At 35.9% G+C, this 72089-nt stretch overlaps 1 long non-coding RNA gene across 1 annotated transcript; it reads left to right on the top strand.

Moving 5' to 3' along the window:
* Positions 1–24532: 24532 nt before the first annotated feature.
* Positions 24533–71298, top strand: LOC129047828 (uncharacterized). Its single transcript, XR_008509602.2, has 3 exons — positions 24533–24733; positions 32662–32765; positions 71059–71298. It is a non-coding gene; the product is annotated as an uncharacterized LOC129047828 (long non-coding RNA).
* The last annotated feature ends 791 nt before the right edge of the window (positions 71299–72089 follow it).

Here is a 72089-nt window from a genome sequence, read left to right as displayed (position 1 = left end):
CAAAGATGAAAAGCAAGTGGGAGTTTGGTGTGAGAGATTCTATTGCCTTGATATGCCTATAGAAGCAGAGTTGAGTGAAAGGAGCTGTTTTTATCATTGAGAGGTTCCTTTCATTTAGTTTTCTGAGAGAATTCTATGTGAGCCTGGTTGAATCCTATCTACCACTTCAAATACTGTCTTCCTTCCCATTTTTCTGTTACATGTAGTGAACTTGTTCCAATAACCTTTTCAAGTAGATTCCTGGTTATGTTTCCTTCCTTATGCCCTGGCTTTTGTAAATTCAATCTCTGCCTTAGTGATTCTAAATCCACATCAGACATATCCTATATAAGCAAACATATGTTGTTCAAGACATATTCCTAAGCAGCATCTTCTATACCACTTCTCTCTGTTTTTCATTATGCTCCTGATTCTTGATTTAAATGATGCTATTTTGGGAAAACAAATGTGCTCTGGGATTAACAGCAATTCCCTTTGTAAACCAAGCCTGTTAAAAATGCATTTCTAGAAGTCCAGCATAATTTGAACCAGCAAATCTAAGTGACTTCTTTCTATGTGGAGAGAATTTTAGGCTACTATATTCAAAAATTGCTTTATTAGCCACAGAAGAAATAGCCAAAAGTAGAGGTTCCCAGAACAATTGTAAATGAATCATTGAATTTAGAACACCATTTTGAAATGATTTTCAATCACTGAATAGACTTAGTAAGTACAAAGACAACTCAATTCTGGTGTGTATCTTCACCATTTAAAGATATTCATAGGTTTAAAATTTAATGTTTTCTTTTCATTTAGAGTGAATTTATTGTTGGCAGAAAATGCATGAGAGTCCAGACTGGAAAATTAAGTCTTCTGTTCCCTACATAATGGATCTAGCAGAAATGGTTAGCTATTTAGGATTCATGAGTGCTGTTCTGCCAGTCTACATTAGGCATGATTAGGGAGGGCCGACTGAAGCCAGGATGTATTGAACTCTGTAAAGTATGTGAAACCACCTTGTGTCAGGGCCTGTTCAAGGAATGCAAGCTAAGAATTTGGCTAAGTGCACAACAATGTAAGGATTGAATATCTCAGCAATTTACCTCAATCATAATAGCTCATGTCTTTTATCCCTTAGGTTAGGGCCCATTGTCTAGCTTACTGACTTCAACTTCCTCTTCTATATAGGCTCTAGGCCTCAGACATAGTGTTGATTTCTATAAGCAACCATAGGCATGTTCTGACTGCTGTATTGTCTCCTAAAGAAGGCATCTTACACTGTAAATTTAGGAAAATCCCACCATACCTGAGGTCCAAAGTAGGGGTATTACTAGCATAAGGTCTTATCACTAGTTAGTGCAAGAGCAGAGATTTAAATTCAGATTTTAGAAAAAAGAAGTAAGTAGACAAATATTGGAATATGTGACATGTAATTGATCAACTTGGTTTGTGAATTCATGTTAGGTATTGCATTCTGTATTATTTTCTGCCACAAAGGAAGGAAGGGAACATTTATGGAACATACAGATTTTGAGTCAGGCAAGCCTGGGCTCAAATTCTGTCCCACTACTTAATAGCAGAGTGATTTGGGGGTAATTACGAAACCTCTCAAGGACTCACTGCCATCATTGATAAAATGGGAATAATATTAAACTTCATAAGAATTTGCAAGACCATTTATAAAGAGGTTGGCAGAGTGCCTAAGTAATAGTAGACTTAGTGAGGACTCATCTGTAAAGCCTACACTCTCCCTGCCATACCATGGATCCTTCCTATTGGCAACATTGCTGTATTTGTAACTATGTATTTCCCTGTCATTCTAATAATAGTCACAAGATAATTTCCATTATGAGATATCAAAATTTCCAAGACCGCATGATAAGTTTGACCAATACAGTTAGAAATAAAGAAGAAAATGCCATTATATATTTGTAAAGTAAGATTTTAAATGAGATCATTGAAAGCCTGCTTGTTTATCTTTCAGAGACACTCAGCGATTCTTTTTTCTTCCAAGTAATGGATTATTATATATTTAATTGCTATTTTGAGAAAGGTATTCCTCCAAATGGGCATTAGGGAAACAGGACAGATTTTAATTAAACCATTTAGCACATACTGAATAACCCCATCAGGAGGCATGATAAAGGTACGCTTAATTGGCTCAGAAAGATGGTAGCAATGTGAGAACTTCAAACACAAAGTTAACTGCAGAGATAATTCTACATCTATCTCCTAATCAACAGCAAGGGAAACTACTAAACATTTAAATAGGCAAAGCAAGAAAATCAGAGAATAGGCCAGACTTTCATCTAATTTGTCTCCCAAAAAAGTTTCTTCAGGTGTGCACGTGTATTCTATTTTGGTGACAAGACTACATAAGGAAGGGACTGCTTTATTTCTAAGGCTGTCTGACAGCACATTTCCCTCAATACTTTGTACAGTGTGTATGGTAGTGTTTCTCATTCTATCATTCCCTTCATTCTTCCCTCTATCCCACCTAAAACTTAACATTTTTCTAAATATCAGTACCAGCATAGGCACATAAGAACAGGATGGAGAACAGGATTGTCTATCCCATGTTTCTATTTGTCTCCACCAGGCAATATAACAGGTCAGAAGACCAGGCAGACTGGTCAGAGAATGGGGCAGCATTGGACCAATTGCAGGACAGTTAAACAGCTAGCTAGCTAGATTGTAAAACAGCTATGTGAAGTCAACTAAGTTCTGAGGTCTGAAAACCAGAAGACCACAAAAGATCAAGTAAACGAATGATAGAATTGAAAGAGGTGGGTAAAAGTCAGCTCAGTTCCATTTCGCCAGAATATAGAGAATGGCCGTTGTATGCCAGGACTTGTGATAGATTATGAAAATTTAGAATACAAAAGTAAAATAATTTCACACTTGTTTTTCTAAGCAGTATTACTACCAGAGGAAACATGTACATGAGCAGATTATAGCAAAACAGAATGGTAAGTCACGTGACAGAGCTTTGCATGAGGTGTTAGGGAGGCACATAGCATGGCCACCTATTCCACATTCCTTGATTTCACCGTTCATGATTATTGTTATGTTTGGGATACTAAGAATCCTGATGACATCATTCTTTTATCTTACTTGAGCTTTTCTAGCAAGAATGTTTTCAGTGTGAGTCCTTTTATAGCAAAACTTCTAACATCAGAATATCATTTCTATTTCTGTTTTTCATATATTTTAGTTTTGATTTTATAGCTTCCCTCTTTTTATATTTTTCTTCTGCCTTCTTGGAATTTTTAATGTAATCTTCTAATTCACATATTTATTCTTAAGTGTATCATCTTCTTTGATCAGTTACTATGTTCATCATTTCCACCAGTTTACTTTTCAGATTTCTTGTTCTTACTTATGTTACTAACATATTTTCTTATATTCTAAAGTATTACAGTTATTTTACATTATTGATCCATCCATTCCAGTGTTCAGATAGCTTATTGAGTTTGTCTTTCTTTAATAGTCCTTACAATCTTTATACATCTAGTTATCTTCCCTGGGTGCTCATTTCACCCTGATGGTATAGTTACTGTGTCTGGTAATGTGTACTACGGAATGCCTAAGGCCATGCCTTCCTCTCTGTATGTCCAAGTTAATTTAGAAAAAGAAAACAGGCTTAATTTCAGGAAAGAGAGCTCAGGACTAATATTTCTCTTTGCAATCCTCCACCAGGCAACTGCTGTGATTGGGATTTATCATCAATACCTTAGGAAGAAGCAGCACTGAGAAAAGGTTATTTGTCTAGTTTGTCACCTACAAACTTGGAGTTTAAAGAAAGGGGATGGAGAAGAGAGTGACTAAGTAGAGTTGGTCTCTTTACTTGAATAGGACTTTTAAACTGTGCTACTATTGTCTAGATACCAATACAGTAGCCTAGCCTGGACCAACAATTTAAGTGAACTTGGAAGCAAACTCTTATCCTGTCAGACTTCCACATAAGAATGTGCACTGACTGATACCTTCATTGTAGCCTTGTGAGGCCCTAAGCACAGGACCCGGCAAAGCCATGCCAGGACCCTTGACCCACAGAAATAATAAGCTAATGAATGTGTGTGTGTGTGTGTGTGTGTGTGTGTGTGTCTGTTTTAAGTCTCTGAGTTTGTGGTGATTCGTTACATAGCAATAGATAAACTGTTACAGCATTCCTTAAGATGGAATGACATGTAAATGAAAGAGATGTGAAAAAGCATGGCTATCTTTTGAATTTTTCAGCAGCTTCATATAGCTACACCATAGAGGACATGGTGGGAAAGTAAGAGCCCAGGATAATTAAGAACACACTATTTGCTGATCAGTGTGCCAGCTGTTTTTCAGGCATCTTTGTATCTTCTCTAAAACCTTGTGAGTTCAGTATCATTGTTGTGTTTTAAAAAATTGGGAACTTGACACAGGCAAACAGGCATGTGCTGAGATGTTGATTTCCATCAACAGAAAGAGCAAGAGTGAGACTTGGGGTGGCTGGCTTCAAACAGTTTCTTCCATTTACCCTAGTGTGCCATAAAAAAGCGTTAATTTTTGTGCACCTTGATGTGAAAAAGTTTTGGAAGCACTTAGGCTAAGCAATTTAATTTATTTAAGGAATCTATCATTTTGCAAGTGGATGAAATGTCTTTCACACATAGACATATGACTCCAAACTTGTGTTTTTGCGTTGTATTGCACCGTTTAAAAGTAAAAGATGAGCTTGAGGGAGGAAGAGGCCAGGAGATTTAGGAACTTTAAAGCTATTTATATGGTATAATATAATCATTGAACTAGTACTATAAGCTAGGTATTGAGTTCAGTGCTTTAAATCTATTATCTCATTTAATTCTCACAACAAAACTGAGAGGTAAGTAACAAAATATACTCATTTTCAGGACAAGGTAACAAAGTCAGAGGGAAATTAAATAAGTTGCAGAAGGTATCAGGGTAATTAAATGATGGGAAATTTAACTTAATTTTATTAAATAATGGACAATTTAATTTAATTCAATTTTATGTCTGTCTAACTCTAAAGGCAGTAAATTTAACTCTAATATGAAATGACCTGAAATGGCCAAGGTCTGAATGTGATGTGGAAATCTAATTCACTGATTGTTTTTTCATAATATATCACATTGTATATGAAATGTTTACAAATTACATTTTGAAAATAACAGCTCTTTTTCATAAGGCAAAATGAAGCGAAAGGAGGTTTTATGCTGGGCATCTATTATTTTTTGTGTACTTAGATGTGTTTATGAAGTGCTGAAGAAACCAGGATGAGTTTCAAGATGGAGAATTGCAGGCAGCTTATGGAAGAAAACTGCTTGTATGTTCTTATATATTCATAAAGATTGAAAATTTCTTGATCAGGATGGAAGTGGGGAGATATAAGGCCCTATTGATAATATAACAATCCCAAGTTAAAAGGGTAATTTAGACTGACAAAATATCTTTTGTTTGCTCTCTTAACCAACATGATAAATAATGTGATAACAATTCAGGCTCAGTGATGCTACCAGTTATGGCTTTTGTACTTAGAGCTAATTTTTCATTCTTTGGACTTTAGTTTACCCATAAATAAAATGGGAATATGATAGTACCCAACTCTTAGGGTTTTGTGATGATTAAATGATACACTATTATATATAAATTTTAGAGTTTCAAAAATGGGTGTGTTTTACTCTGGAAACTTAAAAGGTGCTTTATTTAATTTTAAGAAATACATGGCTGTTGTGTAGGCTTACTAAATGGTTTAGGTATTTATCCCATGAATTTGTGGGATTGTGCATCTGGGATACAATAATTTTTAAGTGTTTAGTTCTTTGAACAATTGTGCAGCATACATACAGACCTCTCTGCCTCCCTCTCTCCCAAATACAATCCACTGTGGGAAGCATGATTTGTAGCTAACAGTGAACATCAACTTGGTGAAAAAATAAATTTTTCTTACAATGAATTTCTCTCTTTAATAGGGATTTAATTTTGTTAAAAGTAATAACAACTAAATAAAGAATGTTTTCTTCATCCAGTGAGATCACTGGCTTTCTTAAATAACTGGTGATGCTCTAATATGTCCATAATGGCAGATATCCAGATCCCAGTGTGACCGGCTTTAAATTTTGAGAAAACAGATATGCGCTATTCTGACTCATAGGTGGGAATTGAACAATGAGAACACATGGACACAGGAAGGGGAACATCACACTTCGGGGACTGTTGTGGGGTGGGGGGAGGGGGGAGGGATAGCATTGGGAGATATACCTAATGCTAGATGACGAGTTGGTGGGTGCAGCGCACCAGCATGGCACATGTATACATATGTAACTTACCTGCACATTGGGCACATGTACCATAAAACCTAAAGTACAATAATAATAATAATAATAATAATAATAATAAAAGAAAAAAAAATAAAAATTGCATAATAAATGATTTCCATTATTATTGTATAATAAATTGATATATATTTAGAAAAAAAAAAGAAAGCAGATATGCGCATTAAAGGATAATGGTTTGATGAGGAAATATAAATAATCTCAACTAACCAGACTACATTGATTTTCATAGTACCATTGCAATAAATGAAAACAAATCTTGTGCTAATTTTAAAGATCATAGATGCTAAGAGGGGCCAGTTTAGAGAATAAAGTGATACAGTAAAACTGAAAAAAAAGGAGAAATTTCTTTTTCATTTTGTGTGAAAGACCAGTACTTAAAGATTGCAGGATCAATAGCACATTTCTGCTTGAATGAGAGACAGTTAGATCAGGAAAACATGACGTATAAACAAAAGAAAATGGACATAATTATTCTTGTATTATATTAATAAATATCGTGGTAAAATGGAAACTAGAATGGATATGTAAAATGACTAAAGGAACTGCAGTGATAAAATAAATTATTAATAGAAAATACCTTATGTTCAACTCATTAGTAGTATTTAGATCTCTGACCTACTTAGAAAGAAATAGTTTTTCTGTCTTAGTGTTCATAACTGCTGAACAGGCCAGGACTGGCAAGTATAACTGGGACAAGATTTCCTACAGTAAATCATTTAAGTTGCATGTAGTACCTATTATCAAAAAGCAAATGAAGAATTCATTTAATAGTGTATGCTGGTTAGGAATCTTCACTGAAACCTGATTTTCCCACCATGGAGTTTATATGCCTTCACCATCTGTAGTTCTCAAATTCAAGCCATGCTAATGCTAACAAAGTGGCTGGCTTGGCAGATCAATCAGAGAGGGAGCCTGGAGATTACCTACTTTGGAAAGGTAATTTAAAACTAAATCCACCTTTAGAAGTGAGTGTTCCATTTGTGTTTATAGGTTTCACTAGAGGGGAGCCCTACATATTAGAAGCATTTCCTTTTGTTTGCCAATAGCAGTGAAGACTAAGGCTAAAACCCAAAAGGATATGACTTAAACAAGAATGAGCATATGGCTGTCAAAGTTTTAATCACTAGGAAAGGAAAATATAGTTTCAGCTTGTAGATAAACAGCTCTGTTTTAGCAAAAGCCAGATGAGTACAAACTTGGTTGTAAGATAATTGGTAAAAAATGTCAGCCCTTTAAAGGAGCATATCAGTTTTGCATGCTCAATATAACAACAACAACAACTCACCTAAGGAAAGGTGAGTCTAACAGGAAAAATTCAAGCAGCAGAAAAATTTGGTACAATAATCTCCTATGAACTAAATTACCTGAAGTATTTTATCAGTATCTGTCAAAGAGTTAAGAGGCAGGAATTCTGGCACTGCATTTAAAAATGGTTTGGCACAGTCATTGCCAATGATACTAAAACTTCTAAAGGGATGAGGAAACAATTTCTTGAACAATTTTGGAGGATCATAGGATTCATACTATACTAGAATTCTCATGGTAAAATTGTCAATCCCCTGGTGATTTTTCCAACTTTCAACATAAAATTGCAGGTCTATTTTGAAATAGGAGCAAAGTGCAATCTGTCTTTACAAGAGCTAAAATGTTTGCAAGTTTCATAATGTTATCTTATTTCCTGACTGTACATATTCCTTTGGAATCTTTGACCAAAATCCATTATTTCCTTGTAAAAAGTTAAAGGCTCAATGATAAAATACACAGTACTCCTAAATGTGCTGGTCAAATAGACTCAAGAAAACTTGATATGCTTTCATTTAACAACAACAACAACAACAACAAAAAACTACTTGAACAAATGTGGACCATTTTTCAGCAAATATTTTTTTAAAAGCCTACTTTTGACTAGGCAGGCATTGTTCTTTGTGTGAAGCTGTAAACTTGAACTTTGTTATATATTTACTATCATGATGTTTCTCATGTCTTAGCTTCATAGCCTGTCTTCCCTCCCTCCATCACTCCCTCCCTCCCTCCTTCCTTCCATCCTTCCTTCTTTCCTTCCCTCCCTCCTTCCCTCCTTCCCTTCCTCCCTTCCCCCCTCCCCTATCCTTCCGTTTCCTTCCCTTCCCTTCCGTTCCGTTTCTTTCATGCGCTTCCATGTGAAGAGACCACCAAACAGGCTTTGTGTGGGCAACAGGCTGTTTATTTCACCTGGGTGCAGGTGGGCTGAGTCCAAAAAGAGAGTCAGGGAAGGGAGATAGGGGTGGGGCCGTTTTATAGAATTTGGATAGGTAAAGGAAAAAGGGGGGTTGTTCTCTGGTTGGAGGAGTGGGGGTCACAAGGTGCTCAGTAGGGGAGCTTTTGAGCCAGGATGAGCCAGGAGAAGGAATTTCACAAGATAATGTCATCAGTTAAGGCAGGAACAGACCATTTTCACTTCTTTTGTGGTGGAATGTCATCAGTTAAGGCAGGAACCGGCCATCTGGATGTGTATGTGCAGGTCACAGGGGATATGATGGCTTAGCTTGGGCTCAGAGGCCTGACATTCCTGTCTTCTTATATTAATAAGAAAAATAAAATGAAATAGTGGTAAAGTGTTGGGACGGTTAAATTTTTTGGGGGATGGTATGGAGAGTTAATGGGGCGATGTTTCTCAGGGCTGCTTCGAGCGGGATTAGGGGCAGCATGGGAACCTAGAGTGGGAGAGATTAAACTGAAGGAAGATTTTGTGGTAAGGGGTGGTATTATGGGGTTGTTAGGAGAAACATTTGTCATTTAGAATTATTGGTGATGGCCTGGATACAGTTTTGTATGAATTGAAAAACTAAATGGAATAAGAGAAGGAGAAAAACAGGTATTAAAGGACTAAGAATTGGGAGGACCTAGGACATCTAATTAGAGAGTGCCTAAGAAGGTTCAGCATAGCCTTGCAAGCAAAGATGATTTATATACTTTAAGAGTTAAGAATGGCGATTTGGGGATAGCACCAGGAGATATCAGCTTTGATGGCTTGGAGAAACAGTGAAAACTGGCAGTGTAAACAAGAGCAGGGCAGGTATGAGTAATTGAGAATGGTGAATAGGAGTATGACTAGACAGAAGATAGTAGAGATGGCAAGTTTTTTAGGGTACAGTCCAAGTTGGTCTAGTGTCTGGAATGAGACTGGGGCCTAACAAAAAGAGTGTCTATACAGGAGCTCAAATGGGCTGTACCTTGTAGCATTCTGAGGACAGGCCTGAATTCTGAGAAGGGAAAGTGGTAAAAGTATTGTCCAGTCCTTTTTAAGTTGGTGGCTAAGCTTGGTGAGGTGTGTTTTTAAAAGACCATTAGTCTGTTCTCCTTTCCTGAAGACTGAGGACTGTAAGGGATATAAAGGTTTCACTGAATACTAAGAGCCTGAAAAAATGCTTGGCTGATTTGACTAATAAAGGCCGGTCTGCTATCGGACTGTATAGAGGTGGGAAGGCCAAACCAAGGAATTATGTCTGACAGAAGGGAAGAAATGATCGTGGTGGCCTTCTTAGACACTGTGGGAAAGGCCTCTACTTATCCAGTGAAAGTGTCTACCTAGACCAAGAGGTATTTTAGTTTCCTAACTCGGGGCATGTTGAGTAAAGCTAGTTTGCCAGTCCTGGGCGGGGGAAAATCCCTGAGCTTGATGTGTAGGGAAGGGAGGGGCCTGAATAATCCCTGAGAAGTAGTAGAATAGCAAATTTGCCAGTCCTGGCTGGGGACAAATCCCTGAGCTTGATGTGTAGGGAAGGGAGGGGCCTGAATAATCCCTGAGAAGTAGTAGAATAGCAAATTTGCCAGTCCTGGGTGGGGACAAATCCCCGAGCTTGATGTGTAGGGAAGGGAGGGGGCCTGAATAATCCCTGAGGAATAGTAGAATAGCAGATGGAACACTGAGAAGTTATTTCCTTGAGGATATATTTCCACAATGGAAAGGAAATGAGAGGTTCTAAGAGGCGGGCTAGTGGCTTGTACTATAGCATAGCCTGCCTTTGCTGGTGTGTGGCGATTAGGCCTGGTGGAACTGCCATCAATAAACCAAGTGTGATCACGGTGAGAAACAGGGAAGAAGGAAATGGGGTGAACGTCAGGTGGATCAGAGAGATGCAGTCATGAGGGTCAGGTGTGGTATCAGGAATAATATGGGAGGCCGGATTGAAGTCCCGGCCGGGAACAATGGTAATTGTGGGAGACTCAACAAAGAGTGAGTACAGCTGAAGGAGCTGGGGAGCAGAAAGTATATGCATCAGGTGTGAGGAAGAAAATAGATTTTGGAAATTATGAGAGCTGTAGAGAGTGAGTTGAGCATAGTTTGTGATTTTAAGGGCCTCTAAAAGTATTAGGGCGGCAGGAGCTGCTGCATGGAGACATGATGGCCAGCCTAAAACAGTAAGGTCAAGTTGTTTGGACAGAAAGGCTACAGGGTGCGGTCCTGGCTCTTGTGTAAGAATTCTGACCACACTAACCATGCCTAGGAAGGAAAGGAGTTGTTTTGTAAGGGATTGAGGTTTGGGAGATTAGCTGGACACAATCAGCAGGGAGAGCACATGTGTTTTTATGAGAATTATGCTGAGATAGGTAACAGATGAGGAAGAAATTTGGGCTTGACTGAAGTAATGGGGGCTGTCTGTGAAGCCTTGCAGCAGTACAGCTCAGGTAATTTGCTGAGCCTAATGGGTGTCAGGGTCAGTCCAAGTGAAAGCGAAGAGAGGCCGGGATGTTTGAGATCCAGAAAGCATGTTTGAGATCCAGAACAGAATAATGGGTTGTGGAGGGAGGCATTGAGGATAGGAGAGTCTATGGGTTTGGCACCACGGGGTGGATAAGCAAAACAATTTGGTTGATAAGGCGCAGATCCTGAACTAACCTATAAGTCTTGTCTGGTTTTAGGACAGGTAAAATGGGGAAATTGTAAGGGGAGTTTATAGGCTTTAAAAGGCCATGCTGTAACAGGCGAGTGATAACAGGCTCTAATCCTTTTAAAGCATGCTGTGGGATGGGATATTGGCATCGAGCAGGGTAAGAGTGACTAGATTTTAATGGGATGGTAAGGGGTGCATGATTAGTCACTAAGGAGGGAGTAGAGGTGTCTTATACTTGTAGGTTAAGGTGGGGAGATACAAGGGGAGGATGTGAAGGAGGCTTTGAACTGGGGGAAAAGGCAGCAATGAGGTGTGGCTGTAGCCCAGGAGTAGTCAGGGAAGCAGATAATTTACTTAAAGTGTCTCAGCCTAATAAGGGAACTGGGCAGGTGGGGATAATTAAAAAAGAGTGCAAAAAGAATGTTTTCTAAGTTGGCACTAGAGTTGGGGAGTTTTAAGAGGTTTAGAAGCCTGGCCGTCAATACCCACAACAGTTACGGAGGCAAGGGAAACAGGCTCTTGAAAAGAAGGTAATGTGGAGTGGGTAGCCTCCGTATTGATTAAGAAGGGGACGGACTTACCCTCCACTGTGAGAGTTACCCAAAGCTCGGCGTCCATGATGGTCATCTAGGGGCTTCCGAGGTGATCAGGCAGCATCAGTCTTCAGCTGCTAAGCCGAGAAGATCTGAGAAGTAGTCAGTCAGCCTTGGGCCAGAGTTCAGGGGCTCTGGGAGTGGCTGCCAGGTAAGTTGAACAGTCTGATTTTCAGTGAGGTCCCACACAGATGGGACGCGGCTTAGGAGGAATCCCAGGCTGCAGGCATTCCTTGGCCTGGTGGCCAGATTTCTGGCCCTTGTAGCAAGCTCCTGGGGGAGGCGGGCCTGGAGGAACACTTTGCCACTGTGATTTAGGCGTTTGGAAGTTCTTGTGTGCTGGAGATGTGGCTGGGGTTTGTCTCACAGTGGAGGCAAGGAATTGTACACCTTGAAGGCGAGGTTAATTAAATACTGTTGTGGGGTTTGAAGGCTGGAATTTAATTTTTGGAGTTTTATTTAATGTTGGGAGCAGATTGGGTAATAAAATATACATTGAGAATAAGATGGTTTTTTTGACCTTTTAGGGTCTATGGCTGTAAAGCATCTCAGTGTTGCTGCCAAACGAGCTATGAACTGGGCTAGGTTTTTACATTTGGTGAAAAAGAGCCTAAACCCTATCTGATTTGGGATAAAGAGAAAGGAGCATTAACCTTGACTAGGCCTTTAGTTCCAGCCACCTTTTTAAGAGGATATTGCTGGGCAGGTGGGGGAAGTCTAGTCATGGAATGAAACTGTAAGCCGGACGGGGTGTGAGGAGAGGAGGTGATAAAAGGATTATAGGGTGGAGGAGCAGAGGCTGAGGAAGAATTGGGACCTAGCTCAGCCTGGTGAGGAGGGGAGAGGTTAGATGGTTCTGTAGAAAAGGAAGATTAGAAAGACTCAGCGATGCTTGGGGTTGGGACTGAGGGGACAGGTGGGAGGGAAAGAAGGAAGATTTGGGATGAGCTGCATTGGGAACAGAGACTAGGGAGCGACCGATGTGTAAAAGAACACCTGGACATCAGGCACCTCAGACCATTTGCCCGTTTTATGACAAGAATTATTTAGATCTTGTAGGATGGAAAAATTGAAAGTGCTGTTTTCTGGCTGTTTGGAACTACTGTTGAGTTTGTATTGGGGTCAAGCAGCATTGCAGAAGAAAATAAGATGCTTAGAGTTTAGGTCAGGTGAGAGTTGAAGAGGTTTTAAGTTCTTAAGAACACAGGCTAAGGGAGAAGAAGGAGGAATGGAAGGTGGAAGTTTTCCCATAGTGAAGGAGGCAAGCCCAGAGAAGAGTAGAGACATGGAGAAGGGGTGGGGGGTTCTTGCCCTCCAAAAAAGCAGAGAAGGGGTTGGGGCATGGAGATAAGAGGTCAGGACATGGAAATAAGGGATCGGGGCAGAGAGATGAGAGGTCGGGGCATGGAAATAAGGGATCAGGGCACAGAGATAAGAGGTCAGGGTGCAGAAATAAGGGATCAGGGCACAGAGATAAGAGTCTGGGGTTCCTGCCCCTCCCCCAGAAAAGTGGGACTTGCCACTAAGGGTGAAGGACCATGGCAGGTGTCCCTGCGTGGTCTGACACCTCTAAAACCTGGGTGAATAATCAGAGAGGCATCCCTGCAATGATTAAATACCAAGGGAAGGCTGCCTTCCCTAGTCCGTGACCGGCACCGGAGTTTTGGATCCATGGATAAAACATGTCTCCTTTGCCTCTACCAGAAAATGAAAGGAATTGAAATTAAGAGAAGGTAGAGATTGAAGTGTGGTGCCAAGATTGAAAGGAGAAAAAGGTTGAGGGATAGTGAGGGAGGTTGGAGAAGAGAGTAAAAAGAGGCTGGTTACTGGATTTGAAATTGGTGAGATGTTTCTTGGGCTGGTCAGTCTGAGGACCTGAGGACGTAGGTGGATCTTTCTCATGGAGCAAAGAGCAGGACAGGGGATTGATCTCCCAAGGGAGATCCCCCCATCTGAGTCACGGCACCAAATTTCATGCGCATCCATGTGAAGAGACCACCAAACAGGCTTTGTGTGAGAAACAAGGCTGTTTATTTCACCTGGGTGCAGGCGGGCTGAGTCTGAAAAGAGAGTCAGCAAAGGGAGACAGGAGTGGGGCTGTTTTATAGGATTTGGGTAGGTAAAGGAAAAAGGGGGGTTGTTCTCTGGTTGGAGGAGTGGGGGTCACAAGGTGCTCAGTAGGGGAGCTTTTGAGCCAGGATGAGCCAGGAGAAAGAATTTCACAAGATAGTGTCATCAGTTAAGGCAGGAACAGGCCATTTTCACTTCTTTTGTGGTGGAATGTCATCAGGTAAGGCAGGAACCAGTCATCTGGATGTGTATGTGCAGGTCACAGGGGATATGATGGCTTAGCTTGGGCTCAGAGGCCTGACACTTTCCACAGATATTTGAAGTTTCATATGCCATGCACTAGCTGAATGAAACATAGACTTGGCCATTTCAAAGCTCACAGTGGGAATTGATATGTAAACACCAAAGTATGATACCAAAAGTATGAAAATTAGATTCACAAGCTAAAATATTAACTACAGACTAAAAAGCAAAAGGCTCAAACAAACAAACAAAAATACCACATATTTGGGTTGAAAGATGCTAAAATGATTAAGCCAATCTTACCGACATGGAATATTCATGCATTAGACTGGAGAAGGTGCAGATACAGATGCTACACTAGAGATTATATATAAAAGAATTCTCAGAGGTGTTGCATTAATTTCCTATTATTGCCATAACAAATTACCATAAATTCATTACCTTAAAACAGCATGCATTTATTATTTCATAGTCTATAGTTCAGAAATTTGGCATGGGTCTCCCAGAGCTAAAATCAAGGCACTGTCAGGGCTATGTTCTCTTCTGGACATACTGATTTCCTTTCTTTTGGATGTATACCCAGTAATGCTGACTGCTGGATCATATGGTAGTTCTACTTTTTTATTTTTTGATGAACCTTTATATTGTTTGCCTTACAGCTGTATGAATTTACATTCCCACTTACAATGTGCAAAGTAGCCCTTTTCTTCACATCCTCCCAACACTTGTTTTCTTTTGTCTTATTGTTAATAGCCGTTCTAATAGGTGTGAGGTGATAGCTAATTATGGTTTTATTTATTTTTATTTTTATTTATTTATTTATTTATTTTTGAGATGGAGTCTTGCTCTGTCACCCAGGCTAGAGTGCAGTGGTACAATCTTGGCTTATTGCAACCTCCGCCTCCCAGGTTCAAGCAATTCTCCTACCTCAGCTTCCCGAGTAGCTGGGATTACAGGTGTGTGCCACTGCACCCAGCTAATTTTTGTATTTTTAGTAGAGACGGGATTCCACCATCTTGGCCAGGCTGGTTTCAAAACTCCTGACCTCGTGATTGGCCTGCCTTGGCCTCCCAAAGTGCTGGGATTACAGACATGAGCCACCATGCCCGGCTTCATTGTCATTTTAATTTGCCATTCCCAGATACTTAGTGATGTTGAACAATTATTCATATACATGTTGGCCATTTGTATGTCTCTTTTTGAGAAATGCCTATTCAGGTCCTTCACCCATTTTTAAATTGGCTTATTTGTTTTCTTGCTATTGAGTTGTTTAAATTTCTTATATATTTTATACATTAATACATTATCAGATTTATAGTTTGGAAAAGTTTTCTCATGCTCTGTGGATTGTCTCTTCACTGTTGATTTTTTTTCTTGGCTGTGCAAAAGCATTTGCTCATTGTAATCCCATTTATCTATTTTTCCTGTTGTTGTTTTTGCTTTTGGAGTTATATTTAAGAATTATTGCCCAGATCAATGTCATGGAGCTTTTGTCCTATGTTTTCTTCCAATAATTTTATAGTTTTGGGTCTTACATTTAAGTCTTAAACCCATTTTGACTTCATTTTTTGTATATGTTGTGAGATAAAGGTCCAATTTCATTCTGCTGCATGTGGATATCTGGTTTTCCCAATACCATTTGTAAAACAGACTATTCTGTTCCCATTGTGTATCTTGGAATCATTGTCAAAAATCAATTGACTGTATATGTGTGGGTTTATTTATGGGCTTTGCATTCTGTTCCAGTGGGCTATGTGTCTGTTTTTATGCCAGTACCCTGTTTTTAGGCTACTAAAAACTTTGTAGTATATTTTGAAGTCAGGCAATGTGATGCTCCCAGATATATTTGTTTTGTTCAAGATTGCTTTGACTATTAGGGGTCTTTTTTGTGTTCCATACAAATTTTAGAATTGTTTTTTCTTATTCTGTGGAGAATGTCATTTGTATTTTGATAGGGATTGCACTGTGTCTGTAAATTGCTTTGAGTAATATGGATATTTTAACAATATTAATTCTTCCAATCCATGAACATAGAATACTTTTCATTTATTTGTGTCTTCTTCAATTCTTTCATCAGTGTTGTATAGTAGTCAGAATATAGGTCTCCCCACTCTTTGGTTAAATTTATTTCTTTTTTTGTAGCTATTGTATATGGTATTATTTTCTTGATTCCTTTTTCTGATAGTTCTGTGGTAGTATATAGAAATACTATGCATTTTGTATGTTAATTTTGTATTCTGAAGCTTTACTAAAGTTGTTTATTAGTTCTAATGGTATTTTAGCGAAGTATTTAGGGTTTTCGATGTACACTCTATATGATTCTATATATATTTTCTGTCATTCACAAACAGGGACAATTTAAGTTTGCCCCTTCCAAGTTTGATGCCTTTTATTTCTTTCTCTAATTGCCCAATTCCTCTGGCGGCTAATAAAACTCTGCCTGGGATTTTCTAATACTCTCCTTCAGTGTTCATCAGGTCTCAGTCCAAGTGTTACCTCATTAGAAAAAGATTCTCCATCTAATTCAATTAGAAAAAAATTTTCATCTAATTGAATTACCATATAATTCAAAATAACCTCCCTATTCAATCTCTATCCCTTCATTCTTTAAAATTTTCCTTACATCTCTTATCATTCTTTTGTTCACTTTTCTGTTCTCTTGTATACGCTCTTCTGGTATCCCATCTTCCTCTACAGTGTAAACTTGTTGAGGACAAGAACTTCATTGCATACGTTGTTCATTATTGTGCCCCAAATACCGAGTCCATGGTTGGCACGCAATAAATATTTGTTTAACTAAAGCATAGCTTGTATTTAGGGGAAGTTAAGCCAGTTATTGGATAGATGTCGTGCCATTGGTAATATTTCAATGAAGGTAAGATTGCATCTGCAATATTATATTATTCTCTAAAGTCTGAACAAAGAGATACTTTGATGATGATATTATTCATAAACGTATGTCTTCTTCTCCACCAATACTGGGACAGAGATTTGCATATAATTGGCACTCCATTAAAATTGCTTGCATTGTTTCAGGCTAGGGTGAATACATGGTAGCTGTAATAAAACCTCTCAACCACAACATAATCCGAATAGAACCAACCTTCAGAGATAGAGGAAGATGATCCCAATTGTCTAGTGATTGCAAAATTATATTAACCTTAGGTAAAGTCCATTGTGTATAAATTAGGGTAGAAGCTTAGTGTAGGAGAATGAACAATAGTTTTAGTGTCAGAAAATGTGAATTAAATTCCCAGCTTACCTTATTACTAGACCTATGACTTGAGGAAGTTTTGTGGGTTTTTTCTCTTTTGTTTATGTCTCTGAACTTTGGTTTCCTGAATAGGATAGAGCCGAATATTTAGGTGACATTAGTGAAAAGGGAAAATGTGAGGGGGATGCATAATCCCATTTGGGAGACTGTGGATATTCTTGGAACAGAAAAAAAAGATTAGTGAGGTTTTGAATCTTTCCACTTATCTTGGTAAGGATTATATGCCAAAGACTAGTTATTGTGGCCATACTCCTTTTCCATTAGTGGCATCGGAGAACCAGAAACATGGGATCCAAAGAGAAACTTAGCAATGTTAAGTCATGTTAATAATAACTTAATTTTTGTTTGCCACCCTACACCCACCAAAAAAAAAAAAAAAAAGGTTATAATGTGATTGTCACAACAGCATGGGGCTGTACTGAGCTTTTTGTCATGATATTAAATATGCTTCTCTATTAGAAAAAGATTTCTGGTCTAAGGACCCAAGTAGATCATATAAACAGAAGTGTGCTGTTATGGTGGAGGCATATTCATGTTGGTTCTGCATTCACAGTGAACATTTGTACCCAACTCCTAAGACTTGCTAGAAATCAAATGTGTTTAAATTGAGCGTACTCAGATAGAAAGATATTCTGAAATTTCTCAGCTCTTTTCTCTATATTGTTGAAAATTATCTTTTACAATGCAAAGCCTCTTTAACTTGTAAAATATATCATTATACTTTGCTTTGAGTAATGTGCAAGTTAATGTCCCTCCCATTCCAATCATAACAATCCCTCAGCCAACTGTAAAAGATGCTTTAATGATTATTTTCTTCACTTAATGTCTTTTTTCATCTTGGGTTAGACAAGTAGAGCTGGAGTGCCTTGCCTATGCGCTATCATTTGTTTTAAAGATTCTTGGGGAGTTAAAAATAAAAGAAATTTAGAAAAAAGAAAGTTGAAAGTTAAATGACTGTATTAACATAGTACTAACCAGTAAATTAAGAGTGCAATGCAATAAAACAAAATTTCAAATTCAAAATGGCTTATGTCATGAAAACCTTAAGGTATTCTAAATTTTCACTGTATACAAAATTGTACAATTAGCAAGGAATAATGTGCTAATGGGTTTTAAATATTCATTTTAGGCTTATAGTTTTCAGTTTATACATTTTTTGGAGAGCTTCAATACATAAATACCACAACAATTCATTTAAAATGGTATTTTTTAGTTTCCTAAATGATTTGGATGCTCAAGTCTCTTTCTATAAAAGAATTTCTTAGTATAATAATTAGGCAATAGTTAAATTCATTCCAAATGCCTAGTAAAATTTCTCCTAACTATTAATTATATCTTAATAAAAGCTTCCAAGTGAACCAAAATTTTATGTTTCAAAGGGTTATAATTTTACTGATCGTATAAAAAGAAGCTAAGTTAAAGACAGCAAACCTACTGGATAAATGGAATTCTGATCTCATTCTCTTTTGTGCCTAAGTGTGCCAGAGAAAGAGTGAAAATAATGAGATTGGTGTTAGGGAAAATGTTTTTATTTGTGGGCACGTGATGGATTTCTCTTGATCTTTTCCATTTTGCTGTCTTTTCCTCCTGGATTCTGACATTACTAAATATTCTGGTACCATTCTATCCACCTCCAGCTCATTAATCAAACTGTAAGTTTCATAAGTTTAGAGGTTGTTTATTACTATTTCAGTATCTCCAACAGTATATATAACATATCTATTATTTAGCTACTTGACACTTAAATAAATATGTATATGTGCACGTGTGTATACATGTATTTACATATGTGCACGTGTGTATGTGTATTGTATAATAATAGAAAATTTTCTGGTCTTTGTCCCAGATTCCTGGGATAGAACTTCTAAACCCCAGACATTTCTTAAGGAAGAGGAGTATTTGTGTTGTTCATGATAGTCTCTGGGCTTATGCTTATAAGGTCACTTATGGTGGACTTTTAGATAGATAGCTTATGTTAACAAGGTAGCTCAGGATGAAGGCAGACTATGCCAGAAAAACCAACCATGTAATTAGAAGATTGGTGCTTTGAACCAGATGATATCAGTTCAACCTCTGGGCAAGAGAGATAGGTTGGAGATTGAGTTAAATCCTGTGGCCAATGATCCAATCAATTGCACTGCATAGCAAGACTCCAGTAAAAACTCTGGACACTGGGGCTCAGATGAGCTTCTTGGTTGGGGACATATCAATGTGCTGGGAGGGTGACATGGTCCTGATTCCATGGAGGGAGGGCCTTCAAGACCCTCCTAGACCTCTTCCTCTGGCATCTAAAATGAGAGCAGTCTTGTTGGGGACTATGCCCTTGATCTGTGGGATCTGCACTAACTCTGGGAAGTTACTGACATAGTTGACTTGCAGTATTAGATAATCTATGTTAAATATGTGTGTTAAGATATATGAATATTTCTATCTTAGAGTCTCTAATTAATAGTGGCAGCAAAGATTCTCAATCCTTATGGTTTGGAATAGAGATTTACACCTTTACTATGAAGTGCTTTTATTGCCTTGCCCAATCTCAGAACAAAACCAATACACAGTTAGGACTATTAATCCCCTTGGAAAACTATTCTTCTGGGGTTTGAGGAAGGCTTTTAAGACGTTTTACTACTCTATGTCTGATAAAAGTACTAGATAAAGACTGCGTGCACAGGTTAAAAACTATGAACAGATTTTTGGGGAAAATAAGAAGGGCTTAACTATGATCTCTATTTTGTCCTTCCTATGTCCTCTTCCATTTTATAGCTTAGGTTTATTAATTTCCCCTACCTTTTCTCCATATAATTTCCTTTTCCAAAGGATGGACATTACATGCTCATTTTCACTAACATGTAAACAATGGTGCTTTAATTGTTCTCCTCCCTCTGAGCAGAGTTCTTTTTCATTCCCTTATCAGTATGTCAAGAAGCCCCACTTTCTATTTTGACTATACAAAATTGTTTCTCATAACATAGTTGGATGAAACAGGCCTGCCTCCTGTGAACTCTGTCTCCTTTGTTCTCTTTATAAAAGTAGGAAAACAGTTTATTGTATCAGACACTCTTTTAAATGCTTTGTATGTATTAGGTCTTTTTAATCTTCAACAAACCAGGAGGTAGGTGCTATGTTAATCTTCACTTTATAGATGATTTTGTGAGACACAATGAGTTAAAAGCATTTACTCGAGACACTTTAGCTAGTAGGTGACAGAACCAAGATTGCAATCAAGGTTATTCGATTCTGGAGCCCATACTCATAAATTATTGAGCTATGCTGCCTCACATAAAATGCTTCTCAGTGCTGGAGAACTGTGCTCTTGTTCTATCCTAGGAAGAGAAGTTTGTGAAACATTTGAAAACATTTCTCCTATTTCCACAGTCTTATTTCTCAGGACTTTCTCATATGTTCCGTCTTTCTACTATATTGAATTCTTGGTTATTTCCTAAATGCCAAGTACTTTTTGCAACTTCCCACTTGCTTTTTTCTCTGCTTGAAGAGCCCTTCTCTATTTCTCTTTGCCACTTACTTCTACTCATTCTTCAAGTCAGCTTCAAGCTTTCCATAATGCCCAGTATGGGGAAGTAACCATTTCTCTGTCTCTCGTCAGTATCCACATACTTTTATTTGGGCACTTATCATAATCTGTGGTGACCCTTCCTTACTTCTGTTTACCTCAGAAGACTGAAACCTACCTGATGGAGGTCTTTTATCTTACATTTCTCTATCTCTAGTCCTAGCACAAATTTGAGAACCTAATAACCATTCATTAAAAGTTTGTAAACCAGAGAACAAATTAATAAAACCAGATAATAACATTGCAATATTTCTGACACCAAGGTTTGTAACCAAAGATTTTTAATTTTTTTACATCCTAAGAGGTTCTAGGTATTGCAAGAACAAAACAGTACTATTGTGGACTTATTTAATTGCACGTGAAAGTTTATCTTAATCCTAGACAATGGCTTAAGGTTACAGTGAAAGAAAAAGTAGGTAAATAATTTCATCTCCTTACCCACACTTTCATGTTTTTAATACTTCAAACATACACCCAAACACATGAAAACACATACATATTGCCATATGTATACTATGGATATATATACTTCGTGTGTGTGTGTGTGTGTGTGCTTGTGTATGTATATATTTCCTCATTCCCCTGCGTGGAAAGTGACAAAGTATACTATCATTTAAAATTACTTTCTTAACATCATGATAAAATCAAAATAAACTGTCACTTTTAAAGCTTTGTAATTTTTTACCCCATCATCTTAACAGCTATAGTTCACAGAGTTTTGAGAGTTTTTAAATAATGACTTAATCTTTGATTTTGAAATTCAGAAAAAAATCAAAAGGAATGGATGTATTCATGATTACAAAAGAACAATTTTATTTATGAAAATACTAACATTTATCTCTATATCTTGAGATCTCTCAGGATGTATGGCTCTGTTTTGCAGAATAAAAGCCTTTGCTGTATGATATGAGCGAACTATTCTAATAATGAAAGAAAATCTATGCTAACCTTAAATCTGTATAACTGCATAGCACTGACCAGGAAAAGCCAACTTGAAAGGTTCTGCTTATAGAAGCATGTCAGCCCCTATTTTATGGTGGATCCTGTCACTTTTCTCAGGAGAGATGTCTGGAGCAGTGTGCTAAGTACTCTCCTGTTTCTAAAAATTCCCAAAGATTGCCTAAAACCAGTAGCTCACGGTTCATGTAGATCATAATACAACTGACATCTGTAAGCTGTAGAAATAGATACACACTGACATGGCTAAAAAGTACCTACTGTTTCTGTGAAGAGAGGCCCAAGTTTTCTCTAAGAAACGTACTACATAGATAGTGATTAGTATTCCTCTAGATATCTCTGGCTTATCACAGTGGATATTCTCTTATTATGCCTTCTTCACTGGGGTACAATTCAGATTTTATGTAAATGCATACCAACAGGGATATTACTTTACTTCAAATTTGAGTTTGGTTATAGACCAATGGTTATATAATGTTACTACTTCACTAATTTTATAAGTTGCTAATAGCTTTCTATGTTTATGTAGTATTTACATAATGGATGGAGGTTATCTGCCAATAGAAAACAACAAATGCCATCAGGACTTAGTTGATAGTGAATCCTGTGGTAAGAGCTTTATATGTGATTGTTCATAAATTATTATTTCAATTAACAGGATGAGTTTAATGAGATTACAAAACTTGTCAGCCTACCTAGGACCACACAGCTAGTAAGTGGCAAAGCCAAGTTTCAAATCCAGGGCTTGCTAATTCCAGTGCCCATAGTCATCATTGTTATGTAATACTTCCTTCTTTACTACAGATATGGAAAGGCTTTATACTACAAAACAGTAAATAACAGGGAATTAATGATGGCTGTACTGTAGAGAAACTTTTTTTTTAAATGTTTTGAATTGCACTCAATCAGATAGTTGGTTTTTATTTGCCAAAGACCAGTATGATTTACAAATTCCTCCCTATTATTTCAAAGAAAACACAGTGTGATTTCCAAAGGTAAGGATACAGTCATTTCTGGGAAATACTAGCTGGCATTTGCAGAGAATAATTTTGAAGAATACACACTTTCTTGAACACTGGTGTGGCCTAGGTCTGGGTAGTAGAAAACTAAGAATAACAGTAGCTAATGTTTCAGATCTGCGATCAGTGAAGTGAAAATCTAAACATGGGCAAAATGATGACAGAGACCAATAATTATGTGTAAAAACTGTGATAATAAGGAACTGGTGATTGGAATGCAAATTGGAACCATACGGATCATTGAAGCCGTTCATGAATAGTGCAAAACTATGATGACGAAAAATGATTTAAACGGAGCAATGACAGATGATTTTGTTATCCTATATTGGCAAGGAATTAAAATTAACACCTGAATTTAACTGTATTAAATATTTTCAGCTTCTGATTATATATATGTGTGTCTACACATGTGGTAGTTATATGTATGTGTCTACACACACTTGGCTACAAAACTGAAATTTGTCCTTAAAGTTAGACCCTTACCCTTAGTGTGCCCCAAATCTACCTGCAGCCTCCTGTGGAAAAATGTCCAGAGTTTTCTCTAGGATGTTATATAGCTAGTGATGAATTTTTGCTTCAAAGACCTTAGCTTACTGCATATTGTCTGGTAAGCTGCTTGTCATTCCTTTCAAAATATAGTTTCAAACACTGTCAATGAAGTATTTCTAATGTGACTGTAAAGTATGAAAGAAAAGATCCCTTTCAGTTATTGTTAATCTATACTGGGAGGGTCCAGGTGACAAATGCAGAACAATAACAGATGCTCAGATGAAACAGACCAGGAAAATGAACCCTTTACTAACAGGGAACACATCAAGGCCCATTCCTGTCTTGGAATTAGGCTAATTAGTTTACACTGCCTCATGTATTTGGCTCCATATAACAATTGCTGTTGGCACCCACCGGAATCTCTAACTCATTTTTATTTCATCTAACTGTAAAACTATTGATTAATACATTTTTTATTAATCAGTGGAAAAATGGTTTATCTTCTGTGTACCTTCTAGTCCTCCCCTGCATTTCTCTCCCTCAACTCTCAACAACTCATCTGCTTTTAGGATATTTTATGAGACTCTAGTTCAGTTTTCACACAGTGCTCTTCAGTTTGGCTCATTCATTCCTTTCTGTGGAGACTCTTTCCTATCTTCCCCTTTTCTTCATTGTTGGTAATTTATCTCTAGGTCCTGTCCTCATCTATCCTAGTAGCAAATTTCAATAGAAACTTAGTTCTTTTTATGTTTGATCATGTTAAATTTTTGTTTATAAATCAAGGGTATTTTAATAATAGGTCAAATATCTAACTATAAACATCTAAATATACAAAATAAGAATTAGAAAGTGACCATGTTTTGTTTGTTTAATAATATTACTACTAGTAGTATTAAATTGTGATTCCTAGAGCATCCCTAGCAGCACAAAAGTGATTTAAAAGGAAAAAATAATTTTAACGTCATTTCCTTGTAGCGCTTTTGCCTTATTTTTAACAGACTTTAAAGAATAACTGCCAATGAATTTAATAATATCAAAGCCTATCTTGTTCAATCCCATATAGAAAAAAAATACTAAAAATGAAATTTGACTGAGGAGTCAAGCGATTGTATGATGTTCTTCTTCTATTAGGTACCAGCATGCCATGAAGAATACGCAAGAAGAAGAAGAAAGAGAAGGAGAAGAAGGAGGAGGAGGAGAGAAGGAAAAGGAGGAGGAGGAGGAGGAGAAAAAGATGGTGGTAGAGGAGGAGGAGAAGAAGAATAAGGAGGAGAAGGAGAAGAAGGAGCAGGAGGAGGAGGAAGAAGAGGAAGAGGAGAAGGGAACTCACATGTAAGTTACAGGTATTTTTGTATTCATGTTATACATTAAAGAAGTTGAAATTAAACAAACACCAAACCTGTATTCGCCATATAATATCCTTACTTTCCTCTTAGTCTCTGCTGTAATTTCTCTGCACTTTTTAATCATTTAATTCGTTTTCAGAATCATGAAGTCACCATTTTGCCTAAGTCAATTTTGTTACAGTTGTATTCATCTAGTCAGATTTCCTGTAGGTTAATGTTGAGTGTATATCTATCCTTTACTGTCTTAGTACAAGTCATTATTTGCACAGCTACCTATGATTTTGCCATTTGGGTTATGAAGAAAAGGTTAGTTCCAAGTTCTATGAGGAATAAAGTTCTAATGGCCTACTTCTATTAATACATTAAGAGGTATGGAAACTGACTGTGCAGTTTTCATAAACTCATTTAATGAGAATGAAAATATTCATCATTAAGGTCATTGAAAGAAAACAGTCTAAAGTAAAAGCTTCTGAATAGACAGAAGCCACAAAAATCCCAAATTATACTCTTTAGAAATTTTTAACTATACATTATTTTATTGTCTCTGAAAATTTTAAAATACCCCTTTTTCATGTTTTATATTCATCCCTGTAACATTTTCAAACAATAATATATTTTATAAAACAAATAGCCACTGTGAAACAAAAATACTTTCTAGTTTTTATTTTCTATATTTAGATGGAAAAAGTAAACTTTTTGCTATGATTATAATTTCTTCATTTGTAGTTATTGATGAATAATAATTATCACTTTAGTTTTATACTTGAATTGGCACATCACATTGGGTAGCCGACTTTCTAAGTCAACCATCCAAAAGCCAACTTAATGTTAGCTACAAAACTATCTGATTGAAGCGCATGGAGTTTTAAAAACCATTAACTTTTATGTGCAGAGTGAAAACTTTGCTCCACTGGCACATAATTTCATTTTTATAGTCGGGAGATAACAATAACATGAAAACATTACCGCCAATGGAAATATGCCTCATGAAAAGTAAAAAGTAAAAGAATATGAAAGTTTAGTTATTTTGAGATAAGTGGCTTTGTATATGTGATAGAAAGCAAGAACAAAAATGAATCTACCCTAGGTGATTGGATGACCATGGCACTTGGAGATAATAGATAGAATATAATCTTTACTAAAAAAGTACAATGGTCAAAGCATTCAAAGTTTTTCTCAATAATGCACTTGAAAATTCTCTGTTCTGTCATCCATTGATATGAAATGGTAAAAAGAGGACTTTAAAAAAGAATAGCTAATTTCCTGAATAATAGATGGAACTTAACGTTATGTGAACCAACGTTGACAATAGTGTCTAAATTAATAGTTAGCAAAGTGTTTCCTGTTCTTCATTGATCTTTGCAATTATCTGCACCAGATCATTTACTCTTATTACAGCTTCTTTCCATGCCATTGGGGACATTTTCCTCCTCAAGTTGTCTCCAGAAAATTAACTTTGTACAGCAAAGCCCTTTAGAATTATTATTTTTTTCCACTGGGTCCAGATTTTTATGCATGAAAATAATATACTGCTGAAAACTATTTTTTGTTCTCGACATTTTCTTATATTGTGTTTTTAAAAGTCCCACTATTAGATAATTTTTTGTTTCTTTGGTACTGTTACACAGGGTAGGAAGAATCCTTCTGAGGTGTTTATTAGCAGTGATATAAATACCTGATCCAAATTTATCGGTGCTAAGGGTTTTACAGATATTTTAAATAATGAATTCTGTATAGTGCTTTCCTTTTCACTAATCCCTTCAGGTATATTATCTCATTTGATCTCCTGAGCAGCTATGAATATCAATTTTGTTATTTACAGATGAGAAAGTGGAGGTTTCAAGAGATTAAGTGACTTGCTCAAGTTCACGCAATTTATAAGTAGTTCGATTCTAAAGCATTTATCAGGCATATGCTATATAACAGATAGTTTTCTAACTCATTAGGATATTGCAAACAATTTTTTAAGTACCTGCACTTGCAGGATTAATCTCAAATGTGAAAACAGGCAGGTAGAGTCTCAAATATGTACAATGTAAAATATATTCACACAACAAAAATATAGAGATGTAACTAATTGTACTTTTTGCAAGGGTCAGGGACTACTTTATAGAGTGGTTGGTGCCTGAATTACATTTTGTTTGGTAAATATGAGTTTGTCAGATAAATGAAGGGAGAAATGTACCAAAGTAGATTTTGTTACCTACAATCTAACACACTCTTTACTATATAACATCACCTCTATACCATGCTATATTGATTTTCTATTGGTAGTATAAAATTATTACTATAAAATTTAGTGGCCTAAACAACACACATTTTTATCTTACATTTCTTTAGTTCAGAAATTTGAAATGAGTCTCATTGGGCTAAAATCAACATGTCATCTAGGCTGTCTTCCTTTTTGGAGGCACTAGGAAAAACTCAATGTCCTTAATCTTTTCCACCTTCCAAAGAGGATTCACATTCCTTGGTTCATGGCTGCCTTCTCCCATTTTCAAAACCAGCAACAGTGGATTGAGATTTAATGTCCCATCCCACCGACCCTGCTTTAGTTGCCATCACATCTCTTTCTCTGAATACAGGCAAGAAATGTTCTCAACTTTTAAGAAGTCATGTCATTATACTGGGCCAACCTGGATTGTTTAGGAAAATATCCCCATTTCAAGGTCCTTAACCTTAGTTACAACTGCAAAGTCCCTTTTGTCCTGTAATGTATTCACAGATTCCAGGGATTAGAAAGTGGACATATCTGGGGGGTGGGAATTATTCTGCCGAATACATGTGCCATTTGTAATCTTAAATTATTTCTTGTCTCACATGGATTTAAGCAGACTTTCTTACCTGTAAGAACTAGATTATTATACCGATGGTGTTACGTATTTTGCCTATGACACTTCAAAAAAGACGGGTGAGGAAAGCTCACATTTTTACACCATTTTCTATGATCTTAGAGATGTCATTTTTTAAATATGCAGTTTTAGAAAAATTCAAAAAGATGAAGAAGAGGTTTGATCATTCTATATGGGCTCATTGACTCAGGTACTAAATATCTTTCTTTTTTGCCATGCTACTATTTCCCAATAACTAAAAAAACCTTTATCTTTAGCTTAGAAATTTATCCTCATCAATCCAAATACCTATTGATCTACAGGACTCTCAAACACAAAACACTTCATGCTGGCCTATTATCTATACTCTTTTTCTACTTCTACTCCTTCTGTTCTGCTCCCAACATCAGAGAAGAGCAAAAGTATCCCATCAACTGCAAGAACCATAATCCTGGAGGTCATCTTGTCTACAGTTGCAAACAAAAACCAACCAAATGCTAGAAATTTTACCAACTAAACATTTGTTAAATCAGCCCATATTTCTCTATACCTATTGGCATATCCTTAATTCATAATCTCCTATTTTGGTTATATAACACATTACTAATTAGACCCTTTGTCTCAAGCTTCTCTCCTACTTCTTTCTATTTAAGCATCCAAGCTACAGCCAGAGGATTCATTCTAAAATAAAAACTCACTTTATTAACTGTCCTACTTCAAAACCCTGTAATGGCTGACTATTCTCTCTAGATAAATTCCCAACTTCCAAAATACCCTGAATAATTTTAATTTCCCTTAGTGCCCTGTACTCTTTCTCGCTGTCTGCTCTTTGTTCATATTATATTAATCCCTTATCCTCTTCCTTCTTCTGCTCCAAACATATTTCTTGCTCTTTATTATGAAATTTAAATTATCACATCCTCTAGGGAACTCTTCCTCTTCCCCATAGCTAGGCTCTGCTTTACTTCCTTGGGGAAGAAAATGCATTGGATTAAAAATGAGAAAGAAAAGAACATTTATTGAGACATGACATGCTAAGATTTTGCCCTATATGCTTTAAATATAATATATGCTAAGTCATTTGGAAAGTTTTGTGAAGTGGTTATTAGAGAAGTTACAAATAGGAAAGCTATATGGTATGTGAAAATGCAGAATGGAGCAATCTGGGAAAAGCTAGCTGACTATGGAGACACATAAGTTGACCTTGATTCTTATGTCTTCATAGTCAGGGCTTGCCTTTCCTTCATGCAGGCTTATAAAGTTTCATCAGGTTTCCCAATTGGATCAGATTCAGAGATGCAATCACACGCTAATAAAGTTCTCATGAAAATCATATAGAAATAATTTAATTTACTGAGATATTTTTCTAAGTACTCAAACTACTATGGGAAGTCACATCAGCAAAGCTTTGTTTGGTACACACTAGAAAAGATATAGTTGTTAAGACTTAAATGCTCAATGCTTCAAGCAACCCGGTCCATTTTTACTCTTGCTTATTTGTCCAGAGAATCAAATCTTCAGGTCAGCCTGACAAAGTGCCTCTTACCCTGGGCAATGCATGAATGGTCATTGCTGAAAATTGCCTAGGTCTCTTATTTTTCCATGTCTTTGGACTAACCAACCTAAAACCAAGGAAGTGTTCTCATTCTTTAGATGTTATTGATTATTATCACAGGGTCTCTCTCAGTACAGAAATAACCACTATTGTTCAGTTCTGATGCATTTTTTTCAGATTGTAATTTGAAGAAGGCAGGTTTGTTTGCTTTATTAATATCTTCCGTGGAGCACTGCATTATTCCATTTTATCCTGTAACTCTTTAAGTTTCAACTATAGGTGTTAATAATTCTGTTTTACAGTTGGAGAATTTATGCTTGAGTTTAGTAACTTTTCTTAAGTAAGAGGTGGCATTCAAAGAGAGTTCCTCTGACTCCAGAGCCCTTGCTCTTTCAAGCTTTGCTTGCCAGTCTTAGCTCTGTTTCTAAGTAAATGTTTGCCATTGGCAGATCACTAACTACCCTCTGTCCCACCTTGCTTATCAGAAGGGTGAGATGTTGCTCTAAATTATTTCTAAAATCTCTTCCAGCTTGATTTTTTATTAATAAAAGGCAATATTATTTCCCTGCTTTCCTAAGTCTACCAAGTAATCTCTTTCACAATGCAAAGCAGAAATATTCTATGAACTAAATTCCCATTCCAGCTGCCCAGATACTGGCATAAGGTTGACTAAAGTCGTATTTTTCAGTATTGTGAGGTTTCATCTTTTTTTTTCTTCTTTATGGTTAATTTAATGAGAGGTTGGTTGGTCCCATTTCTTATACAGGAAAGAGATTAGGGTTTGGATAGCTCCTTGAGCTGCTTTTTAATTATCTCAGATTTCACATTTTTAAAGAAGAAATGGCTGTAACTTATTCAAGAGGAAGAAAATTCTGTGATGCACATTATAACTATAGTAGATCAAAGGCCTCATTTTTTGCGCTGTGCAGGTGTAGAATTTCTGTGACAGAGGAGGATCCACGATAGGCAGTAAAAAAAGGAAAACAAAATTACATTGGTTTCACACATTTGCTTTGCAACATCTGTTTAGGTGGAAAGCATTTTGCCTGTCGATTTATTGAGGAGTTTGGTCATGACAAGCCATGTCTGTCTATTTCCCTGGTTATTTTGAAAGCTTTGAGTCCAAAGGGATTGAAGTAGCCTAGCTAAATTGCACTGATGCCAGTAAATAGTGACTTTGTATCAGGGGCAGTGTGAGCATCTGCTTTTCTTAGAATTCTGGAGCAAGTGTGATATCTGGGGACAGAGAGGTAGAATTGGACTGACAGCTTAGTTTTTCTGCTGCCGCGAATTTACTAAAGTTAGCTGTGAAAATAGCCCAACTTAATCAATGTAGGCCAGTTTGTCATATCATTGTTTCCTGTGACATTGGCTGTTCATCAACACCTGAGACCTGAGTCAGTCAGTGCTTCTCCCCACAGTTCACACACACATAGCTGATGGATTGCCATCTTCACACAGAGATCTCTTAAATAAAAATTTAACCTAACTTTATAGTCCTATATTGACAAAAAGACCATATGGCTGTTTCGCTAACAATTCTGGATATCTTCAGCATCCAGCGAATAATTTTTTTCCCTTAGGGAGAATGAAAGGGAGGGAAGTAGGAAGAATTTTTGTTACTGGTTAATGAAAAGTCAAATTACTATTTCACAGCAGGAACCACCATAAACAGAAACAAACAAACAAACAGAAACCCAGAATTTAACAATCACTGCACTCCTAGCATCCAACCCATAATTTTGCAAATCACTTGGAGATCAGGAGTGGGTGAACCAATTGTAAAGGAACCCAAGCCATCATTCGTATATTATAAATGATTCATAGTAGCTAAAATCCATTATTTGGAAAAGCATACCTGTGTACATCTTGAAATGCGAGACCAACACTGAAAAATTCTGCGTGATATTGTTTTTTTCCCCCCATGTTTTAAGACCAAGGAAATGGGAGCAGAAAGAAGTAGTGCCAATTTTAATTATTGTCATAAATTCAATAGCAAACTTCAGCAAAATTATCATCTTAAAGATGTGTTTTGGACGTGTCCTTCTCTGTATCCTGTCTTCAAACATACTTGAAAGCACTATTTATCCTTACTAGATCTTCAGAGGGGAGCCTGGAAACCACCTGATTCTTTGTAGAAATAGAATCTGACCTCATTGCTTCCCAATCAAAGAGTGACCATTACCTTGAACCCAGTTGGAAAGCTCATTACTTTATTTTCTTAAATCAGTGGGTACACTGGACTCAGATGCCTTTATTTTATTACTTATCTAGTTTTCCAGATGTCTTACTAATGCATAGGCAAATGTGTTCAATAGATTCAGTGAAGTTTACATGCTTTCCAGAGAGATATTTAACTGAGTCAGTTACTAGGCATAATGTGTCATATCCTGGGTCTTTGAAATGTGTTATCACAGATACTCTAAGTCAGGAATTAGTTGTTTAGCTCAATTGCTTCCAAATATACAGCATTCTATTTGTGTAACATAAATAGCAAGCACAGCGGGCAAAACAAAAAGAGAGACTAATTGAGAAGCCCTTATGTTTAGGACAAATTCTATCAACGCAGGTATATGGTATATTAAAGAGAGATGAAAGTTTTGCTTAGCCTAGTCACTTGTATCAAACATATTTTTTTCCTATCACAATGCTGGATCTCTTTGGAGAATTATTTGTTCACAAAATCTTGTTAAAATTGTGTATCACTGAAATGAATATAATTACTAACTCTGAAAGTTAACCCATTTATGCCTGAGGTTACAATTCTTTGAATTTTTGCAATCAGACCTTGGCGATGACCTTGAGCAGTAGGATATAAATAATTCCCACATGCTTAATGTTCCAATAATGGAACACTAGGCATAAATGGCCACTCCTGCTGGGTTTATTCCAAAAGTTGCATCAATAAAAAGCATTTCAGGGAGGGGTCACAAGTAAATAAGTTAAAAAAATAGTAGAAACATAATATTAGATATAGAGAAAGAAAGAAAATATGAGTGGGGAAGGTTTTTTGGAAATGTCTATACTTCTCTACAGTCAAAAAACATTCATCCCCTACTTTAAATAAAACTTCCTGCTTCCCATAATTTGCATATTTCTACTATTCAGCTTTGCCACTGAGAAGCTAGTATTTTGTAAAGAGTTTATTAATTTTGGGCTTTTGATATAATAATCTCATATTTGCTGAATACATTTACTCTTAAATGACAGTTTTGTCATTGTTGTTGACCTGAAGCAGGGTGTATTTTTAATGGGAGATGTGAAGAAAAATGGAATAGAGGCAAAAAAGTTATTACTTAGTTACCATTTTTAGAAATTCATTTTAAGTAGTTGGAAAGCAATTCTATTGGTTCCTTCATTCACTGATGAGAAGATCTCCATAGTGAGGAAGTTGTGAGAGAGAGGGATTAAAATTAGCCAACTATTTTTACAAAACAATACTTGCCTGTCACTTTGCTCAGTAATGTCTTTTTAGCCATGTGGATTTTTAGTTCATCAAGTCTAATTCTCTTGTATCCTTTGTTGCAGGCTACCTGTGTGAGTCATATGTCAGTGCAATTTCTGGAGGTCAATTGTAGCCCTGAAGTCTCAGAACAATGGCAAAAAGATAGAAGGAGGGCATGATACATTTGGTAAGTGCCTTATGTAAACTACAGAAAATGATAGAGGCAATTTTTTTCTTTCCTAAGGCTGGTGATTTATTGCATATTTCTTGTCATGGAATAGATAACATAGGAGGACAGGAAGAAATTTGCTAGTTTCCACAGTCCCCCTTGAAAATAATTCATTGAATTGGGCTCCTTTGGAAACATTCACATATTCTGCATGTATTTTTACCAGACACATTTAGCATCTTAATGGCATAATAAAAGCTATCATTTGGGAAATATACACATTGCTCTTATCTGAGTGCACAGTGGTGTTGGTAGGTACTGAGGGAGGAAGAGACATGTGCCCTGAGGAAGTCTCTGTTTTGTCTCCATGCACATTTAAGTCTTTTACACATTTGAGCAGGGACTGGGAGAGGAGCATGGGGGAAGGGGGCTGGATGTGACTGGCATCTTTTAAGATTTATGAACTGCTAAATTTAGAAATGTCATTTTGTTATTGCCAGTGAACTGCTAGCGTCTTTGTATGAGTCACTAAGAAAAAATAGCAATCACCTCCTTTGCAAGAGCTAGTATGAGTAACACAAAATGGGTTCAATTAATCATTTTAACCACTAAATTCACTCTGGATAAACAAAGTATGTATCAGATGATGTGCCCTAGAAAGGCAGTCATCCTTACAAAATGCTACTCTCTGCAGCTATGCTCTTCTCATTATCGTATTGCAAATAGTTCTCTGAAAGAAAAAACTGTTCAAACAAAATATTAAACAGCATTCATTTGTCATTTTCCTTCGGGGACTAGGCAGCAACCTGCTGTGGCTGAAAATATGTGGTCATTATGAAGCTGGTATTGAATTGTTTGTTTATCTTTAAGAGGGGAGAGAGGTTTCAATGATGTTACTACTTGATTGGTAATTTCAGGCACTTCTGCTTTCTAAAGGCATATCCTCTGTCCAGAATTGATATTAATAAATGAGTGTGTAAATATGCTGTTTGTGTGTGTGTTTCTTTTTAATGTTCTTATAATTTTCAGTGTCATAAGCTCTTATCACCTGAGGAGTGATGGTGAGTTTTATTTTCTTGTTAGTGTATAGTGTTTTATATCACAGTGAGTCAGGTTGCTTGCTCTTTCAGAAACCTGAAGCATTTACTATAAATGGAGTCAGTCAGGATGTCTAAGATGCCTTGTTCACTGATGACAGTATGACTTTGGCAAGTAGATCGGAGAGAGATTTCAGTGTCTGCATGTGGTGTGCTATCTCTTTCATCTGGTCACAGGAAGCAGCAGGCACTTTTTTTTTTTTTAATGTAGAAAAACGTAGGTTCTGTTTCTCCTGTTTTTCCTGATTCTCCATCTTTTCTTTTTTTTCTTCCCATTTTCTTTCTCTCCATCTTTTTCTTGTTCTTATTCTTCTCTGCACTGGTTAATAATGGATTCAGGGGACTAAAAAGTGACATGAGAAGGTAATAGGCTACACACATCTACTCAAATCCCCCAGACAGATAAGAACCTAGTCCACTTAAAAGTAACTTCAGATACCATCCTTATAGAAACCCATGCCATCATTTAACAACTTTTACCAAATCCTTTATTCTGCTATTTAAACCCGTTTCCTTTTATAATGTGCTTAGAGAGCACAAGAAATTTGTCACCATTTTCTGAAACATTCCTTACTCAGACTGCAAAATCACTCTTTCAGCCTATTTAATTGGAAGCAGAATTAAGCTTCATTAACTTTATCTCTAAACTTTTAATCAATTTATGGCACTCTTCAGAGCCTCCTTTGCAGTTTTTCAGATCCTCTTTAAGTCAGAGAATGTAGAACTGTGCATGTGTCTCCAAAAGATATTTGCCCAGGGCAAGTCAATGGTAAAGTTCAAAAATTTTTAAAAAGCCCTCTTCATGTTCTTAAAACTCTTACGGTCATATTTGCCAAGCAGAATATGTTTAGTAAAGGTGAGGATTTGCTAGTACAAGACTCTGGTAAGGGAGATGACTTGACTGCCAGGAAATAATACAGCATGTAGAATAGAGAAAAAACATGGCTATCCTTGGATGCTACCATGTTTATTTCATACTTAGGAGAGGAGAAAAAAAGCAAACTTTGATGAAGAGCGGAAAGCTGAGCATCAGTGAGAGAAGTCTCTTTCGTTGGGGTTGTTACAATAACACTTTGCCTGAAGAAAGTACTCAACCTGGATATGTTCTGATAATATTGATTTGTGATTCTTTCCATTTAAAGAATCCTTTTGGAGAGTTAGGTGAGGACAGGAAAGTGCAGAGATGTTTAAGGAGAAGAGTTAGAGTTAGATCAAAATCTTACTTATTCAATAAACTATAAAGTTGTTCTTCCAGGCAAAAGGAGACAATTGCGGATTTTATTACTGTCTGAATGAAGGGGCTTTAATTGCTCAGATATACTGCTATGCTTCTTTGCCTCATTAAGTGTATTAACAGTCTGATCTTGCAGTGGGAAAAAAAAAACAGGAAGAAAAGTAAATGGGGTAAAGCCATGAGTTAAATAGTTAGCTTATAGCAGTATACATCCAAAACAATGTATTCTGATCTGTTCTCTCTCTCTCTCTCTCTCTCTCTCTCTCTCTCTCTGTGTGTGCATGTGTGTGTATGTGATCTCACTTTTTAAAAAAGGTTTGCTTTTTATCCCTTGCTTCACAAAAATATTGCTGACCATCCAACACAGTAAACTAATCGATATATAATAAAGATAGAAGCCACCATTTACTCAGATCATGCTACATGCCAGGTACTTAATATATTTAAAGTATATCTAGTATACTTTATGTAATTACCTAATATAATTATTTTATCATTTAAATGTATTACCATGAATGACTAACTATATGTCATGCTCTAAGTTAAAGATATGAGCCCTATGATGTAGACATTTCTGTTGTTATCTTACAGATGAGGAAAGTGAAGTCCACAGAAGAGACTTGCTACAGTCTCACAGTTTGTCAGTGGCAAAACTTAGTTTTGATTTCAAGTCTCTCTCGCACTAAAGTTGATGTTTTTCCTAATCCATTCCTGTTATTCTGCTGGACTTGTCAGATTTATCTGGTATCTCAAAAGATTCATGTAAGAGAACCCCAGTTTTTCATCCATAACACTACCTCCAAGAGAGATAAGCACACTAAATTGCAATGACGTAATTAAACATTTTTGGATTTTTTTTCTATCAGAGAAGTCTAGAGAAGGTCATTTTTCTTAAAAAGAAAAAAAAAAAAGCCAGAGATAGGCAAGAGTTGCGGCTTCTGTAATTGTAATGACCAGTCTATTATAAATATGTCATCTTGGCCTATAATGAGTTATCACAATCATTAACTATTGTTGCAGTTATTGGTTGTAAAATAAAATGCAAAGTCTCAGCTATTTAATTTATGATTAATACAATTCACTTTATTGGGCTTTTATACTGTGTATGTGGGTTTCTTTCTCTTTCTCTCTTTCGTTTTTTTTCCCACTCTGTCTCTTTCCCTGGGCATTTTATGTGAACCACAAAATTACAGGTCTGTGTCTTATTGTACTTTATGGTTCAGTAAATTAGGCCAGGGTGATAACCTGAGGGAATATTAATAATCCTTGTTTTAACAAGCCTAAATTTATACCATCGTCAGAAGTTAATTGCTCAGTTGTACCCCTGGTGCTCAGGATTCCTGAGTACTAAAGGATAGTGGTGGGAAGAAAAGTGTTCCATTTTTGCAAGATCTGCTTCCCTAAGATTTGTGTTTCCGGCAACAAGGAGATGATTACCCTGAAATACATGACTATTTATTGAACCAAAAATAGAAGGTGTTTTATATAGGCACTAAGTAATACTTCTAAGGTCTGAAGTCCTATGAAGCACATACAGAAAATGTTTGCAAGTTTATAAAGTGTCTAACTCTGGATATCTAGTAACCTGGAAAACACTACTATTTTATTATAAAGCTGTATGCCAGGGGTTCTTTGTCAGAACAGCTCTCACCAGATGACAGGATTTATCTCCTAGAAAATGTTCTTTTGTTCTTTGTGGCCAGGCGCAGTGACTCACACCTGCATTCTCAGCACTTTGGGAAGCCAAGTCGGGTGGATTGCTTGAGGCCAGGAGTTCAAGACCAGCCTGTCCAATATGGCGAAACCCCATCATTACTAAAAGTACAAACATTAGCCAGGTGTGGTGGCACATACCTGTAATCCCAGTTACTCGGGAGGCTAAGTCAGGAGAATCCCTTGAACTCGGGAGGTGGAGGTTGCAGTGAGCCGAGATTGCACCACTGTACTCCAACCTGGGTGACAGAGCAAGCATCTCACAAGAAAAACAAAAAAAAAAAAAAAAAAAAGGTATTTCCTTTGCGAGGGGGAAAAGGCAGGAAATACTTTCATTTTGATGTTCTCTATGCTTTCCTGGAGGCTGAAATGCATCTACCTGATATTGGACTCAGTTTCCTGAGACCAAGAGTATGTGTTAGGGTCAGAAAGGGGAATAGCTACAAAAATAGATGATGAGAGAGATTATTATTAGATAGTATAACCCTCTGGAACCTCTAGGATAGTCACATACTCACTTGTCCCGTTTAAAAGTGTAATTAGGCATTTTCCAATTCGTTTGCCACTACTTTCTTATTCAATCATTATGTTGTATGTAAGAAAGGACCAAGGCTTTAATGACTTTATTTATTTTCCTTATCTGAAATAATTAAACCTATCTTTCAGGGAATTATGCAAACTTTTTGAAGTAGCATATGTGAAAGTCCTAGCATGTCATCCTTAAGAATATGCCATCTACACGGAATATGTGCTAATATGATTCCTTGTACCCTGCACCCCTAAACTATTAATGTATCAATGACTTTTCCCCCTAAGTTTTAGTGGAACTTCCAAGTCTTCAAGTGAGACCTCTAGACAGTAACCACCAAATGACTGTGAGAGGTGAAGCCAGCTGGACTTCCTGGGTCGAGTGGGGACTTGGAGAACTTTTCTGTCTAGCTAGAGGATTGTAAATGCACCAATCAGCACTCTGTAAAAACGCACCAATCAGCACTCTGTGTCTAGCTAAAGGATTATAAATACACCAATCACCACTCTGTAAAAACGCACCAATCAGCGCTCTGTGTCTAGCTAAAATAAATGCACCAATCAGCACTCTGTAAAATGGACCAATCAGCGCTCTGTAAAATGGACCAATCAGCAGGATGTGGGCGGGGCCAAATAAGGGAATAAAAGCTGGCCACCCAAGCCAGCAGCAGCAATCCCCTTGGGTCCCGTTCCACTCTGTGGAGTCTTTGTTCTTTTACTCTTCATGATAAATCTTGCTGGTGCTCACTCTTTGGGTCCGCACTACTTTTATGAGCTGTAACACTCAAAACGAGTGAGTTCCTGAAGTCAGCGAGACCAGGAACCCACCAGGAGGAATAAACAACTCCGGGCACACCACCTTTAAGAGCTGTAACACTCACTTGCGAAGATCTGCAACTTCACTCCTGAAGTCAGCGAGACCATGAACCCACCGGAAGGAAGAAACTACGGACACATCTGAACATCTGAAGGAAAAAACTCCAGACACATCATCTTTAAGAACTATAACACTCACCATGAAAATTACCTGAAATATCTAAACATTAATTTAGAATGTACAATAAACCATGTACAATGTAGAATGTTTTCACATAGAATGTCAAATGAAGATAACAGAAGCTCAGGCTGACGACCCAGATTTTGGGGTTCAAACCTTGACTCTGCCATTTACTTGTTATGTGAACTTGGGTAAGTGATGTAACCTCTCTATTCCTCTATTTTGTTTTCTATAAAGTAGATTACTGTAAAAATTAAATGAATTAAAACATGCCTTATGTTTAGAAAAGTATCTGGCACACATAAGTCCTCAATAAATGTTAGTGTTCTTGTTCTTTGTTGCTTTTATTACCTATCGTTCTACATTATGTAGGGAAATACATGCAAATAATAAATACTTAGTCAATGTTAATTAGTATGTAATAAGTCCTCCCCTTACATAATCGACACACGTTTAAAGAACAGGTCAGTATGGGATGATAAGTATTGTCTGCATGGTACATATGATAAGCACTTTGTGGGTTTAGTTGTAGGGATTATCATTTCACAGAAATGACAGCTAAATGTAAAGACCTCAAAAGGCTAAGTAGTGGTAAAGATGTGGAGCTACTAGAACTCTGGTATAAATGTAAATATGGACAATTATTTTGTAAAAAGTATTCAACAATAATATTCAGTATCTAATAAAGTTCAAACTTTCTGTCTTACGAGCTACTGACTTTACTCTTAGATACATACCCAGGAAAAATGAATGCATTTTACAACAAAAGATTCATAATAGCTAAAAAGTGGAAAAAAATTAAAACAGAATGATGAGTTAGGAAAATATGTGAAATATTCATATGAAATATTATAAAGTAATGAAAATGATACATAAGTTCAACAATATGGGTGACTCTCACAAGCATAATGTTCCGTAAAGTAAGCCAGGTACAAAAAAGCACATACCATAAGGCTGTTTTTATATATTTGAAATACGCAAAATTCCGTGGTGACATGTCAGAATAGTAATTGTCTTTGGCGAGGTAAGTAGCAACTTGGAAAGTGCATGAGAAGGGCTTCTGAGGTGCCGGTTATGATTTGAAAATTGCATTTACTTTGTGAAAATTGATTAACCACAATTTTATGTGTTCTTTTCTTTATATGTTTTATTTCAATAAACACTTTAAAAATGAATAAAATGATAAAATCATTGATTGTTTCAGATTTATCTAATGATACAATTTCGGAAATTATTCTAGGTTATTGGTTTTCGAAGGCTGAAACAAAGTCCAGTATCTGTACCTTGAACTACCTGGCTTACACCTAAAATAGTAACATATTTACTAAGTTCTTGGGGTTTATAAATGTAAGGTTTTTATTTTTTAAAACCAAATTGAATAGTCTTTTAGAATATTATTTAAATGGTACAAAATTATAATAGCTGGAAATGATATTTGATCCTCTAGCATCATTAAAACTTCTTAAGCCTTGCCTTTTTTGAGGTGGAGTACAGTAAAAAGTTCTTTAAAAAATAACACAAAATATAGCCATCTAAATTGACTTTTGACCCACTCTGAACACATTTTAAACTTAGGCATGTAAAGCCAATTCTTACTTTAAAGAGAATATTGGTTATGAAGAGGAATCTTTTAGAAGGTTGAATAATTTGTCAGTGATTTGTTGGCTACTTACATACCTTGTAACAAATTCAAGAAATACATTGGGATTCTAACCTAAATCCTTACTCCCTAAATGAATCAGATATATTTTGATTAACTGGAATACTTACACAAATCATTGGGTTGTTTGGCAGGTGCACAATTTGAGTACCCCAGGAACCAAACTCTAAAACAGAGTTTAGCATAAAGGATGTTTATTAAATAGTACGCTTGTAATCAATACCTGTGAAAGGAAGAAAGAAAAGGTAGTCATCAGCAGAGAAATGTCAAGTTGTGATGTAGACTCAATGACAGCCATAGTTGTTACCATGAGAAGTTCTGGAGCTAGGATAACCCTCAGAATTGTTCTAAATTGGACTAATGATCTGATATTTTTAATTTCTCATTTATTAATTTTGGATGCAGTCTACCCAGGGAAGAGGCATTTCCTTGGGCAAGGAGGCTTTTTGCAGCTGAGATAATCCCTTAAAGGGCTGACAGCTAAAGACCGACTATTGTCAACATTCCCAGCTTCTGAGGGAACCATTTCTTCATTGAAGGGATATTTGACCAACATGTGGTCAAATGTGGTGAATCCCCCACAGTCCATCTCTTGCCTGCTTAGATCGTTTTCTTCATAAAATTTCTGGAAGCTTCCCAGAGATTGTTTTAGATATCTATTCATGGAGAAAATTTAAAAGCAAGTTTGTGGGAAGCAATAGGTACTATCACTGCAGCTGCTCTGGGTGTAGGGGGACAAGTGATGCTCATGATTTCTTTCACTATCCAGTCTGTATTCCATTCACTCTCTACTACCATTTCTGCTGGAGTCTGAGGGCTCTAAGTCCCTAGTCACCACGCCTTTCTCAGGCTAAAGTTGTCGGTCTTGTCCGTTTATTTTCACAGCTAGGCAAAGGAATACCAGAGGTACCCAAGTAGATCACCTGAGTGTCACATACATTCTTTCAATCTTCACTGTGTAGCAGCAACCCCACCTCTTCCTAAGCATCATGGTCTATTGCCCCTGCCAAGATGATCCCTGCTATTCTTGCCTGCTGATCTAAAGTTCCCATTTGGCAGTCACAGCTTACAATTCAATGTGACCTTTGCTGTGTCCTCTGGCAGAAGTGCCCTGCCTTTGGGAACCAAGACCTCTAAATTTACAAAGCCTAGAATAGAAGGAATAGGAAAAATAAATTCCCAAGTGGGTTACTTGAAGTGATTTAAGTGAGCATGCTTGTTCTTTTTGTTCTTGGCTCCTAGACCCATGTATTCCTCCTACTGTGAAGGAGAGGCACAGTTATACATGTACTGATTCAATGAGCATACCACAGCATGGAGGATTGTGTTGCATCCTCATAAAGTATTGCCTTCTAGCGGGATTTCTAGTCTTCCAGTTGCTGAGTGGTGTTGTATGTTAAATGATTAGTTCATCTCATGGTCAGAGGTTTGCCTTAGTACCTCCTTTGCTATAAACTAGGTTTCCTGTTTGGTCATTTTGTCATGTGGAATCCAGTACCTAGGATTCCCTAAGTCTTCAGACAATGGTACTGGTTGATGTCCTGCAAGCAAAAAAGACAATAAGAAAAGACAAAGATGGTCTTCTTGAAGCAGGCTGCTCTATTGGCAGCTCCTCAGCATTGGCCTTTATTGATGACAGTTGGATATTTGTGTTTGCAGTAGCAAAACCAGCTAATACAAATAGCAAGATCAATTAAGTTACTGAGATTCCAAGAGATTGGACCTATGTATAGCTTCCATCCTTACTTCCTTGGCCATTTCATGTAATCATAATGCCAGCTGGAGTAGCTGATGACAGAGATTAATATCAACTGGACAAGTTTTTGTCTTCTTTATTGTTCAGTGCTTCTTCCATGGTGGGTGCTCTCTAGTGAGTATTAGCATGCAACAAAAAAACTTTGTCATACTTCATGCTCTCTTCCAGGTACCCATTCTACATGCATCTACTACAGAACTTCTTATGCAGTATCTTCTCCTATCTTTCTTTCTTCAGGCCCCTAGTTACTTAGCCAAGCCATTTGCTACTGTCCTTGAATTCACATATGCTCTGAACTTGAGTTAATTTTATTTTTTTACACAAAATATATGACTACATTCTGCCCCCTACGCCCACCACAAACCAAGAATCTGTACATCGGAAGGATTTTCTCTCACTATTCTTTCAATGCTCTCATTGAGTGGGGCTATAATGCAGTTGCTATCTAATTTCACATTTTACCCATATGCTTAACTGACCATTTTATGAACGAATCATGTGCTTTGTCTTCCACTATTTACTGAGTGTAAAGATCCTCTTTTTGGTGATGGGTGTGAGCTGGGGGAGAGGTGCTGGTGGATGACATGGGTGGTTTGGTAATTTGCTTATACAGCTTGCATGGACCCTCTGATCTGCTTGAACTTAGTTCTAGATGTACCACTTAGAACTCTCAATAAATTGTTGCAAGAATCTTCTGATCTTAGAGCTTAGTGAGTTTGACAGAACCCAGCTCATGACAGACAGGTGTGGCTCAATTATCACTTGGTGCTCCATGGTCAGCTACTTCATCTATGGCAGGCCCAGTAGTATGCCAACAGTTGTTGTTTAAAAGGCATGATTCTGATGGAATGCTCTTGCTCCAGACTACCAGCAATCTGTGTTGTGATTTTCTCATTGATACTTGCCATAGTCTCGAAATGGCATCTTTTCTCATCACTCATACCACTAATGTCATAAAGTCTCCCAGGTTTTTATGCCATAGTACTTGCAATGCACCATCCCATCATATCTCTAGATGGTTTATGTTATGACATAACTCTAATTATAGATTTTCTTGCCAAAAAGGGTAGTAGGAGCATGTGTTGTCTTAAGTAATGTCTGAATCATCTTCAAGCAAGAGGGGAATACTAGCTTTTCATAGAGATGTTTCATCCACTTCTGCAAACTTGCAAGATCAAGGAGAATCTGGAGACTCTAAATATGCATGGACGTCATCCCTGATGTCTCTAGCTTATTTGGTCCTTTGCCAAACAGGATCCTGACTTGTGAAAGATAGGGTAAGTAGATAGGATTGGACAAAGGGAGAAGTTGATCTGTGATGCAATCCCAGTGAAAAACTAGGGCAATGCCATGGGATGCTCTAAAGCTAGAAAGTTCTCTAGGAATTGTCTAAGTTACACTGAGATGACCTGATTTTCATTGATCATTGATGCCGTTACTTCTGGGCCACCCTAGGAAGAAGTGTAAACCCTAGGACCACCCTAGGAAGAAGTGTAATGTGGTTGTGGCAGTCTGCAGATGAGGCAATTCTGGAAGAGGCAGATGCAGAAATCTGTTTACCAAGCACTCTTATGGGCTGGGCGACAAGTTTTCATTGAAGGCATTGCTGGCAGGACATCAGAGAGTCTACCGCAGTAATTATAAAGCATTCAGTCTAACTGTGAAGGTGGGGATATAAAAATGAGTAAGCATTGTATTCATTTGTTTATCTTTACTTTCATAAAAGGATTCATACTCTACTAGAAGGCAAAGATATTACAAAAATATTAAAACACTGGTTTAACAAGGGGCAATGTGATAGAGTGAGGAAAATGGAGTAAATTACTTGAGCATGAAATTTAGCTCTGACTCTTAACAAAATAGAGAATTACAAAGGTTTACATGGTTTTTATTAGCTAATAAAAGGAATCCTGGGTTTTTCTTTTTCCTAGTAAAGTAACTCTTTCCTGTCTTTGAACTCTGAGAAGACTTTATTGTGAGATTCATTATAAAATGCACTGAACAATATTCTAGATTGTAACTTCAAAACAGTTTTGTAACAATGGCAAAATTGTTCTACCTATGATTCTTATTTTGCCAAGCATCTGAAGTGTAGACATTGTGTTTATCAAAAGAAGATTCACATGCTTTAAAAACAAAAATAACATAATCATATTCACGGTTGACATATTGTAAGGCCATTTAAAGAGTTTGTATTGTACTTGTTGAAGAAGTAATTTGCAGAATGTAAGTTAGGACCCTATTCTTCACCAAGATTAATCAAAAACATTTCCCTCAGCAACTACTTTCTGAGTCTTAAATTTCAGCATCGTAAGAGATACTCACATGTGTGTTTGTATGTGTGAAAAAGGTACACCTCAGCATAGGGTTGTTTATTAATTTCTTTAAAATTAACTTGATTCAATTTATTGTTGACTAAGTGCAATTCTATGCTAAAAATGTGTGATTAGATAAGAAAGATGTCCTGTCTAAAAGATGTCCAAACAGACTATTTGTTTTCAAGAAGTTATAGTCTTGTAAGGAAAGTAAGAAAGACAAATATAAATGCTAATAGTTTCACAATAAAAAAAGTATTTATGACAGTCAAATGAAAAAGAAAAGATAGTAACTGGGGATATTATTAAATATTTTAGGAAGGGGGAAACATCCAAAATACATCTTAAAATGTGCCTAGTATATAGCAAGCCTTCAATAAATATTACCATTATTACCGGTGAGTTTTTCCTTAATTGATACCTATCTGAACACTAATGGGAAAGTTTATAACATTGGCTGAACACTGTGCTTTTGAAAACTTAATCACATTTTTTCCTTAAGGCAACATCAAATTGATGAATTTTGTCTTCATTTTTTAGAAAGAAGGAAGAAGGGAAAGAAGGGAGGGAGGGAGGGGGGAAGGAAGGGAGGGAGGGAGGAAAGAAAACAAATAAACATCTCTGAAAGAGATGAAAGTAATTTTCCCATGTCACCCAAGTTAGTAGACTTAAGACCAGGGATCTGAATATAAGGTTGTCTGTCTACAGAGCCGAATCTCTTTTACCACAGTCTTCTATTACTTCTAGAAATTGTTATCAATTATGAAAAATCATTCCAAATTATTTACTGTGAAAAGAGTAATTGTTTCAGAATACACAATATTGTTCTTGCAGAAGAGTATTGTAGGAGGAAGCTTCTCTCCCTTTGCTGCCTTTCAGTCAGCCTACTTTACTGAAGGCTTCAAAATGTTATTTTCTTTCACGTAGTTAGAGACTGAAAAGAGTTATATTATGATTTCCATGATTTACTCAGACCACAAATAACCATATTATGAAAAGGGCCTAGAAGAAAAAGTTATATATCCATCTATAATCACTGATTCAGGGCAGTTCTGTCACTTGCAATTGAATAATGATTGCTTCATCTCTACGTGCTTTACATTATTTAGGATTTTAAATTACTAATATGTGAATTCCTTTTTATTTACTTAGATGGAATGAATGCCAAAATTTCTCTTCTGGAAACTTGTGGACCACTCAAGATAAGATATTGATTTTTGAACATTGTAGTGCTTAAATTTTTAGAGCTGTGGAATTTTAAAGGGCTTTTGCAAAATAAAAACAATGCAACCCTGAGAAGTAGGTCATAAAACAACAATAAACAATACCCCTACAAGATGCTGCAGTTGTGGGATGAACTGGTAACAAGGAAACGATGGAGAAGGGACCAAGAACGTAGAAAGAGAGACGAGGGTAGTGGTCAGTACATTAAAATGAAAATTAAACACCTGACTAGAAATTTGTATCTTGTGACATATGTGCTTTTGCACATGCTCAACTTAAGCTTATTTCTGAAGATTTATACATTTATATGAAGTTGATTGATGATGTTTTAAGCCCATTGGAGTTTGGAATCAAGCAATTCAATAATTGTATAATGCTCAGTATAACAAATATAATCCTGGCTATGAAAGTCTTTTTTCTATGTTTTCTAGAATGAAAGTCTTTCTTTGGCTTCTAAAATGAAAGTACATTGCAAAGGAAATTCCATTGTAGCAAGTGAGATTCTATTCTGATGTACTGATTCATAAATTATCACAGTGACAATTATGGACTCAAATAATGGACTCAAAAGTCTTTCCTAGAAACTTAATAGGTTTAAATTATTTAATTCCTCTAGAAAAATGGAGATCTGGGAGTTAACTTAAAAGCCAATAGATTAGCTGGAAATTCATAACTATTAAATGCCCAATGTATTCCATGTTTGTGTTCTTTTTTCTTTTACCCAAATTCAATGTTTGCTAATAAAATAGTATGAGATTTTTACTTCGGTACAGAACCACTTAGGCAATCTGGCCCTGGACATTAGCTACTTCCTTCTCAACTCTGTATTTACTTTGCTTATTATTATATTATATTACTTTGCATTAAATACCAGACATGGCCATCAAACACTAACTCCTTTTCTTAGTATTGAGTATACTAAGTGAAACCAATATGAAGTAAAGAAATGGCTTGGCATTTAATTAGTACAAATTGCTGTCAACTAGTGAACATTACTACAAATTACCTGACAAATGGACTAATGCTGTTTTTGATAATAAGAATTTCAATGAGTAATTTTACTTTAATTTATTAATTAGACTGCCCTTTGGGTATAACTGTCTCCTCTTCAGGCTGTCTCAGCAGAAAGTTACATGGCCAAATGAATTCAGAGATTCAAATCCTGCCTCCTATTTGGAGGAATATAAGCGAGAAAAAGGAGACCATCCTATGGAGGTAGTAGATTTTTGGTTATTTTCTCCAAGAAAGTTGTTGTGATATTTCTTTTCTTAATCTTCCATGTCTTTAACAAATCCATTATTTAATAAAGGCAATGGAGCATGGTAGAAAGAATTGGAAGTTTAAGAACCATGGCCCTAGTCATAATTCTTTCACTATAAAATATTGCACCTAAGAAAGTATAAGGCACTTTTCTCCTCTGTACTCATTTCTCCATTTGCAGAGAGAAGAGTGTATTATTAACTCTTTTTTATTACGACTAAAATTAACCCTACCCAAAATAATTCAAGCATAAAAAATAATTTATTTGCTCAGAAAACCAAGATGCAAGAATGGCCAAAACAAACCAAATTCACCAGAATGCTCTCTCTGTATCTTTTTCTTTCTCTTGCTTTGAGTGTGTGTGTGTGTGTGTGTGTGTGTGTGTGTGTGTGTATGTACTCTCTATTTCTGGTTGCTTTTTCTTAGTCTATGTTAACTTCATTCTCAGTAAGGAATTTACCATATGGTAACCTTTAAAATGCACAGGTTTTCTTACAACCAAAAATTCCAGCCTAAAATTTTCCCCAAATCCCTGAGACTCAGTTTCTGTAGCCAGAGAGATGGAGTGTACTAATGAGTTAACACAGAATCACCTAACAAGACTAATTAAATAGTGGACTGAGAGTAGGAAACTTGTAAGTCCCTGCTATGAGATAAATGTGGAGTGAATGCTGGACACACAAAATAATAGATGTATATTGTAACAGGGCTGGAAGAGATTTCCATTCTTCCATTCACCCATTTGTTCTCTTAAACAACTGTAATACAATATTGGTCAAGACTGACATGGTCTTTGCCTTCATGCAACATACAATAAATGGAAGAAAGATATATTAAAATGAAAATCTATAAAGCTATGTAATTATGTGTAACATCTCTTATTCTATGATGCTTAGCTTGGCACTCTTTTCAGCATCTAGTAAACTCATTTCTCACTTGCCTATAACATTATTTCTAATTTCTCACAGATCATTGGCCTTACGCTAATTTGTACTACTGTTTTCAGACTTTGGAGGGAGTCAGTTGCCTGTAGCCATCTTTCATCATATAAGATTAAGGAATACTCACAGAGAGTGATTTCCATACCCAAAGCATTTAGCGTGGCACAATTTGGCACAAAGTGGGAGCCAAAAACAAATTGTTATTGTCTTGGTAACTACACAACTAAATTCTTTCTTTCTCAGAAATTGATATTGTCTATATTAGCTATTTCATGAAATTACTGACAGAATTGGTTGGTGTTTTTTGGAATGGGTGAATAACACATTTTGCTTCTTTTGTTTTTCTAAGAAAGACTTGGAATCTTTTCTTAACATTAGAGTTTCACCCAGTGTCTTTGATACATTGGTAGTTATTTTTGTCATTTTGTAATGTTTGGAATTTTGAGACTTTTCATGAAGGCAAATCTGTGTGTTTGGTGGGCGATTTGCTGCTAGCCTTTCCTAACTAGTATGACTGGATTATTGTCCTTCTTTTTAAATCAATATAAATCGCCATGAAGAATTTAGAAATTCATTAGTGAATTTCTAAAGGTAGACCGGAAAATACTTTTATAAAATAGCATCATCCTCTTGGTCAAAGTAGGATTATAGGGACAAACAATAATCTTGAAAAGTTACACAGTAGAATTTGGGTACCAATATTTCCAATTTTTGGTGAGATAGTGGGAGTTTAGAGAGGGATGAAACAACATGACAACTTGGCTGATACAGAACAATCTTCTAGTTGATACTTGGCATATAAGAATTGGCATATCTATTTGGAACTGAGAGTTAATAGAAAATTTTTTAAAATGCTTAAACTTCATGGAAATTCTTCGAAAAGGGATCTTTAGGCTAAGACCATCAGGGGTTCTTCCTGCATTAAGAGGATTCATAGTTGGCACACAGACAACTTTTTGAGAATGTCCAATAAAGACATCACATCTTTTGGTCAAACAAATTTCAAAAGGCATTTCTCCTTGGTTAGATGCAACTCCTGCAAGAACATCAGTCCTACTTACTGCCTTGAACTGAGGCAATAAAATTTTGGCTTGTAGATTTTAGGTCTTGGTTTCAAAATTTAATTTTAGCAGAGAGATCTTGGGCTAGCTACTTAATTTCACAAACCTCACTTTTTCTAATCTGTAAAATGAGATAACTATACTTATTTTATAAATCGTGTACATTAAAGAGTAATGTAGGTAAATTGTCTGTCACATGGTCTGCCAACATCCAGACCAAGCACTCAATGAATGAATACTAGCTCTGATTTTATTATTTTGTTGTAATAATAATAATAATGGTAACAGTATAGTATTATTGCTTTATTTTAATCTCTCGGATCATGTATCAAATGATTGCTCATAATTTTTTTAACCTTACTTTTACCCAGTTGTCAGTTCCATGACTGGGTATTTTAATAATTCTTATTGAAAAGATTGGAGGAATGAAGTAAGACTAAAGCTATAATTGGTTAAAAAAAGAAAAATCCAGCAGGCATTCATATTAGCTAGAACAAAGGATATGTTGTTACTTCTGTGTGATATCTATAGAATGGTTTTAGCTTAATCCACCATGATCACAGAGTGGACTTGTCTAAAGTTGTTTTAGACAATTTACAGAATTGTTTATGTACAACAGAAGAACAGCATAGCCTTACTGTGAGTGTGAGGTCTCCTCCTGGCTGAGAGGTTGCTTTTCTCTTTCTCACTGTGCAGTATACCACATTGCTGCAAGCTATTGTACAACAAAATCATGTCCAAGGGGGTGACCAGGGTAGTGAAGGATTTAAAAACAATATTTTATGAATAACGCTTTAAAGAATTTGAATTAGGATTGAGGATTTTAGTCACAGAGAAGTGGATCATCGAGATTGACTAACTGACAACTATTTCCAAATATGTGAAGGTTGGTCACATATATGAGGTATGTCTATGGTTGCTACTAAGCTGAATAGGGAAGCTATCATTTATTGTTAAACTGTTAGACATATAAAGCAGAAAAATGAGTAGTTCTTTTTCATGTTGGGAAATGCTGTCACTGGATATATTCATAAAGAGTCTGGATAAACTGCTGGAGCTATTGTGGTGGGACAGCAATTCATTAAATTGCATTGGATTACACTATATATCTCAAATTCTCTGGCTATAGAAACAAGTAAGATGAAATACAAAGATAAACTCCTGGATTACTAAGGCTCAAACTCAGACTTTTGTTTTATTTCATTAAAACAGAAAATAGTCCACTTCTCTCAATGTCCAATCTCTTCCATTCTCCATCTGACTTTCTCTGAGTAGACACAGATGAGCTATAATCAGGGATTTGTAATTCTTCTGTAATGACAAATACATTGACATTCTCCCTGCCAATGACAATACTGCAAATTAATACTTGTCCAAATTTCATTCATTTACTGAAGGGCAAGTTGGAAACAGTCCAAGGTTTTAAAATTGCCATAACCATTTGGGTAAGCTGTCAATAAGCTTTCCAGGAACTCTGAGGTTTACTTAATTGAGAAGAGTAGTTTTTTGCCTGCTCTGCTCTTTGGATGTCTGGGAATGGGTGACCTTGCAAATCACTTCTTGATCAGTCATTTATAAGATTTTTCAGAATGGCAGCAAATGGAAATGGAGACCTTAAGGGAAAAATTTGAAAGTCATCTTTTAAATTCTAAATAACTTTGGGATTTAAATATCTCTCTTTATTACAATGTGAGTCTTAAAATGAACATTAGTTCAAATATTTGGAGGATGCTGATGAGATCCTGTTGTCAGAATGCCTATCCCTGGCGTTGAATAGGCAGTTGACAATGGGGAACTCGGAGCAACTCCACTGGGCTGGTTAATGAAGGACTTAACGAATCTGACCCTTTTTATATTGTGCTATTTGATTTGGCCACCAGAGCAATTGCCATTTTCACTTAACTGCTTTCATTCCTGTCTTATCCATATTTGTGTTTCTTATATTTCTGATCACAGACTCACTGAGATAAAAAATGGATTTTAGAGAAGACATTGAAATTTACTATTAAATGACAGTCAATAAAGATTCTTTGGGGTATCTTTATCATCATTCACACTTCTGAGAGGGGATTGAGAGTGACCAGCTCTATACACAGGTGACACTCATAAAGCCCTCCCTCTAAAAGGAGTTCCCCTATAATTGATGCCACTCTCCTTGTACCTTGCACAGTGATTGTCAAATAGTAATAGTATAACACATATAATAAGTCCTAGTTAAATACATATTGAGATTATCTGCATAAAGAATATTTTCACCTTTTGTTTTTAGTTATAGTTCTATTTGTGAGATTGTAAGACTATCTAAATAGCTATATGTACTTTTCCTTAGACTTCCCTAATTTTTTACTTTTTCCTAACTAAAATTTAACAATATTGCATTAATAAAATTACTATGACTACTTTTCTATTAATAAAGTCTAAAAGTCCTCATGTTATCTTGAGAAGTAAAATGCGTGCTGCTCTATAAAGCAGCAAACTGGGCATCATTGCTGGGAAATATCAAGAAACCTAAAATCAAACTGCTTAATTCTCACCAGTCATAAAATTAAATGACAATAAATGTTAAATTACCCAAATCAAGGTCACCATGATTATCCAAACAAGTTGCTGCGGAATAATAATTAATCCTGAGGACTTGGTGCTAGACCACTAAGGTTCCTATGCAGTATGACTTCAGACTTCTCCTTGTGCTTCCATTTCTGTAGGTATAAATATAGACAATTTTATCAACTTCACAGAGTCTCTGTGGAGATTAAGTGATATAACAGTGTAAGGTATTTAGAACAATGCCTGGCACATGGTAGGTGTTCAGTATATGTTAGATAGTGATAATATATATGAAAAATTTTAAAATTTCAAAAAAATCCAAACTTTTAGTCCTATAACTAAAACGAATCCTCTTTAGAACAGTGGTAAGGATGTGGTACATGTACAATAACAATAGCAGGACAGAAGTGGTAATTCAGTTCTCTCTGGAGAATCCTAGAAACATCATACATATTGCTCATAACTAACATATCTATTACAGACATTGTGACTACCATAATTGGATCCCTCATGTCCATTTTTTTGCAGGATAAAAAAAAAGTATAGAGTCACCCTATCCAGAAAACACCACTCAGCATGGAAAATGTGAAGAGAAAAACAGAGAGACCCATTGTCAATAGAAGTCAGTGCATTGTGACTTTGACATGAGAAAGCATAAACGGTAACCAAAACAGCAATAAGTAGAGAAAAGTTATTCTGGGTTCTAAGAAGAACTGAAGTCTGACCAACAGAGGGACATATCAATTAGAAGTCAAATGAATCTGCTTTAGCACAAAACTTAAAGGAATAAAATTCAAGCTTTTAAGGAAATTAGACCTTTTAACAACTGAAGCTGTTTTTGCCCTTCAGACTGACAATAGGAAGCAAGATTTAGAAGGACATCTTACTTGTATATCCTCTCACGAAGTCGATTAAATTGAACCTTGATAAGGGAAAGAAGCAAAAAGTTCAATACTAGCATCAAACAACTGTAGGGAACAGCAGAGAAGCAAATAGAAAAAGAGAAAAAGAAGATATATGGTATTTTAGAAGGAAGAAGAGGGAAGTGGAAGAAAGAGGTAGAAGAGAAGGGGAGAATGTAAGAATAAAATTAATGAAATAGGAGATTTGGGGGAAAATCATTCTCTTTTAGTAGCAGGGAGAATGAGACTAATGATGCAGGGGAAAATGACAGAACATGAAAAAAAGAAACTTAAACCTAAATGTTCCACCTGTGCAATTGTACCCAATTGATCTGTCAGTTTTAAAAGCTAAGGAAAATGTGTTGTGAGGGATACACTGGGGGGTATGCATCTGAGTCAGTGGCGATTCACAACCACAGTGGGATATCAGTGAATTGAGCTGGTTGGAGGTCCCATCTCTTAGATTAGACATAAAGAATGATGGTTATTAAAAGTCCCATAGTATTTTGGCTAACATAAAGAAGTTAATTTTGTACATTGGGCAGATTCCAACAAAGAAATTATGTCTATGTCCACATAGGGAGTATGTGTGTGTGTGTGTTTTAAATAAACTTTGTGTTGCAGCCATGGAAAACTATCCTCCTCTCCCTATTTTCTTAACTGGTAAGGGTATTTTTCTTCTCTTTGATGTTTTAGTACTGATAAAGGTAGAAAATCACAATACCTAAAGTTGCACTTCCAAATAATATTCAAAAACTCTTTGTAGTATTTAGAGTTTAATCTTTTTGAAAAGCTACTAAAACTTGAATTACTGTTTCCCTCTTCAGGGTATTTTAAGAAATCAAACAGGTTTTTTTTATTATGTAAAAATAATTCTAATAAAATGTGATTCTAGAATGTTTATTTAAAATGATGCTAGAGGATGTAAATCATGTGTTCATATTCTAAAATAAGTGAGCTTTAGTAGATAAACATAGATTTTCTTAATTTGGTTTCTAAATGTTTGTCAAAACCAGGCACACATTCATTTATTCACAATTCAAAATATAGTGCAGTAGGTCAGGCCTTCAAACTTAGGAGACAGGATCATTTAGGCACAAATTCTGCCCTTTAGACATTCAGACTATCAAGATATTTATAGGAGGGCCAGGCGCGGTGGCTCACGCCTGTAATCCCAGCACTTTGGGAGGCCGAGGCGGGCAGATCACGAGGTCAGGAGATCAAGACCATTCTCGCTAACACAGTGAAACCCTGTCTCTACAAAAAATACAAAAAATTACCTGGGCGTGGTGGCAGACGCCTGTAATCCCAGCTACGTGGGAGGCTGAGGGAGGAGAATGGCATGAACCCAGAAGGCGGAGCTTGCAGTGAGCTGAGATCCTGCCACTGCACTCCAGCCTGGGCGACAGAGCAAGACTCCGTCTTAAAAAAAAAAAAAAAAAGATACTGATGGGAATAATTGTTGAACATCTATTTTTGGTAAGATGGTATATGAGATGGACAGAGAAACTTCTATAAAAGTACCTAAAAATGTTTTACATAATATAATATTTTCAAATATGTAGCAGAATTCAAGTGAATCCCTTAAAGAACACAAGTGACAAGAGACAATATATAGTGCTAAGAGAATGCTGGAGTCAAGCTTACCTCTAGAGGTATCTACCATCTGTAAGGGACTTAGAGGCTGGATTTTAACAGCCCTTGGGCTGATCACAGGGAACAAAAGGGGAGGTCTGGAGCTTGAGCAGACCCAAGAGAGAACTAACAATGGAAAATTAACAATAGTTAAAGTAACACTCACCAATACTTTGAGAGCAGCTAATGTGACTTTTGAGGAAAATTTATAGCCCTAAGAGGTTTATTGGTATTTTTAAAAAGGCTAAAAGCTAATGTGCTAGTAATTGACTTAAGAAACAACAACAACAACAGCAACAAAAAACACCTAAGGAAAAGGAAAAGCAAAGAAACTATAAGAAATGACACAATAAAGAACAGAAATTATTGGGGACAATATAATAGGGTGTCATCAAAGGCAGAAGTTGGTTCCTTGCTAAAACTAATAAAGATGATAAACGTTAGGCAAGACTGAGCAAGAAAAAAAGAAAGAGAAAGCAAGAACAAATAAATGATATTAAGAAGTAAAAAGGAGATAAAACTCAATATGAAAAAAATGTTAAAATGAGATTAATAGAGCTGACTTTATGTCCATAAATTTTCCCATCTCACCTGAAAAACTATAAAACACCCAAATGAACTCAATTATTATAGCTGTGCTGTATATGCATTCTCAGATAAATACCTTATTACGTATTAGATTTATTTAACCTTTATTTCATCTAGTTCTATAATAAATACATAATACTGACCACTAGATCTTACGTTGGTGTCTTTTTACTTTTCTGTTGTCTGAACTTCATTCTACATGGATTACTCAAGAAGGGCTTATAGAAATCATATTTCTTGAGTTTTTGACTGTTGAAAACACTTTGTGCCCTTTCACTTGAATGTCACTATTTCTAGTTATAAAATGTTGGGCTCCCATTTTCTTTCCTTGAGTATCTTAAATATCTCAATTTTCTTCTAATATGAAATATTGCTATTAAAAAATCTGGTAACAATCTATTTTTTCTTGTAATTTGCTCTTTTTATTTGTATGCCTAAATGAGTTTTATATAAAGTCAACTGGGTTTAATAGGCTATGACTCAATGTTGGTTGTTGTGGTCAATATTTTCAGGTATGCAGCTATGCATTTTATTATGTAATTTCTATTTTACACTAGCATAAAATTCACAGCTTTAACCATTTTTAAGTTGTACAATTCAGTGGTTTTTAGTACTTCAAAATGTTACAAAACCACAACTACTTTCTAATTCAAGAATTTTTTATCACCCCAAAATAAACCCGACAGCCATTAAGCTGCCGCTTCTCATTCCACTCTCCTCTTAGCCCCTCCCCACCACTAATCTGCTTTCCACCTCTATGAATTTGATCAATCTGTACAAATGAAATCATACAATATGTGGACTTTTATGTCTGTCTTTATTTCTTTAGCATAATGTTTCAAGGTTCATCCAGACTGTGGCATGTATCAGTACTTCATTCCTTTTTGTGGCTAAGTAATTTTCCATTATATGCATGTACAATATTTTATATAACCATTATTAGATGAACATTTGGGTCATTTCCACATTTTTGTTGTTATAAATAATGCTGCTGTAAATGTTTAGGTACCAGCTTTTGTTTTCAATTCCCATTGATATATAGCAATAATTGGAATAGTGAGGATCAGCAAATTTTTCCACAACAGCTTCACCATTTTGTGTTCCCACCAGAAATACAATAGAGTTGCAATTTTTTCATATCCATGTATTTTTCTTGTTCTTTTTTCTTTAAATTATGGCATCCTCATGAATGTGAAGTTGTATCTCATTATGGTTTCAATTTGCATTTCATCAGTGAGTAATGATATTGAGCATCTTTTCATGCTCTTATTGGAGATTTATATATCTTCTTGAGATAAATATCTACTCAATATTTTTGCCCATTTTAAAATTTGGCTTTCTTATTTGTTGTTGAATTATGTAAGTTGTTTATATATTTTGGATTTTTGCAAATATTATCTCTCATTCTATGAATTGCCTTTTCACCTTCCTAATAGTTTTTTTAATGCACAAACATTTTAAATTTTGTTAAAGTCTAATTATCATATTTTTCTTCTTTAGTTGTTTGTCCTTTTGGGTCATCTCTAGGAAGCCATTGCCAAATACAAGGTCATAAATATTTACCTCACATTTTATTCTAAGAGCTTTATAGTTTAAGCTCTTATATTGAATTGATTTTTACAAGTGGCATGAAAAAGATGTCCAAATTTACTCTTTTGTATGTGAATATCCAGATATCCCAGCACCGGTTGTTGAAAGTATTATTCTTTCCCAATTGAATAGTGTCTTAGTCCATTTTGTGCTGCTATGATTAATACCATAGACTACGTAATTCATAAGAACAGAAATTTGTTGTCTCACAATTCTGGAGGCTGGAAGTCTGAGATCAAAGAGCTACATGTGGCAAGAGCCTTCTTTTTGCATCATCCCATGGTGAAAGGGCAAAGAGAAGGGGAGAGAGAGAATAAAAGGAGAGAGTGAAAACAGTCAAAATCTTTTAATAATGGCTAAATAATAAACCCTAGCAATAACAAACCCTCTCTTGCAATGGCAGTACTAATTCATTCACTCTGTCTTCATGGCCTAATCACCTCTCATTAGGCCCCACCTCCCAACACTATTACATTAGGGATTACGTTTCCAACACCTGCTAATTGGAGGACACATTCAAACCATAGAAAATTTTCTTGGGGCTGGGAGTGGTGGCTCATTCCTGTTCCTGGCACTTTAGGAGGGTAAGGCTGGAAAATCCCTTGAGCCCAGGAGTTCAAGACTAGCCTGGGCAACATGGTGAACCCAGTATCTACGAAAAATTAGCCAAGAGTGACAGCATGTGCCTGTTGTCTCAGCTACTCAGGAGGCTGAGGTGGGAGGATCACCTGAGCCTGGGAGGTAGAGGCTGCAGTGAGCCTTGATTGTGCCACTGCATTCCAGCCTGGTTAACAGAGTGAGACCTCATCTCAAAAAAAAAGAAAATTTTCTTGGCATGTTTGTCAAAAATAAATTGATCATAGATGCCAGTTTTCTGTATTCTCCATTCTATTCCATTGTTCTCTATATCTATTCTTATGATAATATCACACTGATTTGATTATTGTTGATTTATAGTAAGTTTTGGAATCAGGAAGTATGAGGCCCCAGCTCTATTATTTTTTATCAAGAGAGTTTTGCTATTCTGTGTTCCTTGAAGAAATTCCATATGAATTTTAGGATACGCATGTTCATTTCTACAAAAAGGCAGTAAATGTGATATAGATTGCATTAAATCTATACATCAATTTGGGGAGAATACTAATCTTAACAATATTGTGTATTCCAATTCATACCACATGATGTCTTTCAATTTATTTAGGATTTTAAAATCTACTTTTATAGTGTTTTATAGTACTCAGTGTACATATCTTGTAACTTGCTCATTAAATCTATTTGTAAGTATTTTAGGTTTTTAATAGTATTTAAATGGATTTTTCGTTAATTTCCTTATTGGAATGCTAATTGCTAATGTATAAAAATACAATTGACTTTAGTATGCTGATCCTATATCCTGATACTTTGTTACATGTGCTAATTCACTCTAACCTATTTTTTTCTGTACGTGTAGTCTTTAGGGTTTTCTGTGTAAAAATCACATCATCTTTGGATAGAAAGTTTTATTTCTTTTTTCACAATTAAATATATTTTATTTTTTCTTTTATAATTTAATTTCTAGAGCTTCCAGTACAATGTAGGATAGAATTGGCAAGAGTCAACCTCCTTAACTTGTTTTTGATCTTTAGGAGAAATCTTTTAACCCTTACCCATTAAGTGTAATGTTAACTGCTAGTTTTTCATAAATACCCCACAGGAAGACAAGTCCCTGAATAATTTTGACTGACCAAAGTAGGTTTCCCCCCTCATTTATGCATAATGTACTAAGAATGCAAATTTCTGAAGTAATGAAGAAATGTTTGAAACAACCTGGACTATGTCTGTGTTTCCTCCAGAACAGAATGTTCTGCAATGCTTGAGCTCAACAATCCAAATTGTGGCCAGGGTATAAAACCCAGAAGTGAGTTGTTTCATGATCCTTCAGATATAGTATGACTAGGGACATGAACAGAATAAGCTCCATGTGCCTGGGCAGCTTTCCTGAGACTTGGGGGACTGATTCACCGTGTTCCTTGGCTTCTGTTTATACTTGGTGCCTATCACTAATAAAGGTGCTTTGCCTGCCTTGTGCAAGTGTTCTGTCTCTCAGACTCATGCAAGTAGTAAAGATACTGGGGCTTCTTTTGCTGCTCACAGGTTCTCTCATGAAACTGGGACTGCTGTAGCAACTGAGTCTGCTTTTAGGCCCAACCACACCTAAAAACCCTTGCAAAAATTAGTGTAAACATTTCCATACCCTTTACTGATTTAAGGAAGTTTTCTTCTATGTTTAGTTGATTGTGTGCTTGTGTTTTTTTTTTTTTTATCATAAATGAGTTTTGGATTTTTTCAAATCCGTTTTCTACATTAATTGAAGTAATTGTGTAGATTTTTATGGTATATTACATTCATTGACTTTTCTATGTTGAACCACCTTTGCATTCTTGAAATGCATTCCACTGGATTATAATGTATAATCCTTTTAATATGATTCAAATATAACTTGCTAGCATTTTGTTGGAGGTTATTGTATCTGTATTCATAAGATATATTGGTCTTTAATTTCCTTTTCTAATGATGTCATTGTCTGACTTAGAATTGAAGATAATATTGGCTTCATGAATGACTTGAAAATTTTTCCCTCCACATATAGTTTGGCTGTGTCTCCACCCAAATCTCATCTTGAATTGTAACTCCCACAATTCCCATGTGTCATGGGAGGAACCTGGTAGGAGGTGATTGAATTATGGGAGAGGGTCTTTCCTGCACTGTTCTCGTGATAGTGAATGGGTCTCATGAGGTCTGATAGTTTTAAAAAATCAGTTTCCCTGCACAAGTTCTTTTCTCTTATCCGCTGCCATGTGAGATGTGTCTTTCACCTGCCACCATGATTATAAGGCCTCCCCAGACATGTGGAACTGTAAATCCATCAAACCTCTTTCTTTTGTAAACTGCCCAGTCTTGGGTATGTCTTTATCGGCAGCAAGGAAACAGACTAATACAGTAAATTGGTACCAGTAGAGTGGGGCACTTCTGAAAAGACACCCGAAAACGTGGTAGTGACTTTGGAACTGGGTAACAGGCAGAGACTGGAACAGTTTGGAGGGCTCAGAAGAAGACAGGAAAATGTGGGAAAGTTTGAAACTTCCTAGAGACTTGTTGAATAGCTTTGACAAAAATGCTTACAATAATATGGACAATGAAATTCAGGCTGAGGTGGTCAAAGAGGGAGATGAGGAACTTGTTGGGAACTGAGCAAAGGTGACTCTTGTTATGTTTTAGCAAAGAGACCAGCAGCATTTTGCCTCTGGCCTAGAGATTTGTGGAACTTGGAACTTGAAAGAGATGATTTAGGATATCTGAGAGAGGATATTTCTAAGCAAAAAAGCATTCAAGAGGTGACTTTGGTGCTGTTAAAAGCATTCCGTTTTACAAAAGAAGCAGAGCATAAAAGTGGAAATTTGCAGCCTGACATTGTGATAGAAAAGAAAATCCCATTTTCAAAGGAAGAATTCAAGCCAGCTGCAGAAATTTGCATAAGTAACAAGGAACTGAACATTAACCCCCAAAACAATGGGGAAAAGGTCTCCAGAGCATGTTAGAGGTCTTAGCAGTAGCCCCTCTCATCACAAGACCGGAAGCCTAGGATGAAAATGTGGTTCTGTGGGCTTGCCCATGGGTTACTGTGCAGTGTGCAGCCTAGGGACTTGGTACCCTGTGTCCAAGTCACTCCAGCCATGGCTGAAAGGGGCCAATGTAGAGCTTGGGCTGTGGCCTCAGAGGATGCAAGCCTCAAACTTTGGCAGTTTCCACATAGTGTTGAGTCTGCCAGTGCAAAGAAGTCAAGAATTGCAATTTGGGAACCTCTGCCTAGATTTCAGAGTATACGTGGAAATGCCTAAATGTCCAGGCAGAAGTTTGCTGCAGGGGAGGCGCTCTCATGGAGAACCTCTGCTAGGGCAGTGCAGAAGGGAAATGTGAGGTTGGAGCCCCCACATAGAGTCCCTACTGGGGCACCACCTAAAGGAACTGTGAGAAAAGGGCCATATCCTCCAGAACCCAGAATGATAGATTCACCGACTTCTTGCACCGGGTACCTGGAAAAGCTGCAGACACTCAATGCCAGCCCATAAAAGCAGCTGGGAGGGAGGCTGTTCCCTGAAAACCCACAGGGACAGAGCTCCACAAGACCATGGGAACCCACCTCTTGCGTCAACATGATCTGGATGAGAGACATGGAATCTAAGGAGATCATTTTGGAGCTTTAAGAATTGACTGCCCTGCTGGATTATGGACTTGCATGGGGACTTGTAGCCTCTTTGTTTTGGCCAGTTTCTCCCATTTGGAACAGCTATATTTACCCAATGCTTGTACCTTCATTGTATCTAGGAAGTAACTAACTTGCTTCTGATTTTACAGGCTCATAGGTGGAAGGGACTTGCCTTGTCTCAGAAAAGACTTTAGACTGTGGACTTTTGGGTTAATGCTGAAATGAGTTAAGACTTTGGGGCACAGTTGGGAAGACATGATTGGTTTCTAAATGTGAGAAGATGAGGTTTAGTGGATCCAGGAGCAGAATGATATGCTTTGGCTATGTCCCCACACAAATCTCATCTTGAATTGTAACTCCCACAATTCCTATGTGCCAGGGGAGGAACTCAGTGGGAGGTGATTGAATTGGGTGGGGGAAGGGCGGGTCTTTCCTGTGCTGTTCTTGTGATACTGAATGAGCCTTACAAGAGCCAATGGTTTTAAAAAACGGGAGTTTCCCTGCACAAGCTTTGCCTCTGCCATTCACGTAAGATGTGACTTGCTCCTCCTTGCATTCTGCCATGATTGTGAGGCCTCCCCAGCCATGTGGAACTGTAAGTCCAATTAAACCTCTTTCTTTTGTAAGTTGCCCAGTCTCAGGTATGTCTTTATCAGCAGCATTAAAACAGACTAATATATCTCCTATTCTATTTTTTGCAAAAACTTGAGAGGAAGTGGTGTTAATTCTTCTTTAGATCTTTGGTAGAATTTATCATTGAAAGCATCTTGTCTTAGGCTTTTCTTTGTTGGAAGTTTTTATTATTATCTTTACTATTTACTACATCTATTTAAACAGATCTTGTAATCAGTACTGGGCATGTTTTTCTTTGTCCCTTGTAACAAATTTGACTTAAAGTCTAGTTTGCCTGGTATTAGTATAGCCACTCTGGCTCAGTATAGTCACTAATGGAATACGTTTTTTCTTACTTTGGTTTACAAACTGCTTGTGTCTTTATATTTAAAGTGAATCTCTTACAAACAGCATATAGTTGGATTATTTTAGCTCATCTTATGAAGGTATCTTTTAATTATAGAGTTTAATACATCTAAAATGTAATTAATTATAATGAATATAATTATTAATAAGGAATAAGTTATTTTTGCCATTTTGTTATTTGCTTTCTATAATATCTTGTACTTTTATTTTTGTCTCACAACACATCCCTTGCTGCCATCTCTTATGTTAGATAACTATTTTAAGTGTTCCATTTTAATTCCTTTCTTATTACCTTCACTAAATGATTTCTAGTTATTTCTTAATGGATCCTTTGGAGATTACAAAACAAATCCTAATTTATAACAACATTATTATATCATTTGAATTAATGTCATATAATGTACACTAGTTACTTTGTTCCTAACTGCCTCCCCTTTATTGATTTTTATGCCAGAAATTCCATTTTTATTTATTGTGTGCCCGTTAACATAGATTTATGATGATTGTTTTAACTGTTTTTTTTTTAAATCAAGGACAAGAAAAAGAATTACAAACCAAAATTATATTAATACTGAATTTTATATTTACCTGTGTAGTTGCCTTTTGTGTGGATTGCCTTTATTCTTTTGTGTGGATTTCAGCTAGAGCCTAGTGTACTTTCACTTCAGTTTGAAGGACTCCTTTTCGTATTTCTTATAAGACATATCTACCACAAACACACTTTTAGTTTCTGTGTCTGTGGGAATATCTTACTTCCTTCTTCATTTGTGAAGTCGGTTTTTGCCAAATGTAGAATTCTTTGTTGATTTTTTTTTTCCTTTCAGTGCTTTAAATATGCCTTCCCACAGTCTTCTGGCTTTCATAGTTTTTTTTTTTTTTATGAGAAATCAGCTGTTAATCTTATGGTGAATCCCTTGTATATGATGAGTTGCTGCTCTCTTGCTGGTTTTAGGTTTCTTTTTGAATTTTCAGTTTTGATCTTTTTGCGTTTATCTACCTTGACATTAATTAAGTTTCTTGTATATGCAGATTCAGGTATTTCACCAAATCTGAGAAATTCAGTCACTATTTTTCTTTCTTTTTTTTTTTTTTTTTTTTTTTGAGACGGAGTCTCACTCTGTTGCCCAGGCTGGAGTGCAGTGGTGTGATCTTGGCTTACTGCAACCTCCACCTCCCATGTTCAAGTGATTCTCCTGCCTCAGCCTCCTGAGTAGCTGGGATTACAGGCATGTGCCACCACACCCAGCTAATTTTTGTATTTTTACTAGAGATGAGGTTTCACCGTATTGGCCAGGCTAGTCTCAAACTACTGACCTCAAGTGATCTACCCGCCTCAGCCTCCCAAAGTGCTGAAATTACAGGCATGAGCCACCACACCTGGCCTAGTTCTTTAAATATTCCTTCTGCTGCTTTTTTTTTTTTTTTTTCCGTCTCTCCTCTCTTCCTAGAACTAACATTATGGATATTTTTGTATGCTTGCTATCCCACAGGTTTCTTAGGCTCTCTGTTTTTCTTTATTATTTTTCCTTTATGGTCCTCTGACCTGGTAATCTCATTTGATCTACCTTCAAATCTTCCCTGTACCTTTTCAAATCTTCTGAATTCCTCTGGTGAATTTTTATTTTAGTTATATTTTTCTACACCAGAATTTCTATTTGGTTTCTTTTCAAAATTTCTGTTTATGGGTATTCTCTGCTTGGTGAGACATTGTTCTGATGATTTCCTTTATTTGTTTGTCTATGATTTTCTTCAGCCATGTTAGTATATTTAAAATAGTTGATTATACATTTTAGATGAGAAAATTAAAAATATACATAAAATAGTTTACTAAGTCTTGGTCTAGTAAATTCAATGTCTAGGCTTTCTCAGGAAAAATTTTTGATAATTTCTATTTGTATTTTTGGTATATGGGTTATATACTCATTTCTTTTCATAACTTATAATTATTTTCTTGAAAAGGGGATATTTTGAATATTATTATGTAACAACTCTCAGGATCATGTTCTCCTCCTCCCCAGAGGTTTATGTTCTTCATATTGTCATTGTTTGGCTTGTTTGAGTGTCAAGTGGATTTTCTGCACTAATTTTGTAAAGTCTAAATTTTTTCTTTGTGTTCCTTAAAATCTCCATTTCATTATATTGTTGGTCAGCTGTGATTTAATAGTGATTTCCTTAAACTTGTAGAAACAACAACAACAAAACACCAAAACCCCAGTCTTTGGAGATAGTCTCTGTTTCTGTGTTGGAGCACATGTTTCACATTCAGACAGGAAGACTGCAATTCTGCCTAATGCTTTACTTCTGATTGAGTAGAGTTCAAGTCACAGTGAGAGCTTGGGGCCTTAACACATTTTTTCTTAACATGTATATTGTAGCCTTAGAGGTTCTCAGTAGTATATGAAAGATTTTTATTTCCCTTATTACCAGAAGCATCTAATTCTCTAAGCTTTCCTCCCAAACTTTTAGCTTTGTCTATTGTTTACCCCAACTGTTATACCTTGCCCTAGGTGGCAATGAATAATGTATTTGTTTAAAATTTTTTTTCCTGGTAGCCATTTCAGTACTGGGAGAGTTCAGAGTTCAGTAAAATAAAGACAAGTCTAGTGGTCCTTCAGGGAGCCAGCAGACGTGTCAAAACAAATAGTCATACTTTATTGAAAATGAGATTTATTTTGCTCCCCCTAGTGCTAGGCACCTATAACCTGTATCAAAAATGATAATTGTTGTGCTCAAAGTTGCTGCACAGGTGGGGGTTGCTGCCCAGAGAAATTAAAACTCCACAAACATATACTAGCAAGAATCAAGTTTCTTGATTTTTTTTTCTTAATTAAGCATTTTCCTGATTACCAGAAACCTATGATTAGTTTTTCCAGAGTTCTCATAAAGTTGCTTCTGACAGTGCTTACCAGTTTCTTCACTTTTTTTGTGCAGAGACAGTCTTTTGTAATTCCTTATTCAGTCATTTTCACTGATGCCACCTCAATTTGTTTAATTGTTCAGGAATGTTACTTAAATTATAATTGGTTTTATTTATTGTGTTCCTTTGTTTTTGTATTTATTCCTGAAAACATTATTATCTATTTTGGATTTTTTTACTACCTTCTGTAATTATTACTTATCTCAAATCCGTTTTTTTTAGAAACAATTTTTCAATTTCTTTTTGATTTTTAAAATTTTCATCCATTTGACTATTTCTATTAAGGCTTTAATCTTTTGTATTTATTGGTTTTTTTCATTCTCTCTAGTTTGGTTTTCATAACCAGAAATAGCCTTTCTAATTATATCCTGAGTTGCATAGTCTCATTTTGAATTTTGTATAATTCTTATTTACCTTCTTTCATGTTTTGTACCATAGCTTTAATGTGTTTTAGCTATTCTGGAATGTTCCTTGGCCGTTCAGTTTTGGTGACTGATTCAGCCCCTTCACATCTTCTTAAACACACTTGCACTTGCCCACATTTCCAGTAGGTAAAACTCTCCAATTTTAGTTGCTGCACACAACTAAAATCTACACCATTGTGGTTTTAAATAAATACCTGTTGGTCATTTGGATTTTTTTCCATTCTCAAGTATTTCAGATTCCCAGTTGCTTTCTTGTGCTTTCTCCCCGCCAGACAGTGATATTAGGCTTGACTTCTAGCTGTTGTTGGGACTTCTTTTTCCAATTCACTTATTTTGGGGTTCATCAGGCACCTCCTAACTAAATTTTATTAACAGGTTGCCCATAAATTCCTGACTTTCACATTTAGTTGCTGAGTCTCTTTTTGTCTGGGGATCCAAGGATATTGAAAAACTATGACCCCTGCCATCAACTTCGCAGAATCCCCATTCACTCTTATTTGATGTTTATCCATATATTTCATAGAACACATCTTAACTAATATTGATGAAGTTAAAAAATAGATTATTGGCATGTAAACTGATATGGATTAACCTTCATCAGTTTACCACTATTAACACCAAAGTTTATTTGCAATATTTTATTTTGTACACTGTGATAAATCAATTTTCATATCATCTGCCATTTATTATAGATATGAATTATATTTTAATATGTAAAATATATTTCAATATATATAATATATTTATATATATATGAAATAACATATGACCCCAAGATTGATGTATATATATGTGTCTGTACATAGCTAAGTTATTTGCTTCCTCAAGGGGGAGCAAAACTTAAAATTGTTTTTAAATTTTAAAAGAAATATATTGATTCTCATTAATATACTGATATTTTTATAATTTGAGAACGACATTTTCTGCTTTAAATAGTAGCTTTCTGTACAAAGTTTTGAATAGCGACATATTTTAAAATGACTAGATATTCATGCACATAAATATGCATCTGGACAAAAAAATTTAAGACTCCAAAGAAATTTTTCTAAAATTTCAGCTGCTTAGAGAGAATTTTATGGCTTGACACTCTAGTTTTTCTGTTGCCTTCTTAAATCTTCCCTTATAGTTATATAACCCACTTTATGGAAAAGCTGACACAGAATCAGAAAGCTACTAGATAATGACAGAAAAAATTGCATAGTTTGCACTTCACTAAGCTCAGAGATGAAAGTTAAATATTGTTTTTGTGTTCTAGTCATGTATAAATTTACTATCACAGAACACACTCTGCCCAAATATTACTATGCTATTTTGGTAATGGCACTGGTAATGTTCTCCACTGAATAGTAAAATATTTCAGAGTCTCTATGAGCTTAATATTTCAAACCTTTAAAAACTAAAGGAAAAAGAAATAACTTGAAATAGTTTTGTTAATACAACGACATGAACAGGTTTTGTAATTTTGATTAAGTGTTTTAGAAAATGTTTCATGGGAGAAGACTACCTTGAATACGAGATGACTACCTTGAATACACATGTTCTGGATTTGATCAGGTTTTTATAAAACCTTAAAAAGCATATAACTATGTTTTATCATAGTGGATTAACTGTCAAGCAAATCATTTGCTATGTTTTGATGTTTTATACAGACCACTATACTGTCTCTTGGGCAGCAATACTAACAACAGAAAATATGCAGAAACAGAGATTTGTTAAGAACACATATATGCTTCTTGAATTATTCAGGTTTTAAAATGATGCTCCAAGCATACCATTTTCAATACTCTGCAATGTGTTCTGTTGACATTTGCTAAAATTTTGTCATGTATTTTTTTCATCTTATAAAAATAAGTGAATATTCAACTTTTCCTTCTTTATATTATTTTTGTGAGAAATGAGATCCTTTATGGTGAGACCATGTCATTATTTGTATTATATTACACTCACTGAACATAATTTTTCTCATCTAAAAAATGAAGATTAAAATACAGAGTTAATAAAAATGCTCAACACTATGTCAAAAATAAACTAGATATATATATATATATAAATGTTAGTTTCTTCCATCTTTCCTCTACATAATAAAATATTTATAACCAATTTCTGCCTATAATCTTCCTGCACTATAATCTACAATATCTCCCAAAGAGCAAGTCTTTGTTTTTGTGTAGACAGGCATTTGCATTTTTTAGATATTTGATTATAATCAGTACTCTCTTTATTCTTACTATATAACATTAGGTGCTTCCATAGACATGTTTACTTCTTTTGAAGTTAATCAGAGAAGGGGTAATTTTGCCAATCAAGTACCTCAGTAGGGTACATCTTAATTTTCTGATTTGTACATCACAAATTGATCTATCAAAAACAAGTTTTAAATTTGGGAAAGGAGAAATTATTGTTGCAGATGCTGAAAAACTATATTAAAGAACATAATCTTCTGTCCTAAAAAAGATGCAAATATCGTGACTCTGTAAATATGTCTTTCACATGCCAGGCGCAGTGGCTTACACCTGTAATCCTAGCATTTTGGGAGGCCAAGGCGAGCGGATCATTTGAGGTCAGGAGTTTGAGACTAGCTAGACCAACATGAGGAACCCCACCTCAACTAAAATTAAAAAAAACTAATTTACTTTATAAATTTACCTTCTCTATATAGTTGTTATAAATAGATACAACAATACAATATTTAGTCTCTTATGTTTGACTTCTTTCATGTAGCACAACATTTCTGAGTTTTACCCATGACACAGCAAGTGTCAGTATTTGCTTCATTTTTATCACTAAATAATACTCCATTGTATGGATATACCACATATTGTTTATTCATTTATCAGTTGATAGGTATTAGATTGTTTCCAGTTTTTGTTTTTTAACATTCCTTTTGGTAGAACTCTCTTAGCATACAGAATTTTTACACCTTATTTCTGTCTCCCTTTCTTCCTTCCTACCTCCTTTCCTTCCTTTCTATATTATAGCTTTCCAACACAAATTATGAAATCAGCACCAATAAATAAGTTATAGATGTTGCTAATTGGATCCAAACGGGTTATCCACTATTTGTAATAAGTAAAACTTTAGGTCCTTGGAGTTTATTATAACAAATAAAGAAGAGAAATTAATGCTACTTGGAAAAAAACAGTAATAGAATCCAGAAAGCTATGTTTATTAAAGATTCATTTGCTTATGAAAATAATTTAATTAACAAGTATTAGCCTTAAACAGATTAAGCTAATTTTGAGGGTTAAATATCTACCACATATATATGAACATTTTTATGTTGACAATTTTCATTCTATACAAAGCAACACACAATTTATTACTGAACAATGTCAAATTTCTAAACTGCAATATCATATAACACATTTCGCAGAAAATGCCATAAAACTAATTGCATCATTTCTTAAGTAAAGATAGATGAAGACTAATTGCTTTAGAAGGGCTATGAAGGCCAACATAGATAATATAATTGGATTTCTAATTAATTTAATTTGTTTTACAATTACCATAGATAAATTGCTATGACCACAATTCTTTTTTTGTTGTTAAAAATTTACAGTGATATAATTTATCTCTAATAAATGAGAGATAAAGTAATTGACTTTTATAAAATACATTACTATCTATTCCCCCTAGAGACATATATAAAAACAAGTGAAGTTTTAGATACTCTTGTACAAATCTGCTTGGGTTACGTAGAATTTTAGTGAACTTTCAGGGAATTCCAGATGAAGTTCATAGAATATTCTCCTTATTAGGATAGACAACACTCATGCTGTTTTTCTAATTCAGAAAGTTGATACTAATATTTATAATAATCTTTATGGATTGAGGTAAATTTGTTTGGGTGAGAGGGTGTACCCTCAACAGTAGTCTGAGGAATGATTGCATTGATCAGAAATGAGAACTACGGGATCCCTATGCAACACTCAATCAATTGGCGGAGAGAGAACAATTGCTGTTAGGACGTCTTAGTTACATAACTCACGACTGCTGAACACTGTGATTTTTAATTCATTAAAATCATTTAAGTTCCATTAATTTTCTTCAGAGTTCCACAGCATTTTTAATGGTAAACTTATCATAGCACTTATTATAGGGCTTTTAAGATTGGATGTTCAATTTTCTAGTTTATTATAATAGATAAAGATTTGGCTTTTTTGGATATTTTTTGCCTTTTGGTCAAAAACACAGATGATAAATGTGTCAAATAGCCATTTTTGGTATCAATTGTATAAAGGCCAATAATGAGATACATCTTACAATTGTTCTTTAAAAAACACCTCTGAATCTTTTTTTTTTTAAATTTTATTATTATACTTTAAGTTTTAGGGTACATGCGCACAATGTGCAAATTTGTTACATATGTATACATGTGCCATGTTGGTGTGCTGCACCCATTAACTCGTCATTTAGCATTAGGTATATCTCCTAATGCTATCCCTCCCCGCTCCCCCTACCCCACAACAGTCCCCGGAGTGTGATGTTCCCCGTCCTGTGTCCATGTGTTCTCATTGTTCAATTCCCACCTATGAGTGAGAACACGCAGTGTTTGGCTTTTTGTCCTTGCAATAGTTTGCTGAGAATAATGGTTTCCAGTTTCATCCACGTCCCTACAAAGGACATGAACTCATCATTTTTTATGGCTGCATAGTATTCCATGGTGTATATGTGCCACATTTTCTTTATCCAGTCTATCATTGTTGGACATTTGGGTTGCTTCCAAGTCTTTGCTATTGTGAATAGTGATGCAATAAACATAACATGTGCATGTGTCTTTATAGCAGCATGATTTATAATCCTTTGGGTATATAGCCAGTAATGGGATGGCTGGGTCAAATGATATTTCCAGTTCTAGATCACTGAGGAATCGCCACACTGACTTCCACAAGGGTTGAACTAGTTTACAGTCCCACCAACAGTGTAAAAGTGTTCCTATTTCTCCACATCCTCTCCAGCACCTGTTGTTTCCTGACTTTTTAATGATTGCCATTCTAACTGGTGTGAGATGGTATCTCATTGTGGTTTTGATTTGCATTTCTCTGATGGCCAGTGATGGTGAGCATTTTTTCATGTGTCTTTTGGCTGCATAAATGTCTTCTTTTGAGAAGTGTCTGTTCATATCCTTCACCCACTTTTTGATGGGGTTGTTTGATTTTTTCTTGTAAATTTGTTTGAGTTCATTATAGATTCTGGATATTAGCCCTTTGTCAGATGAGTAGGTTGTGAAAATTTTCTCCCATTTTGTAGGTTGCCTGTTCACTCTGATGGTAGTTTCTTTTGCTGTGCAGAAGCTCTTTAGTTTAATTAGATCCCAATTGTCAATTTTGGCTTTTGTTGCCATTGCTTTTGGTGTTTTAGACATGAAGTCCTTGTCCATGCCTATGTCCTGAATGGTATTGCCCAGGTTTTCTTCTAGGGTTTTTATGGTTTTAGGTCTAACATGTAAGTCTTTAATCCATCTTGAATTAATTTTAGTATAAGGTGTAAGGAAGGGATCCAGTTTCAGCTTTCTACATATGGCTAGCCTGTTTTCCCAGCACCATTTATTAAATAGGGAGTCCTTTCCCCATTTCTTGTTTTTGTCAGGTTTGTCAAAGATCAGATGGTTGTAGATATGCAGCATTATTTCTGAGGGCTCTGTTCTGTTCCATTGATCTATATCTCTGTTTTGGTACCAGTACCATAAATCTTACGTATTCTCTTTGCAATTAGAAATAACATTCTTATTTTTTTCTAACTCTTTAGTACCTAAAGAGACTTAAAGGGTTTATGAAGAACTAAAAAGAGTGAAGAATGAAACATTCATTATTTCAACAACCCTAGACATTTGAAAATATTTCAGGAGCCTAAAGCTGATGTAATTACTATTAGAGATCTATAAAAAGAAACTCCACCTGTTTAAAAATCTGAATGTCAGTAAAATGCCTCTGAGTGCTTAAACTATTTCATTTTTCAATCTATGAAACAGAGATAATATTTGCCACCCACATATCTCAGAGGAATGACATGAAGAAAGTGTTTTGTGCTTTTGTCATATTTAGCCTTCATTCTAATCATCCTATTAACCTGCTTCTTAGTCATTACAAAGACATCCCTGACAAAGCGACATGCCGTTGTTAAAACACATTCCTTTAACTCTCATACTGAACCTCTTTGCTCCCAGGAAGAATTTGTGCCCAAGGATGGTGCTTGACATTTGATTTAAAGGGACTTTTATTTAGGTTTCTGCTACCAAGTGTTTGAGCCATTTTAACTTTTTACTCACACATACTCTGAATCGGGCACCTAACAATAAAGCAAATTTTCTTTAAGAACTTAAATACTTGTAGAAGAAATTTCTGTAATGCGTCTATTCAGAACCTTTACTTTGAGCTAAAAGATCAACATCATTCAACAACCATAGTTATAATTCATAAGTTATATATACTAAATTTACTATTCAGGTGTTACCTAAGAAGAAATTTAAGTATAATAAAGAACACTTATTTTTTACTCAACTACACTTTATTTCCTAAAAATTAATGTGTATTGCAAATTAATCTTAACTTTAGGTAGAAAACGGTTTAGTGCTCTTTCAGATGTTGATGTAAAAGATAATTTTGCTTTAATGCAAGATAATATTACTCATTTTTGTTTTGGCAGAAAATACCACTTGTCTCAAAATATCCAATTTCTTTTCTTCTCATATATACAGGCAGACTAAAATCTTCAGATTCCTAAGAATTTTGCCATATGACTGGGTTCCAACCAAAGAAATATGAGTAGAAGATTGTATAAGCATCATTTTTGACCCAAGGGCTTTAAGAAGCAGGTATGTCCACTGACTATTATTGTTTCTCTTCCACTGCTCGTATATCAACACATCTGTAAGAGATGCTAAAACCACAGATAGTCGACTGGCTACTTGAATCAGACTCAGGCTGGGAAAACTCATGTTGAATGGTAATGTGAGTATGAAATATACTTCTATTTTGTTTTAGACATAATACACCTTTGGTGCTAATTGTACTGCAGCTTAGTCTACTCTAATACAACAGTGTAATAATTATTTCTTTTTTATTTGGACTTTAAAATAATTGAATAATGAATGCAAACTTAGCATTGATATTCATTTACTAATATTACTGTTACTTCAGTAAACATAAGACAATGATTATTACTAATTACAATGTAGCAAAATCTGAATCATAAAGACAGCAAACATAAAGGCATGCAAGCTTAACCATCAAGTTAGCAATATTCTTATAATGTGAGCGGTAGCATATCCATGGTTCTCCTTATTTTATAAACAGAAATCAAGTATAAAGTATGTAGTTGCTTATAAGTCTTTGAAGGGAATGAGATTTTATCCAACTTCTTAGAAATAAGCACATGAGCACTGACTTGATTCTCTGAAGCTCTCATAGATGATGATAAAAAATAAATGTTTCTCATTCCAAAACTCTGGAAATTTGTATTAGATCACACTCCCTCTTTTAATTAATATGCAAACACATTGCAGCACTATGATATATGTTTTCACATGCACCATCTCATTTGATAGTCCGTAACAACTCATAAGACACATCAATGTACCCTATTTGGAAGAAATACACAACGAAAATCAGATCATTGTATCAATAACCTTAATTCACATCACTGGAAAGCAACAGAAAAAAAGATTTGGTGGGAGATCTCCTTGCTTTATGCTGACAATTCTTTCTATATTAATATTTTGGCTGTAGC

Source organism: Pongo abelii, chromosome 13 (assembly GCF_028885655.2).
Source record: "Pongo abelii isolate AG06213 chromosome 13, NHGRI_mPonAbe1-v2.0_pri, whole genome shotgun sequence".
Taxonomy (NCBI): domain Eukaryota; kingdom Metazoa; phylum Chordata; class Mammalia; order Primates; family Hominidae; genus Pongo; species Pongo abelii.
This window is presented reverse-complemented; position numbering and strand designations above follow the sequence as displayed.